Source organism: Apium graveolens, chromosome 2 (genome assembly GCF_009905375.1).
Source record: "Apium graveolens cultivar Ventura chromosome 2, ASM990537v1, whole genome shotgun sequence".
In the NCBI taxonomy this organism is placed as follows: domain Eukaryota; kingdom Viridiplantae; phylum Streptophyta; class Magnoliopsida; order Apiales; family Apiaceae; genus Apium; species Apium graveolens.
In genome coordinates, this window is record NC_133648.1 from 299,299,748 (window position 1) to 299,371,836 (window position 72,089).

Here is a 72,089-nt window from a genome sequence, read left to right on the forward strand (position 1 = left end):
TTCAATATATAGTTGAGTTGTGATGACTGGCAACAGGAGTGGCATGTCACCGCCATTCCTGAAGAGCTCTAGAACTCAGTTCCACAAAAGGTTCACACAGACCTCTTGTTCTTTTCGATGGACTACCACCTCTATCTTGATCGTTTGGAAGAGGAAAGGAGAGAAGTTATCCGTCAGCAAGAACGGATCATCCGTCTTGCAGTGCTCTTCGTCAGCAGCAGAAGGAACTAGTCGTTAGGCTTCTTAGACTAGGACTAAGGCTGTTGATGTTAAGAATCTTAGAATAGGACTATTTTGTAATTTTTGCATATAATTGATAAATTTCATGAAATGTACTCATCTAATATATTAATGAAATTTCCTTTAATTGCAAGATTTGGTCTTTGTTTCTCAAATTATATGACTGTGCATGTTTTAATTGCAATTTGTTAATCTTTACTTCATCGATTTTTAACTTTATCATGTGATGAATGTTTTGATTCAATTTTTGATGATTTGAGGAAACAATTGAAGCACGGGTTCATGCATCTGAACCTGTGATAAATGAAGCTGAGAATGTTACTTCTCAGAAAGAAACAGCAACTCAAAGTTCTGATACTTTGAAAAGAAAGAAATCTGTAAGTTCTGTTGCTGCTAATTAGCAAAAAAAAAAAAAGTTCTGTTGCTGCTGAAGCAACTCCTTCATTGGCAAGGAGATTGAAGAAAATGAAGGCTATGAGGTATTTGGATAAGGCTCCATCAGAAGATACTGAAGAAGCCGAGGAAGGGGATCAGGAATCTCTGATCTCACAAGAACCAATTATCATTAAAGCCCTTCCAGCTCAAGCCAAAGACACTGCTAATGATACAGTTGTTACCCCTCATGTCTCTCCTATTAGAGCTACAGATGATGCTAAAGAACAAACTGAAAATTCTGAAATAGATATTCATAATTTGAATATACCTGAAGTTCTTTATCTGGAAGCTCCATCTACATCAAAGACAACAGCTCTGGAGATAAATTCTGATCTTCGGAATTTTAATGATGATATTCCTGAATCTCCAGTTGCTTCACACACTGTTGAGCTATCAGAACAGCATGAGTCTTCCTCACAGAGGTGTTGAGTGGACCAAGAAGTGGAATGAATCATATTTTATTCCATGTTCTAAAGTTCTGATAGAGCATATTGCAAAAGCTAATGAGTTGCTCACAAATGCTAATTTTAAGACACAACTCAAGATCACAGCTCTGTCTACAAAACATCTTCAAGGTCTACATACTTCTACTCATAAAAAGGTTGATACACTCAGAGAACAAGCTGATAAGCTCGATCTAAAGTTCAAGCTTGACAAGAACAGGTATATCAGACCTATTTCTGAAAAAGTTGAAGCCATTGAGAAAACTCAAGAGAAGCAATAGGCCCAAATTGCTGAGGTCCTGGCTAATCAAGCTTCTCCAAAAGCTCAATTGGATGAAATCCAATCTTCAATTGAACTTCTTCTTTCTCTCTTACTTCCTGATGATTCCAAAAAGGGGGAAAAGGTAGTTAAGTCCAAATGCTCACCTACTTATGAACTAAAGAAAAAGGATAATAAAGGTGATGACCAGGGAAACTCTGAAAAGAGAAGAGGTCAAAGAAAAGATCAAGGAAAATCTTCTATTCAGAACAAGTCAAGTTCTGATGTTGTGAATGCTCAAAGACTGAAGTCAAGTGCTGATAAACATAGTCTAATGTCAAGTTCTGATATTCTGATTCAGTCAGGATCTGAAGACTCTCAGAAGTTTTTGCAAACTCTGAAGTTAAAGGGGAAGCAGACTACTGTTTATTACATAGATCCTAAAATCCAGACACTTGATGAGGAGATAGCAAGAAGATTTTTTCTGAAACACAATCCAGGAATGGATTTAGAAACTCTCAAGGAGGAAGAAGCTAGATTTGCTGCTGAGAAGACAAATCTTAAGTCTAAAGCTCCTGATGCAAAGAAACCTCTAAGGCCTAAGGAAAAAGGCATTGCGGTCAAGGAAAAGTCAAATTTTGAAACTTCAAAGTTCAATACTAGATCACAAACTGAGAGTGATCCCAAAGACAAAGGGAAAGGAAAAGTTGATGAACCAACCAAGCCACTGGACTTGAAAACTTCTCAAGTTCTGATGAAACTAGTATGTGAAAGGAATATGTCCTAAGTCCAATCAGGTATTAGGATTTAGGAATAACTCTTTATGTAATCTGTTTTGATTTCATTGATATTAATAAAGACTTGTTTTGTTTTTATTACGGGCTCTATCTATTTAAGTGTTTAAATTAGATATACCATAGTTTAGAGTAAAGATTTTTATGGATTATGATGAGATCATAATAGTGAGACCTAAAAAGATGATAACTCTAAACTTAAATAGTTCCTGGTTATAGGATTACTAATTGGTAATTAATAATCCGCAAAGATCGGTACATACTATGCTTGCTTCATTGTGAAGGATGTCTGTTCTCATAGACATTTGTGTGGTGACATTATAGCTAGTATGTAGGTGCTTATTATAGAATAAGTTCACTGAACATGACTCGCCCAGCTGAACAACTGATGGAGTTCACTCATGTGTCAGCAGTTGTTCGCTTAGTGATAGTTGTACAAGTATCCTTAGACTTGAGGTCATCATAGTCATCTTGTGTACACTGAACTATGCTTTGGTTTAGTTCTTAGTCTCCAGGGACAATTATTAGGGCTCTTCTGGGTATAGGAATTTGTACACGAAGATAGTGTATGATCAATAAAGGATCTACCCCTTCCAGTGAAGGAAGCGAATGTTCAAGGCTGATCCACTTATGCTAGTTCAGGAATCTCTGGCCCGAGTGAATGAAATTAGAAAGGAGTTTCTAATTTGTATAGAACTACACATAGTAAATGGTAAGCAAGTGATTGAATTAGATAGGCTTGACACGAGATCCATGCATTGTATTTAATCTGGACATTGTAGGGTAGAAGGAGTTTATTGTACGGTAACTATTCACTGACAGGTTCTTGATATTCTAAGCAGTGAATTCATATTATCCGGATAGTCGCGATATGTTGAGAAGCATCACTCACGATGTAGAATAAATGTGATTAATTAATTAATCATATTTAATAAATTAGAGAATTTATATAAATAATGATAAAATAGTTTTATTATTATTTATTTCTACTACCGGCTTAATATTGAACCTACAGGGTCACACCATAAAAAGAGAATGATTTTATGGTGGAGGAATTAATTAATAATGGCTAATAATTATTTATTTGTGAAATAAATAATTAATTGGCAAAATTTAATAATTGATTAAATGAGATTTAATTGATTATAAATTAATTAAGAAAAGTTCTTAATATTATTAATTAAGGATTTAATTTTTGGAAATTAAATCAAGAGAGAGAATTATTTCTAAAGTGTTTAGAAAAAGGATTAATAATTAAAAGGTATTTTAATTATTAATGAGAATAATAAATGGGATAATAATAATATTATTTATGGGAAAATTTCAGCTGAAAATTTTGCCTATAAATACACTATTATAGACCCTATTTTATTCTAACCCCAGAAACCCAAAAGTTTCAGAAAACCAAATTCTCTCCACCTCCTCCTCCTCCTAAAAGTCATTTTCTTGGTGGATACCGGTGGAGTGCTTCACACTTGAGGAGCAACTGCTAAGGATCTCTGATCGTTGTCTCCGAATTATTTTTAAAGGTTAGATTCGATCCCTCGAATTTTTATTCACAATTTATATACTTTTATTTGGATTTTGTGTGTGTAAAAGTGTTTTGCCACGCCCCGCTGCATTTTAAAATCCAACAATGGTATCAGAGCATAGGTTGTATGCATATAGATATGTGGTAAAAATTTCAGAATTTTATGTGCTTGTATGAATTAATTATGATTTTTACAAGTTATATCATGGATTAATTTTGTCTAATGAGAAATCGTTTCTCAGAATAATTTTGAATGTTGATCTGGGTTCTACAAGTGTTGTAGATCGTCTGGGTATTTTTTTCATAATTTTAGGTTGTATAGATTTTTTATTATGAATTTTTGAAGTTCTTGTAATTAAAATTCGTAATTAAATAATTATATATATATATATGAATTGTATGTATATATATATTGCATCTGCATATATTCTGTATCTCTGTTGCTGTTTGTGCTGCTGTGCACGGAAAGAATAAAGAAGACAGGTCAGGCAACACGCAAACCGAGGGAGAGAGAAGGCGGCGGCGAATCGCTGTAAAGGGAAGGACCGCGCGTGGGGCTTACGCGCTGGCGTGCCACGCGCGGCGCGTGGAAGACACGCGCTGGTGACGTCATGCTGACGTCAGCATAGGGGTTAGGTGCGCGTGAGGCGCGTGGGCGCGTGGGAGCGCGTGGGGGAGGTCTGACACGCGCCTGACAGCGCGTGTGCGCGTGGCGGCGCGTAAGACACCTTCTCGGGGCGCGTGAGGGCGCGTGGAAGCTCAGAATTGGGTGATTTTGGTGCCGTTGGATTCGTCTTTTCAAGACGCTTCTAATGGTATATTATATGATATTTTATGAAATTGTTTCGAACTGTTTATAGCTAACAGAAGTGTTTTTAAGCTGTTTTTAATTGTTTAAATTGCTTTTAAATACTTCATGTGATACATAGAGATGTATATTGCTTAGACCAATGTGCTAGAAGATATAACATGCCTACCTTGATGTTTATTCATGTTGATATATGTGATATATGCTTAGTTTATCATGCGATGATAGATTTAGGTGAACTTAAATAAACATAAGGCGTTTGTTAGACAACCTAGTATAGTGAAATTGTTTCATAACCTTAATAATAATATTATGAATACAATCATGAGATTCTTGTGTTTGTGAAACACGTAATTGAATATGAATTTTCGATATGAGAGAAAGGATGATTCTGTCAACAACAGATTTCTATCTGTAAGAAAGGGTTATTAAGTGACGCCTCTTGACAATGCTCCACCCGATCTGGGAATCATCTGATTATTGATTATTGATTATTGATTTGAAATATTTAATTTAAAAGGAAGAATTTCTTTATAATATGATTATGATTGTAACGTAATATAATCCCTCTAAAATTAAATAATATCAAGTAGTAATTGGCCAATGACACAACGGGCTTGTGTCGGTCATAGCCTTCCAACATGGTAGAAAGTAGTTCTTATTTTTGAATCATTGTCGTTTCGTGCCACAGCCGAGGGCTTTGATTTCGAAATAAGAAATACTTGTCTATTACATAGAGATGTGTACATTGAATAAGAATCTAAAGGTCGTTACGTGCCACAACCGTGGGCCTTTGGGGACTGATTCAATTGTACGGAATGTTGGGTTAGACTTGACTTAGAATATTGAGTTTGTCGTGCCACAGCCGTGACTCAATTATTCAAGAGGCTAAAGTTTGATTAGGGAATAACATTAGATGTAATTGACAAGAGTTGTCTGCCTATTGAACATTACATGGCGTTTCGTGCCACAGCCGGGGTTGTGTAATGGAATGTAGGATCCCTATTCCCACTAGCATTATGAATGCTTAATTTTTCACGTAGGGGGTTGAATAAATTAGGAAAACTAGTGGGAGCCACTTATGAATAAAGACCCGATTCATATAGTGTTTTGAAATGAAATCGAATATTTGCTAAGTGTTGTTATGTGTTTATCATTTACAGATTTACTTTGTACGTTATGTCTTCTACACTATCACTCAGGAGCGTACTAGATGCTCACAAATTGACTGGTCCTAATTATGCTGACTGGCTTCGAAACTTAAGAATTGTTCTCAGGATTGAGAGGCTGGAATACGTGATTGACTCACCTAAGCCTACTGAACCTGCTAGTGATGCACATAATGATGAACATGTTGTGTATCGTAAGTGGATAGATGATGCAAATGTTGCTCAATGCATCATGCTAGCTTCAATGAACATTGAGCTACAGAAGCAACATGAGCATATGGATGCTCACACTATCCTCATGCATCTACAAGAGTTGTATGATGTGGCGGGGAGGACAGCTCGATATGAGATATCGAAGGAGTTGTTCGGTTGTAGGATGTCTGAGGGATCATCTGTGAATGACCATGTACTTAAGATGATCAATTTGATTGAACGTCTTGGACAACTTGGTTTTGCCATGGATGGGGAGCTGAGCCAAGACTTGGTCTTGCAATCGCTTCCGAGTTCGTTCTCACAGTTTGTTGTGAACTTTCACATGAATAAGTTGGATGTCAGCCTGCCTGAACTCCACAACATGTTGAAGACTGCGGAATCGAATTTTCCCCCTAAGAAGAGTTCTGTTCTTCTAATTGGTGAAGGTTCCAATCCTAAGAAAAGGAAGAGGAACTCTTCCAAGAAGAAGAAAGTAGGTGAGAAAACGCCGGTTCCACCAAAAGCTGAAGACCCCAAGAGCAAAGTTGTTTGCTTTCACTGTAACAAGGTGGGGCACTGGAAGAGTAACTACAAGGTTTACCTTGCAGAATTGAAGAAGAAGAAGGGTAGTGAGACTACCGCTTCTGATTCAGGTATGTTCATGATAGAAGTGAATATGTCATTAAATCAAATTTCTACTTGGGTATTAGATACCGCCTGTGGTTCTCATATCTGCAATTGTTGCAGGGACCAAGGAGAAGTAGGACTCTTGAGGAAGAGGAGGTGATTCTACTGATGGAAATGGAGCAAGAGTTGTTGCTGTAGATGTAGAATCATTTCATTTGATAGGCCTAAGGGCAAGACTATTGTTTGAAATAATTGTTATTTTGTTCCCTCGATTGTGAGGAATATTATTCCCATATTAGACTTGGGTGGATTTTTCATTTATTATTGAGAATAATGAATGTTCTATTCTTAGAGATAATATTCTTTATGGACGTGGTACTTTAAATAATGGTATGTATATATGTGACATAATTTACTTCAGATTGAACAAACTAATAAAAGAAAAGGGATGATGAAAATCTCACTTTATAGTGGCACTGCAGTCTCTATTTAGTGGACATGGAGAGAGGGCTGCAGATTTGCTAGGAATGGTACACACAGATGTATGTGGACCAATGTCTACGCAAGCCATGGGTGGATTTTCATACTTCATTACTTTCATAGATGATAGATCTGGATTCGGATATGTGTTTGATGAAACACAAGTCTGAGGCCTTTGAAAAGTTCAAAGAATATAAGTATGAAGTGGAGAAACAACCAAACATAGTATTATAACTCTTCGATCAGATCGAGGTGGTGAATACTTTAATGGAGTGTTTCTAGATTATCTCAAAGTAAATGGTATAGTCTCCAAGTGGACTCCTCCAGATTAGTATCTGAAAGGAGAAATCGAACTTTGTTAGACATAGTTCGGTCCATGATGAGCTATGCAAATCTTCCAGTATTCCTATGGGGTTATGCATTGAAAACCTCAGCATATTTACTGAATAAGGTGCTTTCCAAATCTGTTCCTCAAACTTCGTATGAGATATGGAAAGAAAGGAAACCGAGTCTTAAACACGTTAAGATTTGGGGATGTCCAGCTTATGTCAAGTAAGCTGACCCAGACAAGCTGGAATATCGATCCGAAAATGTAGTATTGTGGGATATCCTAAAGAGACTTTAGGGTATTACTTTTGCACCGATCATCGGGTGTTTGTCTCCAGACATGCTACCTTCTTGGAAAAGGAGTTTATCCTTGAAGGAAATAGTGGGAGCAAAATTGAACTTAATGAAGTTCAAGAAGCACAAACTACTACGGATCAAGTGGAAACACCTGTTCTGACTGAACAACCTTTTATGGAACAGCCCATTCGTAGGTCAGGGAGAGTGTCTCGCCAACTTGAGAGGTAATATGGCCTTGTCATTGAGAATGACAATGAGTTGTCAATCATTTGATGATGACGACCCTGTGACCTATAATGAGGCTATGAGTAGTGTTGACTCAGAGAAATGGCATAGTGCCATGAAATCCAGAATGGAATCTATGTATACGGTATACAAAAGATAGATTATAGCAGATGGCCAGGTGGAGACCTATAAGGCCAGGCTTTTGGGAAAAGGATTCAAACAAAGGCAATGGATTGACTTTGATGAAACTTTTTACATGTAGCCCTGTTAAAATCAGTTCGGATTTTGCTTGCGATTAATGTGGTTTAAAGCAAGCTTCTCGAAAGATGGAACATTCGTTTTGATGAGATAATCAAAGAGTTTGATTTTATCAAAAAAACATAGATGAACCATGCGTCTACAAAAGGGTTAGTGGGAGCGCGATAACATTTCTTGTATTGTATTGAAATAGAGTTGACACACATAACAACATAGCAGACCCACTCACAAAGCTACTTTATGAAAGTCACTTTGATCATCAAGATGGGTATTAGATACCAGAGTAATTGGCTTTAGTACAAGTGGGAGATTGAAAGGAATATGTCCTAAGTCCAATCAGGTATTAGGATTTAGGAATAACTCTTTATGTAATCTTTTTTGATTTCATTGATATTAATAAAGACTTGTTTTCTTTTTATTACGGGCTCTATCTATTTAAGTGTTTAAATTAGATATACCATAGTTTAGAGTAAAGCTCTGATCGTTGTCTCCGAATTATTTTTAAAGGTTAGATTCGATCCCTCGAATTTTTATTCACGATTTATATGCTTTTATTTGGATTTTGTGTGTGTAAAAGTGTTTTGCCACGCCCCGCTGCGTTTTAAAATCCAACAGTGTGCAAATTGGTTCAAGTAACTGATGATAATCTTGTTGACGATGAAACTGTTCAAATTCTGAAAAGAAGAAAGATAATTGAAGAATCTAAAATAACCTCTGACACTGCTCAAGTTGTTGTTCAGAATAAAGGACAGCAAGGTACAGAAGAAACAGTAAATTATGATCAAGCTATCAAGAGATCAACTACTGACAATGCTCAAGTTGATTTGAATAAAATGACAATTGCTGATAAGAAGAAGTTGTTATGGAAGAAAGCTACTCCAGTTGAACCAAAATCCAATCTCATGATTAATCAACTCGCTATATTTGGGTTGAGAGCCAAGAAACCTAGAGATAGAGCTGGATTAGGTTCTGACGAAGAGAAGATTCGAACAGGAGTAGAGGTTACTCTAAGAGATCCTTTCATTTTGACAGACAAACTATATGAACAAATCAAACAAAGGCACCTTGACAAGGTTTTATCTGCTCAAATTGTGATAGATGCTCATGATAAAGAGAATCTAAAAGAGAGATTGATCTTATTTCTGAATGATGGAAGGACTTATAGACTAGCTGATACTGATTTACTAAAGAAGTCTATTAGAGAGCTTCAACATATTCACTATCTTCTGGAAGTAAAATCTGATATTACAAAAAGATGGTCAAAATACAGTTTGAAGGCTATAAGAGATCTATTCAGAATCTCTGGTACAAAGACTTCTCATTACAGTCCAATGATTACTGAAGGTGATGGAAGAGAAATTCCTATGCTGAAGAATTATGCTAAGGTGGAAGTTATTCTGAAAGGAAGATACTTATGTTATAATGAAAACTCTTCACATCCTAAGGTTATCAGACTTGGTGATGGACTTGAAAGAACATCCATTCAAGCTCTCAGAACAGCCATTTATCAAATTGGTGATAGTAAAGAAGAAGAACTGATACAGGTCAAAGCACAGTTAGCTGAAGTTCTGAGGAAAGCTGAAGATAATCTGATAAATGATTTTGTTAAGAATCATTATGGATTCAGATTGATTCAGTGATGTTGGTAAAGCTGGATGTTTTGTAAGTTGTAATTAATAATCTTATTAAACTCTTATCACATTTGAACTTAAATGTTTTTGACATCATCAAATCTATTAACTTGTACATTCTTGATAATTTACAAGTTGAGGGAGATTGTTGGATATATTTGAGATGTCATGTCTAATATGTTTCATGTTTAGTTTTCAGATCTTAACAAACAGGAAATATCAGTTCTTACTGGAATCAGGACTTACTGGAAGTCAGGACTTAAGGATATCAGGATTTAGATTATCAGAAGATAATATCAGAAAATGGATATCAGAACTTAAGTACTGGAGGACTAACAGTTAAGGAAGGAAGCTGATTTACAGGAAAGAAGATCGAGACTAGTACAGAAGAAGATATGCATGGAAAGAGTTAGGAGACTAGAAGAATTATATAAGATATCCGATTGATATATTTTAGGAGACATAATTATATTCCATATTAATTAGAAGTTATCTTGTAATTGTGTGTCTATATAAACACAGACATAGGTTTACACTATATGTGTTACGATCATCGAGAAGGTCATACATTGTAACCTAACAGCTCTCGTGATATTTGTTCATCACTGAGAGAGAACAGTTCCATTGTAACAGAGTTTATTATATCGAATACATCTGTTTTCTGTTACTTATGTTCTAAATCGATTTGATTGTATTCTACATTGTATTCAACCCCCTTCTACAGTGTTGTGTGACCTAACATCTTAACTAAGTGTCTCCTTCTTCTTTATAATTGATTTTTTCCTTCTAAATCAGAAAATTTTTGCCCACAAGTTCAACATCTGTGAAAGATGTATCATGACTTGTGTTTATGTGGACGTGTTCTTCATTTTTATGAATCTCTAATAGACTAGAGGGAATTTGAATGTAGTACTCTTCACAGTATTAGCATTCTCAAATTGTGGTTCCCTTTGAGAGGGACCACCACTTGAAGTGGATTTCTTATCTTATAATTGTGCATTAAAGGTAGTTGTACTTGTTGTTTCAACATCTTGAATAGATGCATCATTAACAAAAGTTTTGAAGGATCCCTCTTCACGATGACCATTCTAAAACTATTTAACCATTGAAGGTGTTGAGCACCTAAAATGTGCATATTACTGATCACAGGGCCTATTAGAAAACAAGGATCTCAAAACTAGGTAGGGGTGAATGACTAGTTCAAAAACTTTTGAGTTATTTTTTAAACTTAAAAGTTGCATACCAAAATATCAAATTTAAAGAAAGAGCACAAAGATATTTGGGTCAATTTAATTTATATAAATATAAAGAAATATTCCTACAGCTCCAAGAAAAATAAGCTTCTACTGAAGAAAATATTATTTGAGTTTTGGCTTACAGAGAGAGAAAAGAGAATTACAATGTAAATCTTCTATATGTTACACACATCTGAAGATGAGATTACACTCTATATATAAAATAATGTCTTAACACAATGGGCACTCTCATTTACAGTAAGCTTTCATATCAAGGTGACACGTTGCAGGTTTTTAGGACCAGTTAATTTTGATGTATGCTCTTATTTTTTAGCTGTATATTTCCTTTTCTTCCTCTCCAAGTTTAGATGTAGGCTTGACACATGTCTATGGACCATCTCCATATACAATATGATGTTGTGATTTATTTCTTCATTTATGATAATTTGTACCTTCATTTGTCTTGTTGTGAAACGGGTAAACAAAGATATCGTGAACTATGTTTTGCATAATTTCACGATATAATTTATTTTATAACTTTGGCCTTTACGATTTAGCATCTTTCTTCACTTCGCGATATAGTACTGAATTAGACTTCACGATATAGTTCAGAATTGGACTTCACGATATAGAACAAATTTAAAACTTCATGATATAGACCAAATTTGGACTTCACGATATGTCATTGAACCGAACTTCACTATATGGCTTTGATGGACTTCATGACATAACTCTTCTAGACTTCACGATATTGGACTTAAAGAAACTTTTGAAACTTATTGACTTCAAAATCTTCTTTCTTCCATATCCTGCTTGAACAATCTTCATTGAACCTCTACCAAATTGATTTATTCTATGAATGTTATTTACAAATATGTTGCATAAAATCCTTAAGCTCAGTATAGCATTTTGAGCTCTCTAGGAAAGCAAAAAAGACATGTCCAAAAGAAACCTATCACTAGTCCAAATGATAGAATCTATTTGGGCATGTAAAGTGACTTTGTCAATTGAGTACGCTTGTTATGATGGTATTGACATGTCATGTGCCTAACAATCTCCCTCAAATTGTGAGTAAGACCGTTAGGCACAATTTCAAGTCTACTAACAAGCCTACTATACATAAAAGTATAAACAATGAAAAAGTATGAAATTCAAGTACAATGTGTTTACTTTGATATGTAAAACTTACAGAAAGTGACTACTCCACCCTTATATCTCCTTGTAGAATTTAGACAGTTTTAGCACTAGTACTGATATAGCCTTTTAGCACTCTTATCACTTCAAGTTCTTCCACAGTTCTGAAGCTTGGTTTCTTCTGCAGTACTTTAAGTATGTGAATGATTAGTCTTTTATTAAGCTGATTTAAGTCCCTTGGAATAGTCAACATGTTAGATATAATTGATGATATTAGTATTTAGGCTATCAGAGTTGTTATTGGTATCTGTGAAATCAGAGTTTGACAAAGGATGACGATATTAACATTTGTCATTAGTATTTGATGATCAGTATTTGTCATCATCATATGGTGATCAGGATATGTTATAGAGAGAATATTTACAGAGATATGTCGGTGTAGGACTTTACTTAGTTGTAGTAATCAATAGTTCGATATATATTAGGATTTCTTATTCATGTATATCATATCAACTAGATTGATTGTGTAATAGTGTAGTATATAAGCACATATTAGGTTAACACTATATGTGTCGATTATCGTTATATCATTTGTGTAACCTAGCAGCTCTCAAGGAAATATGTTCATTCATTGAGAGAGTATTATAACAGCTTTTATTCATTAATATATAAACTATTCTTTATCATTAAGTTTCAATTCGATTTGATTATTATATACTGTATTCACCCCCTCGACAGTATTACTTAAGACCTAACAATTGGTATCAGAGCTTGTTGTTGACACACAAATAGTTTAAGTTCAAGTATTACAGTTACGATGGGGTTGGACACTTTGCAGCTGACTTCAGGAAGCCAAAAGCTGAAAAGAAGCAAGCCTTGATCACAAAGAAGAAAAACTGGGATGATACTTCATAATCTAATGAGGGTATCAACTATTCTCTCGTGGCAAATACTGATAATGAATTTGAGGCTCTTGAGAGTAAGGTACCTCAAAGAACTCTAACTTTTGATACTGATGATATCAGTGAGTTAAGATTATTTCTTAAAACCTTGCTTGTTAGCTATAAAGATCAAACTCTTAAAATTGCTAGGATCAAAATTGAAAATTTTGACTTAAAGAAAAGATATGATCATCTAGAAGTTGAGTTAATTTTCATGCTAGAAATTCAAAAAGAAAGAGATGATGCTATTCATATTAAAGATAAATTGTTAGAAAAAAATGATTATCTTGAGAAGGAATTAACTAAAGAAAGGGAAATAATCAATCTTTGGACTAATTCAGGAAAAACAACTCAGGGATTAATTGAAAGTGGTTGTTGGGGGTCAGGATTATGTTATGCAGATAAACCTAGTACTGAAGATGTTAAAGAAAATGAGTCTGAGAATTTTAAACCAATAAATACTGATAAACAGGTTAAAAAAAGTCTAATTTAATACCTCTTAAGTTAGACTTAAATACTGATAAACTCAAATCAGTAAATGAGAAGGGTTCTATATTAGCTTCTTAGCCAAATTTAAAATCCGACATTTGTGAACAGGTCAAAACTAAGTCAGTAAATATTGGTTTAACGACTCAAAAGCAACTTAAGAAAAAGTTTAAAGAGATTAAAATGAAGAAAAGGAAAAATAGATATGGAAAGATAGGTGTTAATAAGGATAACAAATACAAACCAATTCCTAATGCACCTAGAAAGGCTTGGTTAAATTGTCGAAGTACTAAACACATTGTTGTTCCTTGCAGGAAGAATAAAGGAATAAATATTGTTCCTCCTAAATTAGAGTTTCGGAATAGGACAGTTAGATATACACCACATCAACCTTGTTTTCATTGTGGGAGTACATGGCATTCTATTTACACATGTAAAGAGTATCACATTTTATATGCCTATTATGAATTGAAACCTCTTTGAAAAAAACTAAGATCATTTTTACATATGTATCTCCTAATATTAAGAATGTTAACATATACTCTGATATGAAGACTTCTGCTGCAAATGTTAATAAAATTAATAAGGCCAAAGGATCCAAGCAAGTCTGGGTCCTTAAAAATTTTAACTATTGGCTTATCTGATTGCAGGGAAACATGAAAAATACTTGTGTATGACAGTGGATGCTCAGGATATATTACTGGAAATAAATCTCTGCTATCAGAGTTTAAGGAGAAGGATGACCTAAAGTGTTTCTTATGGATATGGAAATGTAGGAAAAATTTTGGAATATGGAAAAATTAAACTTGGGAATGTCATCATTGAAGATGTAACTCTAGTTGTAGGACTTAAGCATAACCTGATGAGTGTGAGTTTGTTGCCCAGTAAAGTAATTGTTTAAGGGGGGTTGAATACAATTACTAAACAAATCGATGTATTATGAAAGTAAAGTAAGAACAGATTAATCAAATAACAGTTTATATTGATCTTTAATAAACTGTTACAAAACTCTCTCAAGAACAATATTCTTAAGTGCTTCTATTTTATGCGAATACTCGAGTTAATCACTTATCATATTATGATAACATATTCTGTGTTTATCAACAATCAACTGCGATCCTATAAATCAGCACCTTTTGATTCTAACACTTTTCATACATATCTAAATCAACTGCGATCCTATAAATCAGCACCTTTTGATTTATCTCGCAATCCTGACTTATAATCCAAGTCATTCTCCACGGATAGCCTGATCAATAGATATATGTTGTAGCCTCAACGGATAATCATATGTATATATCAACGGATGACTGAAGATTGTCACCGGATGATAACGAAGCTTCCAACGGATAATTATATCACAACAGTTGAACATATCCTGTTTGTTAGACAAATTCTGATTCTCGACTTAGCCAATTCTCAACAATCTCCCCGAATTTATGCTTTGCAGAATACGGTCTAAAGAGTGTATCGGTCATTCCTTATGGATGTTAGAGTTTTGCATTATTTTGTTATCATATCCAAATAGTTTTCAAGAGTTTCAGAATTGCAAAATTCTTAAAAATTCTCAAAGAAAAAAGAGGTTAAGTTTGTATCTTATACACCGATGTTGTAATAACATTTAAACTTAATACTTATATTAAGTTTTGAGTTTTTTTATGTTTGTTCACTATACATTCCGCATCTTTAAAATACACAAATATCAAGTTGTTATAGTTATAACATTTATCCTTAAACAGATTCAAGAAAAGCATAAAAAATTCAAGAATACATTCACCTCATGTATTCAAGTCGGATGGATATTCAAATTAGTGTAATCAATCTTTATCACTTGTTTTGATAAACTCTTTTTTTCTTATTTTTGTCCATATTTTTGTTATATTTGTTATTTAATTTTTATGATAATTTGAATTATACAAAGAATGTAAGTTTATGAAATAAATTTAGTTTGTTTTACGATATTGAAAGTGGCCATTATTTGTTTTTAATGTAATTATTGGTTTGATACTATATATCAGCTAACAAAATTTATGAAAATATAACTTTATGACATAAATTTAATTTGTTTTATGAAATAATTGTTGATTTGATTCCATATACAGGATAACAAAATTTACACATAGAAAATATATTATAAAGTTCTAAAAACATACCACATAGCCACTAGCTGAAGATGGTGACCTTTACATTCATGATTCGAATTTGTAAGTATCCGAATCTGGAATCCGAAAATCAGGATTCGAAAATTCGGACATGTATTCAAATTCAAAAATATTTATAATTATATAAAAATGAATATATATTATCTAAGAATATATTTACACACAATAAAATTAATAGAATAAATGTTAAATCTACATATAATTATTTACAAAATTTATCATATATATATATATAGAGAGAGAGAGAGAGAAAGAGAGAAAGAGAAAGAGAAATAGTGCTTTTCTACTAGAAATCTCTCTAAAATGAAAACCAGAAATCAGTGGAATTTTTGTAATTATTTACAATTTTAACACCTGAATATTATACAAATGTATACACCCCAAACATCATCCCCACCACTGACATTTCATTCATCCCCCCACCCGAACGCCATCGGGCACCAGATCTCTTCTGCGGCCGCAACACTGCCGCGCCGTTGACGGTAAGAACTAGATCTATCATTCTCTCTTTCTCCCTCTCTCTCCCTCTCACTCTCCCTCTTCCTCTCCCTTTCCCATTCCCATCCGACCAACCTGCACCTCATCCGCCCACCCTGTTCGGCCGCTGCCGCGGCACAGCCTTCCTACGCCTCCTTTCGCCGCTCTCACCACCCTGATCATGTCGTCATCGTCTTAATCATGTCGTCGTCGTCTTAGTCACTCCTGCATTTATCCTTTCATCTCTTCGTAATCTTATCTCTTCATTTTTCATTCTTTCTTCTCAATAATCCACAACGATGCACTTTAGATCTGTAATTTCAGTAATTTTATTTTATTTTTTGGACATGCACATCAGATCTGGTGATTTTAAATATATGTCTATGGTGATTTGTTGAAATTCTGATTGTGGTGTTCGGTAGTGATGAAGATGGCGTGATGGTGATAGGTGATATCGTTGTGGTGGTGATAATTGTAGGAGATCGTTTTAGTCAGTAATAGTGTGATTGTTATGTTTATTAGTGGTGATTTATGACAACAATTTAGTGATTTATGGATGGCTGAAATATGATCGGAAGTGGTGACCGGAATCAGTGTGCTGATTTTTTTATTTTTTAGATGTGGTAATTATTTACAGTGGTGATTTTTTTCGGATGTGGGACCCACTGATGTGGCAGTGGTCCCGGCTGACGTGGGGGGCTAAATTGTAAAATTGGGATAGTTATTGTGTGAATAGGGGTATAATGTAAGTTTTAAAAATAAAGGAAGCATAATATAAATATTAAAAGTTATTTTCTAGTTTTCATTTTAAGGGTTATTTTTATTTGAACAATTGCATGTATATATATATATATATATAATTTCATATCTGGATATCAGACGCGAATATACTTATATTTATATCCATATTGCGTATTCGCAATTGTAGAATTCCGATATAAGTAATATCAGTTTTATTTCGAATAAGAATAATGTCATATTTATTTCGAATACGAATACAGATATTTCAAAAATATATCAAATTTTTCGAATTTTTTTGGCAATCCTTGCCCTAGCCCTTCGTGACATTTCCCCGGGCCTTAATTGACCATAATTCAAAAGTTGTAATACGTTACATGTAAAGAAATATAAGCAAATGGGTAAGTTGTATTGTCATGATTGAGCCTTAGTTGACTATAATTGAAAATTTATAACAAGTTACACATAAAGAAATATAAGCAAATGATTGTGATACAAGTAACACATAATTTCGTGCATGGTATTACATAAAAATGTTGAAGGTAGATAAACTTTGGAGGTTGACATCCTTCGGGTTAACTGAATTTAGTGTTTGACGAGTATATAAGACTTAATCATGAAAACGGACATGTTTTGATAAGCAGGCCTCCAAAATGTGGTATTCAAAGCATTTTCTCATTTGCCACTCTTTGAATCAAATTGTCTTGAAATTATCCATTCTGACAAAAAATCCGAGAAAAAATGAAAACATAATAACAATACTATAGGTTCAAATGTGTCAAATACGTGCTTGGAAAATTGAATATTTTGTTGCATAATTTTTCAAAAAGGAAATGGTCAAAATAAAATAAATTATAAATGTGCAAAATGAATAAAAAATAACTTATCAAATTATAAAAATAATTTCATAAATAAATTTTTAATATTTATAATATAAATTACCAGAACAGAGAAAACATTTGGAAAGATTTACACTAAAATGTTAATCGGTGTATATAAGAGATTCTGAAATGTTATCAAGTTCATTTGCTTACTATCTCCTTTTTTGAGATGCAGAGTCGAACTTGTTACATTTCGCACACGAGCTCAACCACTGCACCAACATTTCTCAAGATATAACTCAATAATATTAATACAACAGGAGATAAATTATCTTGGAAGAACCTATACTGCCAACATTTCTTAATTGCATTTACACCAAGCATTGTCTGCTTCTTATCTCCCTACATTTAATAGATTAGCTAATGTAAGTATATATCAGAAAGAAATGAGACATAAAATTTGAAATTCATTCAAGAGTAAAAAGTTTGTTACTGCGCCAGCTTTATATGAAAGCCTAGTCAAAACAAGAAAGTCAACACTACTACCAAGACATATCAAGCCTAATAGTCGGTAGAGACTCGGCCCATATTACATCCTAAACCTACACAGAATGTATTAAAACTATTATTTATCTGAATACAGTGCCTTCTGTATATCTGCTTTATATTGTACTAACTTGGAGTGTGTAGTAAGCACCACATTGAACACCTGACAAATCTTTAATTATTCTCAATAAAATTGAAAATTAGATGCTGAACAATGGAAGTAGATTATTTCACCCCAAACAAAAACAAGGCTAAATTGAAATAGGAACAAATCTTGACATACACTCCCTTCGTCCCTCCAGATTCTTTAAATTAGGTAGACCTGTCAACACTGGTATACGACACGTGAACATGGTACGAAACGACATGAATAATTAGTGTTTGGCTTCAAAATTTTTTTACACAGACATGAAAGTACACGAACATAAAATAACTCGGGTTTGGATTTCCAATATAAGTACACGACACGGAACGAAAGTACAAGGAATAAATAAATAATTAAATTTTTTAAATATATAATATACTTATATATACTAAATACTAAATATGAATTTTACCTATTCTAAATAACATATATATATAATTGTAAATACTAAAATATATTTTATTATTCCTTGACTACATAAATAAGCACTTCACCATTTAATTATTTATTGCATTTTTTAATAATTAATTTTTTTTGTATATAATCTATGTACTTTAGTGTATTGAATCGGGTAAACACGAATATATTAATTCTAGGTTAGTATCGCCAAATTGGTACACAAATGCAAATCCGGGTCGGGTTTGGGTTTAAGGTTTGGTACAAGAAAACACGTTTGTACATGACACGGAACGTTGCGAGGTCTAACATTAGGGGACGGGGGATCGGCACACATCCCTATCATATTCGCCACCATTTGCGATTTTCCATTCTCTTGGCAAGTTCTTTCGCCAGTGATGCAAAGTTTTCAGATTCACCTTGTAGCTCTTCTGAGTTTTTGCTGAGTTTCTGGTATTTTAAAAAGAAACATAATTTTAGTCAGATTAAATTAGAGCCCACTTTTTGTCCTGCATAGTTAGCAGAATATAGAAAGATTTGACACTGGGCTTAGGAGGGCATTGAAAACCCCAGTATTTCAATAAACTCAAGATCAACTGTGCATCTGAGGATAGTCAAAAAAGGCAACACAGAAAAGAAAAGATTTTCATACAGAGTTTAGAATGCTTAATATGCACTGCAAAATGTTCCAAGTTTATTTTCTTAACATGTAATGTATTAAAGTATGCAAGAGGAAAGGAAACCAGTCATACCATCAATCAAGAGAGTTTTATCATTTTTCTTCTTGTTTGTCTTTCTGTTACTTTTTATTACCAATACCATGACAATCAATAAATTTAAAAGAGAGTAAAATCAAGCTCGGCGATGTGCTTGGTTTATATAATAATTAAAAGATGGGCAAACACACAACAGGTCCTCAGAATCATCATCTTTCTAATGTAGTTGAATAAAACAAGATTTATCTTTCCACCACCACATAACGAAAGATGAATAAAATTTATCTGGATAAAATGACATGATATAGCAACATCAGAGTACTACAACAAGCGTAGCACAGTGATAGAACTTGGGAACAATCACTAATTTTATCATCAGATCACATCAAAGTTTGGATCCAAAGTTAAATTAATAAAGTTTCCAAAACACAGAATATAACTCATTAATATTTTCAAAATGAACCTGAATCAAATTTTAAAAAGTGCACATCAACTGCGGCACAGTGAGTTTCCATGCTCATATGATCCCATACCCATAAGTCGCAAGTAACTAATATTAATGGAGCAGTGTTTTGGGGCAAAAAACACCCGAAACATGAAATATCACTTTGCAGGCAGCTGTCTTACCTCTAGTTTTTCTTGGCGTTCTATGAGTTTGTCTTTAGCTTGTGCAGCAACAGCAGACACATCCTAGAAGTCATAAATATCCATCAATTAGTTTTGCAAATAGAAAAACTCATTAATTAATTAATTTAAAAAATGATTACCCCATTGTTTCTGTATTTTGCTCTGACTTCATCTGCAGTTCTAAGTTTTGGCTTGAAGGTGGCAGAACCTCCTTCAAATAATCTTTCTCGCTCTAGTTCCTTGTCTACACGACACCAAAACGAGAGTTCAGGAACGAAATATATTTCTCAGAAGAAGATAAATCTTATTCTACCTTTCCTTTCAACTTTTATCTGAACAGACAGAGGGGAAATCTGCATAGGCTCATCAATCTCAACATCATCTACAAGAAAAAATAACAAACAAGAGTCAAGTTTTAGAGAGAGAGAGGGAGGAAAGAAGGGAGAGAAAGAGAGGGGCAGAGAGGAAGAGAGGGGGCAGAGAGAGAGAGAGAGAGAGAGAGAGAGATGGGAGAGGGCAAGAGGGCAAGAGGGAGGGTGGGAGAGGGAGAGGGAAAGGGTGAAAGGGCGAAAGGGGGAAAGGGAGGGAGGGAGCCGGAGGGAGTGAGGGCCCCATAAACTTCATGGACGGCCCTGGAGGGACAGAGTGAGAGAAGGATAGAAGGAGAGAGGGAGAAAGGAGAGGGAGAAAGGAGAGGGCGAGAGGGAGCGGGAGCGGGAGAGAGGGAGCAAGAGAGAAGATGACCTATGTTGTATTCAGCATGGTCTTCATCTGGAATATTCAGAGAATTGGAGAATGGGAACCTAGAGAATATGCTATCCAAATGTTCAACCACACTTTCTCGAGTTTCATAGATATCTATACTCTGATCTTCTTTACCAACGCTGAATCCTTTAATGAAACCACTTAATATTCCAGTTGTAGTTATCTATAGCAACATAAGATGAAAAATGTTCATAAGTCTCTCAGGAAAGTAACATATCGAAGGTAAGATTAAAGTAAAGAACATAATGACCTGCTTCTTCTTCTGGTCCAGGGATGAAGTAACAGCAGAATTTGCTGCAGCTGCAAGAACTCCATTATGAAGACTAGGCAAAGATTCTGGAATCCTACATAAAATGCAAATAACCTTAATAATTCTTTATAATTTCATCATATACTGAATTGTGCAAAGAAGAGGGAGGGAGGGAGGGAGAGACCTGAAATCATTTTCAAAGGCCAAAAGAGATAAAACAGCAAACTCAAACCCGTTCACCTACATCCACACAAGGAAATGTTACAGATAATTGTATAAAAAACTTAAGAAATAAACTTGATTAGTTTTAACGCTAGATATCCAACAAAACTTTACATATACTGTATCTAGTAACCATAAATTTTGTTGACGCATAAACCAGCCAGCTTGAGTTGTTCGGATGACTTTTACAGTAACCATTCACTTAGCTGGTACTTCCCAAACTTTCTGGAAGTCCGTTACTATTCTGTACTTGCACATAATGCAGAAGTAGTCCTAAGCATACTTAAATTGCCTGTTTATTGGTATTGTTTTTTTAACACACCCAAGTTCTCTTTGAAAAGGTTTGAATCCCCGAACTCCCATAAAGGAGCAAGAGAGATACTTCTAGACTAAAAGGTCTTTGGTCTGTTTGCTGGAATATGTCCGAAACAGAGTGATCTATTACATTAAAGTGAATCTATATTGTCATTTAACCACGACTACCATAACTGATGTGCACAAATATTTAGTAATTTCATTACCATTAGTCAAATCTGTTTTATAGACCTGTCAATTGCCAATTCAAAAATGCATCCTAATTCTAGTGAACTTGTGCCATAACCAGCTCTATAAGTAATATATGATTTGTGAACTAAAAACCGAAATCCTCAATAGTACACGTTTAGGGCTTTTAAAGACAAGTTTTATAAATTGAAACGACCTCGTTTAAAGTCTAGCTGCCCCACTTGAGCTGCTAATATGTTCCAATCCGGATCTTCTTACTCTAATTTCTAACATTCTAGCTTCAGCTTTCTTGGTTTTTGATGCAAGACATGTTTGAGGGATAGAACCTATAACCGCATTGTAGAAAGTAGAAACACGTAAATCGCTATCATTATTTTTTCAATTCATAATGTTCAAAATTCATAAAATATGCGTGCAGCACCAAGTACTGACACTGATATACTAGAGGAAGGTGGGGATGACGCCAAGTCCGCATGGCCCACGTGCTACAATGGCATTTGGGATGGGAAGCAACACACCAAGGCAGAGGGAATCTGTAAAGATCACCTCATTTCGGGTTGTTCTCTGCAACTCGCGAACATTAAATTGGACTTGCCAGTAATCATGGATCAGCATGCCACTGTGAATAGGTAGCCGGGTCCTGTACATACACCCCTATATAGCAGTAAACCCCTATCTTGGTGGATAATAGAAAATTAATCCTAAACTGAACCCTTACAGTGGTAACTGGTAACAAATATACACATAAAAGCTTGAACCATTCTTTTATATAAGAATGGAGGAAACTTAATTTATTTTCTGTTTATGGCTTGAATATTTGATAGAAGTATTGGGAAGCCAGATGTAATTCTCTTCGCATCCATAAGGTTCAATTTTGGTAAATTAACTCTAGTAATGAAACATAATAACTGTTAGAAAATGAATAGATGAAATGCTGATTAGCATGAGTAATCAAATAAAAGCAGCTGTTACAAGACTAAATTTGAATTTAGTCAGCAACAGACCTATAATATAAGACTTAGCTAGATTTAAAATTTATATACTGATCAGATTAGTTTAAAATTTCCTCCAGGAATATATAATAGACTGACTTGTCTCCCTTGGTTGATGTATTTCTGTGTTAATAAGGATAAGCCAAAATGCTGGATAGTAATATACATATCAGTTTCCAAAATTTAATTTTTTGTAATTTAGCTAAAAAATAAATAAATTATAGTATATATACTTTCTTTATAAACTATTAATTAGCCCTATAACCAACAAAATGGTATCGGAGTAATTATCTTGTTCTTGAGGGACCTGTACTCAAAACATTTTCCAACATACACTACACCTGCCCAAAAAAAACAAAGAGAACAACCTAAAAACAGTGTACAAATAGCCTACAAATAAACTGTGCATAAATATTTTAGAAACTCTTTCAATACTATGGTACTACCGGTGTTCAATGGAACCTATTATCAAGCATCGGCTGTCAAGATGGAAGCCTCTTTCTTGATGCGAATGATTTATGGGAAGCTGAGGAAGAAGTGTACGAAGTTCCTTCCCTGACAAACTATCCGATTCCAACTGTGACACTAATCAAAAACTCACAAGGAGAAAAACAAAGAAAATTGAAGGCTAAAACAAGCTTATTCATGACAGTGTCCGCAGTTTTCACCAGGATTATAAACTAAAGACGGAAAAGAATATTTGGAACTTTTTGAAAGTGCAGCATGAAGGTAATGACAGAATCAGAAGAATGCAAGTCCTGTATTTGATTACAGAGTTTGAGATGCAAAGTATCAAGGATCCAGAAACTGTTAAAGATTACTCGGACAGACTTCTCTGGATAGTTAATAAGGTAAGAATTTTTAGAACTGACTTTTCCGCAACAAGAATAGTCCATTCAGAGTTCGTTATAAAATGATTTTACTAAAATCAGATTAGTTTTTAATTTGTTCCAGGATATATTCCTGATTTATCTCTTAATGGTTGATATATTGCTGCATAAATAAGGATGATCTGAATCTATAAAATACATACCAGTTTTTCATCATTTTATAGTCTTCATACTTTTTCATAAGCTTTTTATCAGCCCTACAACCAACAATAACCTACTAACTTTAGGAACAAGAGAAAACCAACCATTGATATCTGCCCTGTGCCAGAAGAACTCATCGTCTTGTTAATATTAGTCTTGACTGTCCACTTAAGAATTGAGGTTAAAGAGGTTTCACCCACTAGTTCAAAATCTGGCAAAGATCTGCTCCAAAAATCAAAATAGACCATGATTGTATGTCTTCTAATAAATGAAATAAACAAAATATATAAGCTGATTGACATAGTTTAATAGCCTTTAACAGAATAACTTGCAAATACTTTCTGATAAATAAATACAAACATGACAAAGTAGACAATTAATAAAATTGATGACCTGATTTCGATCAATCCAGTCTGATAAAATAAAATAAGGCCCAAGTCTTTTTCATATGTTTCAAAGATTGTAGTCCAGCAACAAGTAGTACTAAGCTCCAAATTCCGAATGGACCTCTTTTCACCCTGAAGCAAAAAATGACCTCTTTCCTGAAGTTACAAATGAAACAAGGCAATTTATGAAATGAAACTTTACAAGACAAGAGTGTGTACCTGTACCACAGAATTTAAAGAGTATAAATGCAGCCCATCATCACAACAAAGTAAAATTAAAGAGTCGTTAAATCTCTGCCCTAAATTAATAGCATTATAGTGGGCACTAATGTTAACTTCTTTAATATCACTTTGACCCTCATTGGTAGCAGATTTACTTCTGGCTTGTGAATCCTGAGATGAATTCGGTAAATGCCTCTCAGACACTTCCGGAATAGAGTTGTTTCCCTCTGCATAGAAACATGTATTGAGAGGCTATAGACTGTCCAAACAAACAGGAAGCATTTGAACGGTGAAAAAACACTTGCCTACTATATACATGGACAGTGCAGTTGATTCTTTCTTTGGTTGAATTAGCAAGGCACTAATTACATCCCCCCTGGTGCTGTCAATGACGGTAATCTGAGCATTTTTGGTCAAAATGAAAGCTACTTCATCCACAGGTTCTATTGATTTCTCATCTTTGGAAAGGTCTAAACTATTCCTAAGGGTATCAGGAAATGAATTCACAATCAACGACACTACTGGGGAACTTGATATCGATATGCGGTCTGTGAGAAACAATAGTTTTGATGAACTAACATCAAGCATAGCAACCTGAAATGAGGTAACTTAAAAAGTATGTTAGCACCGTTCACATTGCACTCCATATAATAGTATCATTTAACATTAAACACTATATGGGCGATGCTTACCTGACCACATTCAAAACCTATAGCAAGTCTGGCTCCAGATGTCACAAATTGTAGGGAGCGGACCGGAGAATTGACAAGAGAAAACACAGCTATGCATTGATTCTGGCCTCCATTGCGCACATTGTGAACTGTAAAAGGGCCGGTTCTTAAATAATGCAGATTGTTTATTGTAGTCACATGTCAATGACGTGAAATATAGCGATGGTTAAGCAATTTCAACCAAAAAGCAGTAATTGATATTTTACAACAAGCTAACCGAAAAAAACTTATGTATATTGGGTAGAAGATATTCGACATCGTTGCAAAAGTTAATTGATATGGAGTATATGCTAGACTGCTAATTGATTTAGTCGATTTTATGTAATTAGTAGTGTATACGGTATTAAGAACAATTTTGATACAGCCGTATAATTCCTGTATAAAGGCTACTTTTCATTAATTAAACAGTCTGAGGTCTCTAGTGAGACAATCGTGGCTACAGAGCTATGCTTGCACTTGCCGGTTTCTAGTGAGACAACTGTGGCTATATGAAAAACAATTTATTAAGTAAACACAATACAAAGTATGGCAATTACTCCTTATCCCACTTATATTGTTCGTTGACCAATATCCATATTATCAAGCAATCACGTCATAACATTTAATAACTACAACAAATATATTTCAGCTTTCAAGTTTACCCCTAATCAATAGCATGACTATAATAAAAATTGTAGTTATTCTTTCATCTCCTAAAATGAAATTATTAAGAGAAGAAAAGCAATTAAATTGTTCAACTGACCAAAATATAGAGCAAAGGAGGGAGTACAACTAAGAACTAAAGCAAAACTAATACCTTCATGTTTGGTTTCAGTAACAATATGAACGGTTGATTTTTCAGACCTCTGCATTAAGCTATATAGACGAACCTGCATACATCTACGTTCATAAGAGAGTTTTCAATGCACATTGATATTATAGATGTGCATTTTCTGTGTAAGTAGTTTTAGTTGAGTAAAATACCGCACCAGACCACTTTCCTCGCCAATAGCTAAACTTGAAGTAGATGAGGAGAAGTCCACCACTGATACAGGCGAACCCGAACCTGCCAATTCAACACCATCCACCTGCCAATGGCATGACATGTAGTATTTAAGCACCAGTTTTCTGTTTAAATTATATAAATAATAATTGATCTTCAAAGTACTATATATGGAAATTCAAATAAGTTTCAGTTTACAAATACCAAGTAAAATTGCACTAACCAGAGATTCTACAACACATACAAGGGACAGAACTGGGAATGTGGCATCCCATACTCGGACAGATCCATCTTCATAGCCTCCTATGTATATTCTCTTACATCTAAATTCGTCTGAGGATAGTTGACAAGGAATGCCACCAGTCAGGGGCCAGTTTGTACTTGTACCAGTCTTGGTAGGCATGCCTCGCAGTGTTGTTGCACACATTGCCTAATAATGGTTAAATAAAGATAATACACTCAAGTCAATGCTGAAAAGGAAAGAATGACAAAATAGTCAAGTCTATCATGCAACAAATGAATGACACTACTTCATTCCAAAGCAGCAACTAAACATATAGGGTTTCGAAGAGCCCAAAAAACTTACTTCTTCATCTAGTATGCTAAGCTTTCCTACACTCATGTTCGGTTCAGTGGTAGGTATAACTGCAGGATATTGAATGGCGTCAGCAGAATGCTTTTCATTTGGTTTAGACATCAAAACTGATAAGCAAGCATCATTGTAGAAATGCAACTGTCCTGGGTTAGTCAATACAAACAAAGTAGAGGCATGACTATGTTCCCCAGAACCACCACTTGGTGCAAAACTCATATCCGCAAATGAACCGCCGAGTGTAAGGTCAATTCGGGTAATGCGTATTAATGTTTCTATCCCAGTTGTCCAATCAAGAGTTATTATCTACAAAATAGAACAGACAGGTACAGCCTAGCAAAATTAACATCATCATCTGAATAAATAAGAAGTCCGGCAATGACATAACAAGAAGAAAAGTATTTGATAATAAATTTGAGTGAAGGAGATATTGAACAATAAAATTAGACAGTTACTGATCAACAAGACATTACAAATAAGTAACACTCCTAAAAGGTATGAATACATTAGAGATGTTAAGCAAAGAAAATTTAGTTTGCGACAACAATATATCGCGAGAGTAATCAAAGTCATACTCTATAAGTCATTAACTCCAACCAAAAGCAGGACTGCCAATGTGGAAAGAGCATGTGTGGGGATTGGAGACCTCTACGAGGATGCAGTCACAATTTAAATGTTACGACTAAGAGAAGCAATTTTTCAAAACAAAAATATGCTAAAATAAACATCTACGGCTATATTTATATATTAAGTAATGATAATTTAAATGCTAAAGGATTCCCAAGAACTTATGCAATAAAACAATATTCTACATTTACAACATACCGTCAGGACTTCTTTTGAACCAATTTCGTCACCACCATAAACAAAGAGCTGGCCTTTCGGACCTTTATCTGCACTATTTGAATGCCAATGTAGAACAATGACGGGAAGTCTCTTTTGAGCCGAGGATAATTGTAGCTTAAGGACATGGCTTAATGACTCGTTATATTGTAAATCCTTGGTGGAGGCACCATTTGTCAGGTCCCATAGCAATATATCACCATCTACGTAACCAACAGCTAAAACTGACCCATCAGAAGATACCCAACATAGTGAACTTATCTCCTTATCTGCTAGTCCATTATTATCTGATATGCCTTCCGAATGCTCATGTCTCACATCATTTGAAGAGTTGACTACTATTTCATCTATAAACTGAAGATCCTTATGGCCTCTAACAAGGACCGCTTGATCTTCAGTAATATCCCACAAAATAATGAACCCATTTGCATATGCAATCAGAACTCTGTAAGAGAATTGAATAGTGATAGATGGGTAATGAGAATAAAGAATTAATTTATATGTTAATTATTAGTTTATATTTATTTAGTGTAAAGATAAATAATGTTTTTATCTATATGTTTCATATGAGGGGTTAGGAGTATAGTAATTTAGTAGTTTATTTAAAATAAAACCCAATTGTTTATGGGCCTTGGGCCATTAGGTAAAAAATTAGGGTTTCTAGTCCCTATATAAGCATTGTAATCCCCCACGTATTACTTACTTTTAATATTACACATTTCTTGAGAATATTATTGATTTTATTCTTGGGATTCGTATAGTTCATAGCTTATTAGATTTTCTTTGATTGATTATTGCTTTTCAAATCTTGTCCTACATCACATATGTAAAGAAATTTATATCCCTCCTGATGACATTACATATCTATAATGGAAAATGCGATAACATTTAAAGGTCTTATAATATATAACTGTACCGATTTACATTTGATGTGGATGTGCACCTAGCTATTCTTGCAACACCAAATAAACAAGTAGATGGAATCCAAAATGAAAAAATGAAAGGTAAAGAGGAAAAGAAATTTTCATGTCTGGACCTACCATCTATTAAAGGGAAAGAAAAGAGCCAACCAAGCAACATCTAGGAGTTTTCTCAAATTTTCTAAATAATATTAATAAGATGTTAGTTGGATGCAAAAGAGGAGAGGAGCATCCCAAAACTAATCGGGGTATTTTTGTTTAAAGATATTGTCAAAATATGGAACTTAAATCAAAAAAATCAGAATACAATATTGATACTTTTTCAGAAGTTTACCTTACCTATTTCCTGAGGAACAAGGTTGAGGTAGCACACCAACAACAGACAGATGATCAGGTAGTGAAACCCCAGCCCCATCTGCAATGTGATGAAAATGCTGCAATTATAAGATATTGGCAACATTTAAATGCAAGAAGTTTATCCAGACGGCAACAAGACTAGAAACTGTTGTGTACATAAACCAGTACATTCAATTATTTTGTCGTAATAGCAGTACCCTGAGTAGCATAGATATACCCAACACCTCTTGGTGTAGTTGTAACTCTCTCGCTCCCTTTACGAGATGTCAAGTGTTCTAACCTTGTCAAAGACAAGGGGTGTGTGCGTGTGTTTGTTTAGCAAAAAAAGTAGCATAGTGATTGAAGCAAGTTGTGGCTTTTAGTATGTATCCTAGTGTATATATCTATTTTAGTTTCTAGAATATACTTGCAAAAATATTAAATTAAAAGATAATAAGTTTCCTTCTCCCCTCCAGCACCTCCATTTCCTATCTACCGATTTGGTTTCATCCTGTAATTTGAACTATATGGTCATGAGTTCATAACTTCTCGGGACCAAGCTCAATCCTAACATACTAATTACAAAGATGTTCTCCATTTCAAAAGTATATTCAACTTCAAGTCTTACAGAGATCACAAATGCCCTACAACATCGGTCAACTTCAAGCGAGTAACTAAATATCGCCACACCTTGCCAACTCATTGCATCACTGACCTGTCACTTCTCTCACGAAGTCGATAAAACAACTGATTTAGTCAAAAATTAATGAATAGCCCCTCAAATCACTCATATCGGTACAAGAAACTTTTGGGCTTCCACATTTGCTAGGTTGAAGCTGTACAACACCAAACCAGCCCCAATGGAATCTCCAAGTCAATCCCTAAGATGAGAAACCTTAAATATTAGTAAGCAGGTAACAAGTGATTGCAAAATTCTTGTCATGGTTGGAGACTCGGACCTGGAAAGCCTATTTTCAATAATCTGCTCAAATATCTAAATAAAATTTTACAAATTTCAGAATACCAGAAATGTAAAATCGAAAATCTTGATGTGGACAGATTCATGTTGGTAAATGAGTGAGGCAGATGCCTCTAACACATGAACAACAAAAAAGGGCACATGAAAGCTAGTAGCAGTAGCAATAAAATGGAGTTTATGGACCTTTAAGGATTTGGCTTAAATAATCTACGCTTATGTTGGGTTCGAATTCGGAATAGAATTTTGAACTGGGGGAAGAGGGGGAGGGCACGAAGGCTGGTCCCACAATGGTAGAGATCATGAGGTTGGGACTCGTGATCCTGCGGTATTAACACACAATAGCTAGAGGGCTATGATTTGAGCCTATTCATTCAAACTTGACAAGGATGCCATAAATTTAAGCGTGGGAGTTTGTAACTCCCCGGTCTTATTTCAAAAAATGTGGAACAATAAGTTCGAAGTATAGGCTTAAGCATCACTACCAAGTGCATCAACAAATCAAAATCTTAGAGCTGTGGTGGGCTTTGTGAAGTTCCTGCTACGTATGGGTTATGTTGGATTCAAATTGGTGCTAGACCCAAATTTCAAATAAGACTTGCATCATCCTCATTATACAATTTCGTAAATATAAATTGGAACAAATCAAAAGAAGTTTGTGCAAGAAATACTAATGTAGACAAAAAAAATGAGCTTGACATGTGCAAGTCAAGTACCAAGTACAAAAAAAATTTAAGTGTGGGAGTTTGTGCAAGAAATACTAATACAAAGATTAACATGATAACACGCTAATAAGTACCAAAAACATTACCAGCTATAACATTTGCAGAAATATAATAGGGCAATTGTTGGAGATTTCCTTCTTGAGCATCAAACTTTAGCACAGACAAAAAACCATATTCATCTCCGACATACCTAATCATATAAACAAAGATATAATAGCTTTAAGCCAAGTAATACTATGTTATTCCTAATCATCTCATAACTGATTTAAAATGCAAAAATTAATGTACAATTATTTACATGTAATGAAAGCCATAGACTGTGGAAAATGCAGTTATGTTGGACTCCCATTGCGTATGAGCAACTATACGCATGTGTTCAAGATCCCAAACCTTCCAAAAACAAAAAGAATACCAAATTTAATAATAAAATATGTCGTAAGATAGCACACAATGATATAAACTCAGGGAATTGGACCATTTCCGAAACATGGTTACTATGTTTCAAATGATAAAATATTACGCAATACCTGAACTTCATTTTCACTTGTGACGCTCACTAGAAAACCTTGATTATGTAAGAACTGTGCACGAGAAAGATAAATAGATTATTAATCAGAATTGGAATGTAGTTCTTGCTACCAGAAGATGTATATCTACTTCGAATCTGAAGATGGTAATGGCACACACAAAAGTAATTACCACTGTACAAATAAATATTAATTTTTTTATAGGGTAACTAGCTAATGGCATTGGAAGTTAATGTGTTGGCAGCCAATGAAACACATGTGCTATATAATAGATGAATTTTATAATGTTATCATCACTAAGTTTTCGAAGTGAATATCCGTAATACTCAAGAGGCAATGAAAAATATATATAATCTGGCCATAAGAACATTTGTCCCTATATTATTAAAAGATATTCCAGGAAGCTATGTACTTATGGCATAAGCAATACTACTATAGCTGTTGATGGGGTAGAGGGTATAAGAAAATTTTGGGACAAAGTATAAAATCTTAAAAAGAGAATTATTTAACACACAAACACAACATATCAACAACAATAATCTCCTTCATATACAAGAATTAATCTCTATCCAAAATAAAACTCCACAAACTTTCCTACTCTCTTTTTTTTGCTAATTAATTACGCAAGCACACTCCAGGAGTTGAACTCTTGACTTCCCGCAACGGGAACAAGAGGTCAACCACTACATCAACACTTTGTTGGCATAAAGTTTCCTACTCACAATCAAGCTTGAAATAAGTCAGGTTTCACATCTCCAATCTAAATTATACTTATCTACTGTAACATGCCGACTTTTTTAATATTGATTCTAAATCAGAACTCATATATAACACATTTTACTACTCTAAAAATCTATTACAAATATTATTGTTACAAAAGCGCAGGTAAAAGCCGAGTTTCAAAAGTCAATATACTCCAAACCTAAGATCCTCGAACTCCCGCGTTATCCCACTCAATCTCACCGAACCTAGAAATATTAAAAGGATGAGCTACGAATCCCAACAAAACAAGAAACTACCGCCCAACAACTTGAAATGACATTTTTCTCTTTTTTAAAAACACAACTTAGATATATAACACATAACATATATAACATAAAATCACATGCATATTTGGTAACAAGCAAGACAAAGATTCACACGATATACTCTATGACAATTACCGAAGAGATGCACACGATATATTCTATAATCCACGTAATCAAAATTCTTAATCAATATATAGAACTTAAAATCAAATTTTTATCTTAAATCCCACAATCCTAAATCACACATTATGCCACACTTATCCAGTGATTGACTGATGAGGAACGAGAATGGATAATGTTTATATATGTTTATGAGTTCATATGTATTTAGATTAGAGAGGATTCAAACTATTTGTTTGTGCTTTACATGGGGGCTAATAGTTTATTTATTAAGTAGGTTATCCATAATAAAGCCCAACTATTACGGGCCTTAACGGGGTTTCTATTTTCTATAAAATTATTGTAATCCCCACATTATTCGGGAGCTTGGATTATACACTTTTTATTAGAAATAATAAAATATTCGGATTCGCATAATTCATTGGTCATCAATTATTTTGTCTCTATTTAATAAATTTGTCCTACATCACCGGTATCTTGTATGTCATACTTTCCCAAGTGACCAAGTTCTTATTCTTAATTGACGGGACTAGTTTACATCCCTCGTCAAGTGAAACCGAAGCTTGACAAAGTATCGATGAGTTCTATAACATGCGCAAACTACTTATATGTTCTATGTATCACACTTTTCAGTGATTATAAGAATTTACAAAAATTCTTATCTTATTAATCACATATCAATATCTTAGTTACGAAAATAAACAAATTTCATGTTTAACAATAATACATAGCAACAAATATATGCTAACTAAATAATTAAGAACATGTAATCAAACAAATATTACACAATTATACGAAACAACGGAAAGTTACTTACCTCAACTACGCAAATATTTCACATTAAAACACATATTCCATTTTTAGTAACACATCAAAACAACACATTTCAAATCTCGATCTTCTCCGTAATTCTAATTTTAACAAGATCGTTTGTTAGCTTTTTTGACCCTCTAAACGAAGTTTTCTTGAAAAATGTAAAACATGAGAGTTGTATAAAACGAAAAGATCTTTCCAAGAATTTTGGAATCAACAAATTCCGACGTGCAATAAATTTTCTACGAATTTTACAAGATAGCTTGTTATAGCCAAAATTTGGTAATTGATCATTTCGGGTCAAGAACGGGTCAATTGGAATCAACCTGGGGCAAAAGAATGAAGGATTAGGTTTAAAGCCGCAATACATTAGGGGAGGCGCCCTAAGTTTAGGACGCGCCCTCAGTTAATTAAAATGCAAGATATGGACTATGTTACAACACAAGAGAAGTAGACGTGTCCTAGGAGTAGGGTGTGCCCTAGTCAAGTGGAATGCACTACATGGCTTGTACGGATAAACAAGCTTGTCCTCACTAGGGCTTGTCCTCACTCCGGGCTTGTCCTCGCTCAGGACAAGGCAAAAGGGCTTGTCCTCGCCCAGGTGAAGGCAAAGGGTTTATCCTCACTCCGGGCTTGTCCTCGCTTAGGAAGAGGCAGAGGGGTTGTCCTCGCTTGGGGCTTGTCCTTGTCCTTGGTTAGGACAAGGCAAAGGGCTTGTCCTCGCTCCGGATTTGTCCCCACTCAGGACAAGACAAAGGGCATGTCCTCGCTCCGGGTTTGTCCTCGCTCCGGGTTTGTCCTCGCTCCGGACAAAGCAAAGGGTTTGTCCTCGCTCATGACGACGCAACGGGCTTGTCCTCGCTCAGGACAAGGCAAAGGGCTTCTACTCGCTCAGCACGACGCACCGGGCTTGTCCTCGCCCATGACGACGCACCTAGCTTGTCCTCGCCCATGACGACGCACCTGGCTTGTCCTCGCTCAGGACAAGGCAAAAGATTTGTCCTCGCTTCGCTTAAGACGGTGCAAAATGGGAAAGCTTAGGACAACACAAAAATGGAGATGTTCAGGCAAGCTTGAAGGTGTTCCACAAAGGCATAGAAAGGACGGAAGTTATTTTTACTAATGTATTTGTTGTAGGTACTCTTTAAAGAATTCCCTTCTTGAGTCGGTCAAGGAAGGGGATGTCCGTGAAAAGCTTGAAGGTCTCAAGGGGTATGCATGATGATTGAAGGCTTCCTCCTGTATTCAACGGGTGTCCTCGTTGGGGATGCGGGGTTAACATTGGTGTGTGTTTCGGGAACTCTGTTTTTGTATTCAATGGGTGTCCTCGTTGGAGAACTTTGGTGTCATCCTGCACTTTGCAGCCAAGAGCTTAGGATCACTTGTCCTGTTATCTGGTGGGTTATCCTCATTCGAGGGACAGGGACGCATCCGGCATTTGCGGTGAACCGTGGCTATATCTGCGTTCGTAAATCAAGGGAGATAGTTGTACCGGAGTGGTATCCTTGCGCAGGGAAATGCACTATCCATGATGTCCTACGATTACGAACAAGCCTTGGGCCTTCGCGGTTGGGCCTCAGATTTCTAAAGCTAGCGGAAGATGGATTCTGGACGGACTTCTACTGGACCTTGGAAAAAGAAGTCTAAGCCCATTAAATTTCTTGTTCGACAAGAACTACGTCAGACTTGATCCCTATATAAAGGGTACGTAGGCACATTAAAAGGTGTTGGAAGTTGAAAGCTAAAAAAAGGTCACCACTAACCCTAATCAATCTCATCCACCAATTAACATACAAAAACCACACACCGCTTGATTTTCCGGCGAAGAACCACCATCATAGATCTTGTTTCCGGCGTAAAACCTCAAACTTTGTTGTTACCAGATTCCTCTATCAATAAATTGGCTCTAAAAGAAGGGGTGTTGATCAAGATCATAATCTTAAGGAGGAAAAGATGTCTCATAATCGTGATGGAAGTTCTTAAGGAGGGCGCCGCTACGCTCAGCATGAACCCTACGTTCCCGACAAACGTGGTGAATCCTCCACGAACTCTGGATGTTGGAGGGACATCGCCTGGCTCTTCGGCAACAATGATATCTTGGAGCAGCTCTATCGCATGGGAGATACCTTGAATAACTTCAATTCAATGTTGAACACCGTGGAGCGTCGAAAGACGAGGAGAGGCCATCCTTATTCACGCTACGGTCATGTTGCGGGAAAAGCTCCTATGGATGAAGGAAACATCCAAGATGTTCACGGTCAAGCTAATGGAGGAAATCCTCGGATTACCACGAGGCGATTGGAGTATTCTGACGATGTTGAGCCTATTGTGGAGCTTGTTGATGAGGACGTTGATGGAAGAGAGAGGCCTCGAATCGACAATCAGGTAATCCCAGATCCTCATAGATCTGGATGCACACGATGGACGAGCGTCGTCGAGCAGATAACAATTAGAATGAAAGAGAAGAAAAGAGAGATTTCTCAACCTTCAAAAGAAGGCTTGACATAAAATTAGGAGACGATGACTTGAGGATGTTGCTATTGGAATGGCAAAAGGAAGGAAACAGTGGAGAAGTGAGGCCTCGTGGTACAACGCGTGCCCCTTACATTCTAAAGGGATGATAGGGTGCGGCACCGCTAATATAAATGTGTCCTTCCATGTGTTTGGACTGGGAGTTATGGGTAAGGTTATCAAAGAAGTGGTTGAGGAAGATGGGGATATCATCATGGAAGAACATCCCTGCATGGGAGACCTAAGGGTGCGCCCTTAGAGGATGTTGAAATCCCTGTCATTGTTCATGTTGCTTCTCACAGTATTACGGGTAATGCACCTAGGACGCGTCTTCATGGTGAGGGTGGTGCTCGAACTCGGGAAAGGCCTCACAATAATGAAGAAGCTCAAGGACGCTGTCAGGGAGAACCCCGGTTTTAAGGGGAAGCTCAAAATCGGGATGGGGATGTCCCACAACTGCAGCCTCAGGGCGAGGGGCAGCAAGATCCTCTAGTACACCCGGGGGTAATCAGACGGGGCTGCAGCAGCCCCCACAACCCAATGTTCGGACTATCCTGGGAGTTGGAACGTTCAATGTGGATGATTTAAAGAAATTGCTCAATCACCTTGAGGGAGGAAGATCCACGACAACCGCGCAAGCTCCATCGCTCTTCTCCGTTGTCGTAAGAGAAGCGCAGTTGCTTGCAGGATATCGAAATATGACCAATGATTTACGGATTAATGGAAACTCTAACCCCGTGGAATTTTTGGGAAGGTTTAATGTGTATCAGGTTCCCGATTTATCCATGTGTCGTCTCTTGGCTGCCACGTACCGGGAAGGTGCCCAGGAATGGTTTCTGAAACTTGGTCCTAGAGTTATTACATCATGGGATCAAATGAAAACTTTGTTTTTTACTCAATACCAAGCCGCTGTGAAGTATGTTCCTCATGTAACCACTCTCGCAAATTTCAAGCAAAAGGAAAATGAAAGCTTAACTTATTACTTCAAGAGATTCAAAGCGAAGTCTACTTTGGTGAGAGGTGCAAAAGATGAAACGTTGAAGAGTTTTCTTATAGCAGGACTGCGCGTGGGCACAGATTTCTGGAAACGCATACAAGTTAAGGATCCATCATCTTTTGTTGATGTGTTGGCTCAGGCTGAATCTTTCAAGGCAAACGAACAGTCGTTGGCTGAAACTAAGAAGAATGATGGTGTGAGCAATCCCAAGGGACGAGCTAAGAGAAGGGATATGTCGGTAAGTCCAGAATATCGGCATAACGCTCGCAGTACTAATAGAGTGAATGCTACCAGCTCCCGAATAGAGTGGAGTCCACGGTCGAACTTTTAATGTTAGAAAATGGTTCAAAGATCAACATTGTTAAGGAGGCTATAGTGGAGCGTGAAGGAGATGTGATGCAACGAGAAGTGAATGGAAAAAGGTTGGAAGGAAGGAGTGACTCCTTTCAAATTTTGAATAACCCTCCTAAGGTTGATGCTCCCCTGAAGGAGGATGCGCTCTCAAGGAATTAAATGCTAAAAAGATCGTGGGAGGTTGATGTTCCTACAAGAGAGGACGCATCATCATGATGTGCAACGTTAGAAGCCTTGCCTTGTCCGGAGGTTGATGCTCCCGCAAGGGAGGACGCGCCCTCAGGCTCTGCAATGGCTGAAACTTTGCTTTGTCCTAAGGTAGATGCTCCCAGTAATGAGGACACGCCCTGATAGGATCAGACCCTATAATTATATATTATTACATTTTGGACTTATGTTAGCCCTTGTGTTGTGCCAGCCTTGTTCACGCCAAAGGCTGATGGCAGTTTGACGATGTGATGTGATAGTCGAGTTATCAACAAGATCACAGTCAAGTGTAGGTTTCCCATTCCTAGACTTGATGACATGCTAGACATGATTGTTGGAACTCAGTGAATGAAGATTGACTTACGGAGTGGATACCATCAGATTAGTATCCGAGAGGGAGATGAGCGGAAGACTGCCTTTAAGACTGCAGATGGGCTTTATGAGTGGCTAGTCCTACCGTTTGGGCTATCCAATGCCCCAAGCACGTTCATGAGAGTCATGAACCAGGTGCTTTGTCCTTTTATTGGCAGATTTGTTGTCGTGTATTTTTGATGACATACTCATCTATAGACCCACGCGTGAGGAGCACTTATCTCATTTGCGTCAGGTTCTGGAAGCTCTCTTACATGAGAAGTTGTATGTGAATCTGAAGAAGTGCTCTTTTGTGCGTAACTCTATAATATTCCTTGGATTTGTCGTTTCCAAGGATGGGGTTTCTACTGATCCGGAGAAGGTAAAGGCCATTCGAGAGTGGCCTTAACCTTTCAATATCCATGAGGTGAGTAGTTTCCATGGATTGCCTACCTTTTATCGAAGGTTTATCAGAGGGTTTAGTACCATTATGGCTCCCATTACTGACAGCATGAAGAAAGGGGAGTTTGTTTGGTCTAAGTCAGCTGCGAGAGCCTTCACTGAGGTAAAGGATAAGCTAACACACGCTCCTGTCCTTTACCGGATTTCGGTAAGGTCTTTGAGGTAGCGTGTGATGCTTCTGGCGTGGGTATAGGTGGAGTATTGAGTCAGGAGGGCCATCCTTTAATATATTGATTGTTCTTGAAAAACCGTATAATTTTAGCACCTTTTTATATCATTTTAATATTGTCCTACATCACGCCCTACAAGGATGGAGACCTTGTCGAGGTAGACGATCCTCGTTGTGAGGACGTTCCCTCCAAGGATGAAAACCCTTGTTGAGCTAAGTCGTTCCTCTTAAAGAAGACGTGCTCTCCAAGGATGAAATCTTTGTTGAAATAAGTCGCTCTTATATAAGACGCACTCTACAAGGATGAAAACCCTTGTCGAGGTAACTCGCTCTTCTTAAAGAGAATGCGCCCTTCAATGATGATTTCCCTTGTCGAGGTAAGTCGCTCCCCTTATAGAGTACACGCCTTTCAAGGACAAATACCTTGTCTAAATAGATCCTTCTCTTACAAAAGACGCACGCTTGGGGGGTAAGACGCCTATGATCGTTTCTGTGGCATCACACAGTGTCACGGGCGTAAGATAGATGGATTTTCCTCAAAATCAGGGAAATAACCAAATTTGAGGATACAATCATCTTCGAGAAAATCCCTCTAAGAAGATGCCTCCTTATTAAATACCTCTAATTGAGATGCTTCTATGTGAGATATCTTTTTGTTAAATGAATACACCTAGTCTAGGAGGTACTGCATGTCCGTATCCTCTTATCTCAGACTTCACTTGTTTTATCAAAAACTTCATGAATTTTAGAAAAGACGTTTGTCGAGGTAAGACGCTCCTCTTACAGATGATGCGCCCTCCAAGGATCCTCCACTTGCAGAGGACGTTCCCACCAAGGAAGAAGGTCTTGTCCAGAAAAACGCTCTTATTATAAAGCAAGCTCCCTCCAAGAATGAAGACGTTGTTGAGGTAAGACGCGCCTCATATAAAGGACGTGCCCTTCAAGGATCAATACCCTTGTCGAGGTAAGACACTTTTCTTACAAGAGGACGCGCCCTCTAAGTATGAATACCCTTGTCGAGGTAGACGCGCCTCATACAGAGGACGCTCCCTCCAAGGCTAAATGCCCTTGTCAGGGTAGACGCGCCTCTTGCAGAGAAAGCTCCCGCTAAGACTGAAGACCCTTGTTGAGATAGAAACTGCTCTTAGAGACGAAGCTCACTCCAAACTCCAAAGACGAATACCTTTGTCGAATTCGAGGCTCCTATTATATTGGGCGTCCCTCCAAGGATGAAGACCTTATCAAGAAATACGCTTCTCTTACAAAGGACACGCCTTCTAAAGATGCAGGCTTTGTTGAGGAAGACGCCGCTCTTACATAGGGAGCCCCCTTCCAAAGATGAGGTGATGGTATAAGACCCTCAAAGCTTCGACTTTGGTTTGAATTGATTAATCACATTGTTTGTAGAAAAGACAAGATCAGTGGTTTGGATTATTATTTGGCAAGAAGTAAGATGTTAACTATAAAACGGTAGTTAAAAGTATTAGATTTGTATCTTGGGTGGAAGGATCACCCTCACCGACAGGGCGTGTCCTCCCAACATTAAAGGTTTTCTCAACCTACACACATGTGTTTTTCTAGGTTATCCATGTTCTTAACTTTAAAAGCTCTATTTTGGATAACTTTGGATTCAACTCTTTACACCTTAGAAAGTTCATGTGGTTAACTTGCTCAAACTCTTTCGGAGATTATTTATTACTTAAAGATCAGAGAGTTAGCCTTATGTTCAGGTCATGCCTTCCCCTCAAAGCACACTCTTCTATAATGTTGTTCTCAGGATAATGCCTAGTATGCTTATTATTGTGCTTAGTTCATTAATAGAATTTTTGGTTGAGGACCCGTCAATGATTTTGGGTGTGCTCGAAGGAAGCCTATTAAGGGATGAAATACTTGAGGATAATCCCCACAAACATTGAGATGTTCAGGACAAGACAAGCTTGAAGGTGTTCCCCAAAGTCATAGAAAGGACGAAAGTTATTTTTACTAATGTATTTGTTGTAGGTACTCTTTGAAAAATTCTCTCCTTGAGTCGGTCAAGGAGGGGATGTCCGTTAAAAGTTTGAAGGCCTCCAGGGGTATGCCTGATGACTGAAGGCCTCTGCCTGTATTTAACGAGTGTCCTCGTTGGGGATGCGGTGTTAACATTGGTGTATGCTTTGGGAGCTCTGTTCTTGTATTCAATGGGTGTCCTCGTTGGAGAATTTTGGAATCATCCTGCACTTTGCACCCAGGAGCTTAGGATCACCTGTCCTGCTATCTGGTGGGTTATCCTCATTCGGGGAACAGGGACACGTCCGGCATTTGGGGTGAACCGTGGCTATATCTGCATTCGTAAATCAAGGGAGATAGTTGTAGCGGAGTGCACTCGCTACAGGGCTTGTCCTCGCTTCGGGATAAGGGAGATAGTGCACTATCTGTTACGTCCTACGATTACGAACGAGCCTTGGGCCTTCGCGGTTGAGCCTCATAGTTGGAGATTCCTAAAGCTAGCGAAAGATGGATTCTGAAAGGACCTCTACCGGGCCTTGAAATAAGAAGTCTAAGCCCATTAGATTTCTTGTTCCCTAAGAACGTCAGGCTTGATCCCTAGATAAAAAAGTTGCGTAGGCACGTTGAAAGGTGTCGGAAGTTAAGAGCTAAAAAAGGGTCACCACTAACCCTAATCAATTTCAGCCACCAATTAACATATAAACACCACACACCGCTTGATTTCCAGCTAAGAACCACCATCGTAGATCTTGTTTCCCGACGTAAAACCTCAAACATTGTTGTTACCAGATTCCTCCGTCAATATAGCTGATTTATGTATAAAAATACTGAATTTAATAATCAAGATGAGAAAAGAGAATATAATGTAAACAGAGCGTCTTAAAACCCTAATTCCAGACCTACTAGTTATCCGTATTAAAATTTGACCCGTATTTTAGCCCTCTTATTTTAACCCAATTATAGTTCCTAATCAGTTTTTTTTTCAATTTCTCTTATTATATTATTATTCTAAAAATTACGAGATATTACATCTTCTTTACTTACACCCAAAAGATTATTCTAATTCTCATCCTAAAGTCTATAATATTGTTCACCCCAAATTCTTGAAGCCATTGATAGATCTTGCATCAATCGTCCTGGAATTGTAGTTGATTTAATCAACTAAACATAAACTCTCTAATTAAGGATAGTTCAGGTAAATATCCTGATTGGTGTGATTGGTGTGTGTAGAGCAGTTACTCAGTCCGGGCGAGCAACTAGACACGTGAAATTAAACGAGCGGAGTTCTGGTAGAGGTTTAGGCTAGATTAAGTGTAAAATTAAATGAGTCGGCTCGTCCAACTCGTTAAAATCGGCTCATTTAGCTAAACCAGCCGGCTCGACTCGACTTGATTAATCTCCGCTCGAATCACGCCGGCCTCGAAACTCGGCTCGCTCAGCCCAAATTACCTCCCTAGGTGTTCGTGGAAAAAGGTTGCAAATATGGGTCTAAAATTTAGATGTTGGCACGCATAGACAAATCCTCCGGTAGTGGAATTCAAAACCAATGGTACAGTTGATATATCAATTTATTTACTTTCTTTGCCAAGTGCAATTCTAATATTTTTAGTACTGACAACAATGCATATTACTTTAACCAACTACATTACATGTAAATCTTTGGACAAATCAAGATGTATAATATTTGATATCGAATGAGGCCCCAAATATTTCACCTTTTCTTACAAAATCGTGCTAGCATGCTAGTTAAAAATACATCATATAAATGTATCTAAACTTCGGACCGATAATTACATAAGGTAACTATCTTCTCGTGTCGCTTTGACAAAATATTAGGGTTAACAAAAATAAATCAGTTGAATAATTATACAATGGAGATTTGAATTCAAGGTATTGATTATTTAAATTTGGGTGGAGGTTATAGAGTGAGGTGGTGGTGCATCTGCAGAAGCAATCTGTAGATATTCAAATCAGAGATGCAGAAGAACAGGTTCAGACTTCTCTCTATATATGCAAAACTCACTACCGATATGCAATTGTAAATAGGGTATCAAGTACTCCTCAAATGCGTATCTCAGCTTATCAAAAGAATAATTTGACTAAATACCCATTTTCAAAATGTGCATCTAATTATACCCATTTCTAAAATGCATATCATGTCCGTAAAATTGGTCGCCGTTCTCAAAAATGACGTTCTTGTCAGTTTCTACAAAGAAATAGGTATATTTGTCCTTCAGCCATAAATATTGATCTGCGTAATCAAGGTGAAAATTTTATAAATACGTACTCTCTCCGTCCCTCCCAGTTGTTATCATTTGTAAGAGAGTGTCCGACACGCATTTTAAGATGAATAGAAATTATAGTTCTATAACCTTTTTTTAAAAAAATTCTTTTTGAAAAAAAAATTTAAAGATTCTATTTTTATTCAGAAAAAGAAAATTTTGAAAAAACGTTATAAAAACTATTCTTTATATTCATCTTAAAATGCGTAACGGACACTCTTTCAAAAACGATAACAATTGGGTGGGACCGAGGGAATAATATTTTCTTAATTTAATTTGTTTTTAAATATTTGTTTAGACTCTCTTGGTTTTTTCAAATTCAGGAATAACAGAAATATACAAGCAGAATCTCTATGCATCGGGTTATCTGTTTGAAGCTATTCTAATATATTAATATATTAGTGCTAACTTTGTTTTTAAAATTAAAATCAATAATATAATGGGTTCTACTCATAAATATGTATATATATAATAAATACAAAAATAGTAAGAACAAGGACTTGATCTATTTGTTATGAAATATAATCTACTTTAAAAGAAAAACTATAAAGTTCGTAATATATTGCGTGAAAGTAAATGTAAGCTAGAATCCTTGTCATGAACAAAGGGCAACAGCTCAAAAAGAAAATTGAATTATAAAATGTCGCCTAGCTTCTTTTCTTTTAAATTTATAGTTGTTGAATGATAAGTCAATGGTAGCAGTCTTTTACTAAAGGCAGTGAAGAAGTGAAGATATGAGAGTATTATTATCAAAGGAACAATCAAAACCTTGCTCAATAATTATTAATTAAATAATTAAATTCCTCGTGCCACTTAAAAGAGTGTTTTAAAAATCGGGAGTATTGGGATGGGGAGTACTCAGAAATAGTGTGCAAACAAGTCCAATTGGCAAATCCTCGATATTGAAATTTTTTTACTTAATTAATTGAATCATGACCTGAAGCAGACAAAATTGGGAATACACGCAATAAGAACAAATTTTAGATTACTTGAGATAAAACATCTATATGGCCGAACAAAACACGAATTAAGTGTATTCTCGTTATCAATTCATTGTTCATTGTAATAGCAAATATATATTGTTAATATGTCTTGCATTAATGAGAATTAACTTATCAATATATACAAACAGAAGAAGGTTAGGCTTCAAAGTAGATATAATTGAACATAGTATAAAGATCAAAGCATTATTATTTTTATATTTTTTTTCATTAAAATTTAACAATCTATTTAAATATATATCCCGATAAGTTCTCCGTTTTTCGATTACTCCATGATTACCCTCGTTATATAGTGACCCAGCCGGGTTTGAACCGATGTATTCGATTTTGAAAATAGTGCACTCAAGTAAATAAAAGATAGCCTAAATTTTTTATTTTTCCTTAATAGAATATTTTGACATATCAAAATCTTAAAACACTTTCTTACATTTATATTTCATTTTGCTAATTATCTTCTCTCAAAATTCTACAAGATATTAATCAATATATTAAAAAAAATTAAGGGTGCTACATAACCTTTCTTGTATTATCCTTTATATATGTTGGCACACTGGATAGTATATATGTGATACCAGTATGTAATATTCAATATAATTTTATTAACATTTAATACGATTCAAATTTATTTTTTAGTTTGTATTTATCTATTTAGGTCATTGATTAATACAAATTACATGTCCATGACCAACTGATTTTTTTGTACTATCAATTTAAAAAGATAATCTACATTAAAATTTATTCACTTTTATCTAATAAATCTGCCATGTTTATAACTAATTAACTATGTTTGATGTGCTTAAATTTATTAATATGTTTGTAGTTTACTATGATTCACTTCAAATTTTTTTATATATGCTTGTGTAATGATGTCATATGCTAAATTCAGATCACTAAATTAATAATGATGTTTTTAGTGTTATTGTAGTTTTATAATTGACAACTAGTACTTCAAATAATATAAATATACTAATAACATATATTGCTTCTAAATGCCACAGGCTCTACACAAACACACGGTAGGCACCACAACAATTTATATCTGTAAAGAGGGCTATAGCGAGCATGTCACATTATCTTAGTAATTTCATAATAGAAAAATCTGAAACTTGGACACTATCAGCAACCAGCATCCCTACTCAAATTCACATGAAATAGGATTTTAAACACAGCATCAAAGTCTTTTATCTAAATTGTATTAAGTTATCTATAAAAGACAGCAAACCTCCAAGTTCTTGAATGACGAAGTTTTTGAACTTATAAGAAGGGCTTCCATATTATCACCTCCAATCACCTTTATCCTTCCATCCCTGTTAGAAGAAATCAGAAAAAAAAATGTGGTTAACTGAAGGAGAGAGGTATTGAGAGGGGGGGGGTCATTTGTGATGCACTTGTATAATATGCAACACACAAATCCTAACTACCATCCATAACAGTTTAATTCTTTAAGTAAGCTGTAGCTAATATAATTCATCAAAAAGTTTATTCAAACAAACAAGAAGTCAGGAGGTAAGTAGTGCAGAAAGTGAACTAGAACATAAAATACTAATTTCCTAATTATTTGTTCCGTAAGTTAAAGTTATATTTTTTGTGAAGTTAATATATTATAATAAAAGACAGATAGCAAATAAGTAAACAATATATCTATAATATAATACTTTTCACATGAAAAATACTTGTTTTTATGCTCAATCAAAGGTCATAGAATCTAGTCTTAGACTATAAGCGACAAAAGCTTCTTGATAAGCATTTACATATTGTCTCTTGGATTAAGAACTAATGTGCTATCAAATTATAGGTGCTCAATGAACAAAATGTTCGGGATATGCTTGGAAAAAAATCAAGTTGTCTACAAAAGTTAGTATTTTGTGCATGCGTGTGTGTGTATAAGCCCTATATATATATATAAGGTCAGCAGAGACCAATTTTAGATTGGAGACTTGGAGACTACATAACAGCCATTAATTTTTACAGTGTAGACGGTAGAGATCATCCTATTCATTTTAATTAAAAAACTAGTCAATTATCTTATATTTCCTCATCTTAGTTGACTCTTAAAAAAAATTATTCCATCATATACTCTTCGTGGCTTTGAAGGTTACAATTAAGAATCATCTTCCCTTAACCATTTTTTGTTTGGTCTTTCTTACATGGTTCGCGCCATGTTCTGCTTGTTAAGGATTTTTTCATTTTCGGAGAACATACTTTATACTGCATAGCATCAATTTAATTTGCAGAACATTGGTTCAGTTTTGCAGAACATTCAGTTTTACAGAACATAGTCTCAAATTATACATTCAGTCTTGCTGATCACATTATGCACTTCTAATGGTTCTAATGTTGCAAGACCTTTTTTTGAAGGACAATCTTTTTATACTTTGATCATTGTATTCGATTTATTTAAACACTGAAATTAACTTAACCACGTCTCAAACTAAAAGAAAAAACAAAGATATATTTGTAAATCTTGTATTTACGAAACAAATCAGATAAATTTGGTGATAACAGAATAGAATTTTGTAAATTTTGGTGACATCTCCGGAGTAATATGATATCCGATAAAATTGTCCTGAAATTGAAAACGAAAGATACAGGAGAATCGAGTACCGTGGTTGATGATTGTGATGTTGGTATTGCTGGAGAGTGTTTTCCGGAAGAAAGAGATAAATAGAAGTTTGGGCAACACTGTATAACTGCAGGAACGATGTGCGAAAATAATGCAGTGTAATTTTGAACCATTAGATTTATATTTAATCTAAAGGTGGTTAAGATGGTCTTAGGGTCTCCAAATAAGAAAGGTTTCCGCAGAACCCAACTCTTTATATATATTTATAATCGCTGAAGCTTTAGTCAGAGCTATAATTGACATGATTACGGACGGATAATGATCATGAAGTTTATAAAATTTCTATCTCGACAAGCTTCAGCAGATACATGCTATAAACCCAAGCCAGCCGCCCATACTGTTCACGTACGAAAGGAGACCCAAAAGGACGAAATCCCAAGTTGCTAAAGCCCAAACTGATTGAATTCCTATTATTATTAAGAGAAGGATGTGATAGTCTTTTGTAATAAATGATTGGGGATAGTAAAAGGGAAGTTGGGTTGCAAATTAAATTATCTGATTATTATGTGAGTTCAGACTTTTGGGAGAGGCTACGTCTCGAACAGTAGCAGTTCTATCTTGTAATCGTACTCAATTTCAATATTAAGTTGCTTCATTGTTTATCATCTCGTTTTTTATATAAATAGTGAGTCCGATCCATAGCAATACATCACATTGAAGTTTTATTTAGAGTCTAATAAGTCACCCTCAGGCAGCAGGCAATCTACGGGCTACGTTACTCCGACTCGTCACTTCCGGCCACCGTACCCATGTCGACCCGACCCGACACGGGACACGACCCGGAATACGTACCAGATCCTTCAGGTGAATTTCCGACATGTTGTACTCATCGCCGGAAAAATATCAGATGATATTTCAGTTTGTACGTTTTTACTGATAAGGGTTTTATAGGCGGGGGATGGAAGAAAGGATAAGAAGAAACGAGGAAGACGAGGAGATGATGTATTGTATGCGTGTATCGTTGTATGTCTGGCTGTATTGCATTATTGAGCCAGGTGGACCGTGGAAGGGGTTCAGTTCCCCAAAATAAGCTGCTGTATTATTATGCTATTGTAATCAAAGTGTTTGAATGTATTCAACTATTATAAAGTCTCTCTTTAATTTTAAATTTATTCAAATTTATTTAAATTCCATTTTGCCATTAATAATCTAAAATAAAAGTGAAATTAAAATGCTTGCCATAAATTAATTTGAATAATAGTGATTCAAATTTTTTTCAATTGTAAAAACTTGCATTTTAAACTATTTTATAATTACAGTTAAAACTCGAAAAAACAATAATCTATTTTAAACTATCTTATAATTTTTAGTGAATTTTGTATTAAAAACTTGGGTTGAACTTTGAATGTCAAATGTGGAATTTGCCCAGATGCATTATGAGTAAAAAAATATTATAAATTTTTTTAGTATATTATGTCGTGTCCCCATACCCGTGTCTAAAATCCCGACGGTGTCCCCGTGTCCTAGATTTTTGAAGGTGCCGAGTCCGACACTCGGATACGTGTCGTGTCCAACACTCCGTACCCGAGTCTGAGCAACTTAGTCTACGGGTCTTTTCCGAATTTTCCTTTCTTTCTTAACATTTTTCTTACCCCAAAAACATTACAAATCCACTTGCTCAGGAGTTTTAAGAATACGAACCGACAGTATTTCCATTCGTGTGCTCCCGAGTTGGAATGAGAACAAAAAATATATATACTGCAAGTCTGCAATAACAAATTTCATCCATCTAAATAAGATAATGATAAATTACAAACTTTTTTGAGCTGACTGCATTAGTAGAATTATATTGGTAATATTAATAAGGGTACTAGTGTCTTTTCACTCCAGAAGTTAGTTAAAGGGGTCGGAGTCTATAAATAGTGTTGTGCGTCTTATATATTTCAAATGACGCATTATGAATATATGAAAATGGAACTTGTTCCACAATTCTTTCTCTTTTCTTTAGGGTTTCTCTCTAGATATCCCTCTTCTTCAAGTTTCTATCGGATTCTGTCTCTCTCTCTCTACAATTTCTGAATCTATCTCTCCATTCTGCCTCTAATCTGCTGTTTCTCTCTGTTTCATTGCTATATCTAGCTGTCTCTCTCTCTAAAACTACAAAAATGCATACAAACTACCTCAGGAACCACTGATTCTTGACACTTTCCTACAGAGTTTTTAATCTAGTTTGGATCATAAGTTGAATTACATTAAAGATTCAAATTAAAGATTAGATTTGAGTACACTACTTATCTTGCCAGAATTGGAGAGAGTTTAATAAAAACTAATGTAGTGCATGCTTTATCTAGAGGAAAAACACTAGTATATTTTATGCTTTGGTTTTGGTGGTGTCATGTTAATGTGATAAATGATGCAAAAGAACGGTAAATCTGAAAAGCAGTGCTGAACCAAGGTAACTGCTGTATATACATAGGAATTAGGATAATTCCTCCCTATTTTAAAATTGGGATCAGGATGTAAAAGTTCAAACTTGACTGAGCTCGTTTCAAAAGAAATTGAGCTCGAGGCCTATATTAAAAGAAGAATTTTTATGTCTAATTGTTATGCTAGCTCATTTAAAGAAGCTCTGAGCTGAGTTTGCTTATGGCCATAGTGTACAGTACAGTATCCCAGACCGATATAGAAAATTTGTAAATAAATTGTCTCCAAAGTTCACATTACTATGAGCAAGTTTAAAACCCAGCAATGTCAAAATTTTATTTCCTATATGTATCAAATATTCACAAATATTAGATGGCCGAAGGTAACGAATTGTAAGGATTAGAATCCATGGCTTTTTTTTTCACGTGCATATTTTGTAGTACCCTAGGAGTATTTCCTCCCTCCGTCACTATCGGGCCAATGCTTATTTCCATTTGTATTTAGATCTTTAAACCTCCACTCATTAGGTCAACAAATTTGGCACACCAATGACCTATAATATTTTTCTGATATATTACCCTATTTAAAACATATTCAATCTCTAGAATACTTATTAGTTTCCATCCCTTTGATCATCATCGGGTCTATATATTAGACTTCTAAAGTACTATCTTAAGGGACTCAAAATGACTCTAAATATCTTTTATGTTACAGAAATGTAGGAATACTGCAGATAGGGAAGCAGTTATCTCCAACCAACTTATTACATTTCAGTGCACCGACTTCGACTTGAAATTGAACCAATTGACAATTTAATGCAATATTGAAAATAAAGCTGTACTTTCAGCCGCTCAAAAGAGTTGCAACAAAAAAGTATTTAATGCAACGATGGAATTACAAACCAAACATAAAAATATGTATTGTGACCCATGGCAGAATCACTCTCGGTTCCTTGCTACTCCTATCATCAGTAGTTAATCATGCATAGCAGAATCACTACTTTGACCCATCTTTATAAATTTGGTGTCACTGATTATATTATACACATTTCTACTTTTGCATTAGGGGAAATGAGACAAATCAGCATCTCTTTTTGGAATATCCATACTTTCAATGTCTTTTTGAGCTAATTATTAAAGGCAGGTGCACCAAGCTCCCCACATTATGGCCTGACTTACTTGCGGGATTGGACAATTTCAACTCCAGTGATATTAGTCAAAGTTCAAACAATCGGAGTTTTTGTCCTTCAAATAGGTTGCTATAGTATTTAGCAGGAACGTAATCATATATACCACCAAATGCTCCTCCCATAGCCATTGCTGATCAGTGCTCAAGCGTGTCAATTATTCAAATGCATATTTTTTGTCTTCTACTTGGTTTCAGAAAGAATGTACTAAAAATTGTAATTTAATTACTTGGACAGGGAATGTAGATGTGTCATCTTTATTTCTAATATAGCATAGCTGTAGTTCCAAGACATGTCTTTAAACAGCTGGTTTTATCTCATCTAGCACATTTTATCTTGTCAATGCATTAAAATAAAAGACAGAATTCAACTTCTAAATATAATAAAAATGTAGGGATAAAGAAACTTACGAAGTGGCAATAGCCAAGAGGCGCTGAAAGGGATCGAAAGCGAGAATTGAAGCTGTAGACGGGATTCCATAATGAAGTGCAACGCGTGGTTCCAATGTCAAGCTCCTATGTTGCTTCTTCTCCTCCTCCCGCTGCACCAACCACAACAATTAATTATAAAATGATATAAATATATGTCTGGGTGTGGGGGATGAGGATTCGGATGAAAAACACATATTTCAGAGGAACTGATTTTCATTAATTTTATATATACAGAGGGATATACCTTAGGCGATTGAACCAAATTTTGAAATAATTTGTTTATCATCTCTATTCTCTCTCCCTCTCTTTCTCGTAATCAAAATATATCTCTCAGGATGAATCTGTTTTTGTTTGGTTTCCAAGCATCTCTCCCTGTTTCTGCAATCCAAAACTATCTTGTCTTCCCTTCCCAAACTCTAAATACTAGAAAATTGAAGATAATTGCTCGCACTTCCTTAAGCTGTATTCCAGAAACTTTTTTTAAGCGAAAAGAAAACAAATGTAAATAATACATTTTTCGAGCTTGTTCCCGAAAAATTTTTATGAAAGAAAGGAAAAGAATGCTGCAAATTTGGGAAGAAGTTTTCTTTATTTTTGTCACCAAAATCTTCTTCCCACTTTTGGAAAGATTAGGAAAGAAAGAAAAATGGGTTATTTTCTATTTTTTTCTTTTCCACCCTAGATTCGGGAACACAATGTTAGCGATTAATAGATGAATTGTGGATTTTTTAAAAAAAATAACATGAATGGGATTATTAAAATATAAATTACAAACATTTTAATATTATTTTATTATATACAAAAAAACTATATCATTTTTATTTATATTTTTATGGATAATAAATTAGAATGGATAATTAACTTGTATTTAATGTTATGATTTGAGGGTTTCGAATTTTAACAAAAACGCTTATTTTTCGTAGTTTCATTCTACTTTTACAAGATATATACGTATGTAAGATATTTTGTAATTGGTGTTTATATTAAAATTAGGTGAAAAAATACCCCGAACGCGATTCGGAATAATAATAATAATTATTATTATTATACAAGAAATCTAAAGAGAATGTTATGTGAAAGGTGTTTATTTAAAAACTAAAAGGAATGTTGGTTAATTATTTTTTTCTAAAATTAGTGATCCGTTATTTTCATACCTTTGTACAAGTTTTTTATATAAATATGGTTAAGACTCGTCCCTTCGTCCTTTTTTAAATGAATTCAAATTTTCATTACTAATTATGTTTATCCTAATTTATTGAGTAACGTTTTTAATAAAATTATGATTAAAACTCGTCGTTTCATGTTTGGGTTGAATATTTCCATTATCAATTACCTCAATTCATTGTTTAATGTTTGGATATAATATTCATGTTAGCAGTTAGCTCATTTTATTGCATTTAAGCAGTAAAGTATCAGATCATTTTTATGTTATTTAGTATAATTATATTCTATAAATTATATTGTGGAATCAAACTTTTTTATTTAATAAAATAAATTCTATTAAACTAAAGAAAAATAACAAATTTAAAAGCACCAACGCGAAAAAGAGATGATATGAATTGTTTTTTTGTTTGAATTTATCAAATATCTCATTGTCCAATACTTGTGTAATTTTCAAGATACGCAATGATGTAAGTAATGCACAAACTAACTTAGTGCGATCTTATGTTAAAAATGAAAGGGCAACTTAATTGACCTTTATTAAAGAGAATGTGTCATGAGTTGCTACTACTTAAATAAGATGTAAACTGTAGGGGATAATATAAAAAGAATGGCTGAATCGAATCAATTATTTAAAGATAAAAATAAAAATAATGAAAAAGAATATAAATATGAAATCGAGAGTATCAAAAGTATGAACTCGATAATAATATTGAGACATTACTAAAATGCAATTTTTTTATAAAACCAATACGATTTAGAAAGCACATTTCACAAATGTTTTAGAGTAACAAAATATTTAGCGTACAAAAAAATGGGAATATAATTTTTAAAACACAGTATATTTGTTTTGACAATACCCAAGTCATTTTCGGAAAGCTGATTGTTATGCCAACAAAATTAAATCACGGCCTTCATGATTAATGCATAAAATGTGAAGGAATATCCTAAAGTTAGAACACCTGTAAGGCCCTTTAGGAAATTATATTAGAATTTCTTGTATTAAGCTATAGCAGACTCCAAATCAAGAGACAAAGTAAGCATAATGATTGGACACCGCTTTTGGCAAGGCGTCCCATAAATCTTACATACAAATAACATATATTTACATGTAGAAGGTATTCTTACTAATAACATAAAAAAGGCACATACAAGTCATGTATCATAAAAATTAGAGAGACGCAATGCAAAGCTTACTCATACCAAGCACCTAATAATCCTTGGTGTAAATCGCACATAATAATAAGTATGATTTAAAAACATCCCAAATCAACTGTATGAAACATGTACGAAGATTACATTAGGAAGTAGTCAATGACGTCTATTTGTCAAAGTTCTTGTAACCATCACATCAAAAAATTCTTCTTGTAATGTAATTAGTCATTTCATTTTGTATTCACTTTTATCTCTCACATATTGTATACAAGTGTTACTGAGCTCAGGACCATAAGCTGCCTCTCATGAGTCATCATACCTCAGACACTCATATGCTACCAAAATAGGGGTGATCATCACAATAATGCCATGATGTGTCTATACTGAAGATTTGATAACAAAATATATTGCCTAATATTCTCAAGTTAGCTTGACCGATTCCCTAAACTTTACATTTGAATGCCTCTTACACGCAGTAAGTAAATCTCGTCAAAGAGTAGACCCTGCCTGCATTGACATCTTTTTGATAACCTTCTTTGAATCTCTCTGAAAACTTGCACGTTCAAGAAGATCTACCATATAATAATGGTGTTCGATCGTTGGCTCAATTTTATAGACTATGCATAATATCGACGTACAACTAACCCTCTAAAATCATTCTACATGATTACATACACTTTTAAGGTACACGAACGTAGCATAATTTAGCATCCGGTAACTCGCTCATTTCCATCTCCACGAACATTTGAAGAACTTTCTCCATATCGCTGTGCATTCCCTAGCCCATGATCATTAAATATTATTACAAGACCCCGTCGCCATCACGAAATTGCAACATCGACTTTTCAAAAAAAATTCGCTTTCCTCTTGTCAAAGAGTTGTAAACATAGATCTGCCCATGATGATGTTTCTTCACCCGCATTTCGTAAGTTTGTAGGCTATGCTTTTCATTTAATTAGACCTGGAATAATAACATTCATCCACTTCACAAACTTAAATGTTTAAGAAAGCCAAAAGCATGACACATACCATGTAACCAAAAAAAATGGAAGAAGATTCAAGAAAAAAAATCAAACACTTGATCAAATATCAACTTTAAGAAACCAAAATCCTAGATATAAGGGGATCAATTCAACCAACAAGCACAAATTTAGAATAATAGTATTGTTTCATTGTAAATCACTTCCAAGAAAAATATAAGAAACGATGGACGTTGGAAACTTACCCTCAAGATATGTCCATGTTACCGATTATGGTTTGTGTCATAAAGTGAAAGGATTTATATAAACGGAGTGCGTCCGTTGATGAGTTTTCAGTTACTAATGTATGCAGACGTTCAAACTTTTCAAATTTCCATTAACTTTATCAAGGAATGGAGTATAAAGGGTTAGACTTTTCAAATTTTCATTAACTTGATCAAGGAATGCAGAGAGTTGGCAATACCCTTTTCAAGTCCCTCTGACAATAAAAGGAGTGAAATTTTAGAAAAACAGAGAAATTAGAATAAGTGTCGCGAGAGGATCCACGCCATACACCTGAGATCTTCTTTTATATAAATATATAGATTGGAAGACTTGGTGTGGGAAAGTTTTCGACTTAGATTGGACTAAGGACCCAGTTAGCAGAAATTCCCTATAGACCTAGGGCCTTGAATACCAATCTTTAATGAAGTTGTTAGGTATGATGTGTAACACAGAGGGGACGGATGTATTTTTTCTTCATTTTCTTTATTTTACTATCTTGAAAATCAAATTGTGTTTTTGGCTTTGGAACTCAACAGTTAGGTATTAATTTGTAGTGATAAATAACCTAATATAAAAGACACAAGCAATTATCAAAACTCACTTGATTTATATTTAAATCGAATTTGTTGTGCTATAAATTTATGTTCTTGAATAATAAGAAATCAGCTACTTCTCTTAAAAGAATACAAGATTTCTAGATCTATTTTGTTACTTCTAAACAAGAACATGTTTTATAGAACAACGTACACAGCTTACAAAGATTACACTAAAATGGACTAATACATATTCTAAAGTCTATTTGTATGTTTCCATTTTGAGTGCAGCATATCTGCATGTAATCTTCCAGGTCTGTGATCCCCCTGTGTCCAATTCATCTTGTCCCTTAATCTTGCACTCTTCAAACTGCATTTGTAGACTTTCCAATTCAATGATGAAATAGTTTGTTGACTGATAATCTTGGATCTTCAAGTTGTATGTATTCTGAATTTTGAAGCTGTTGTCGAGGTCTATTTTACTGTATAGAGAAGTCACATATCGATATGTGGAATTACCTATCGATATCTCCACTTCTCTATAAGTATTATGACTTGTCGAGATCTCCAGTTCTCTACAAGTAGATTGACTTTTCGATATCTTCAGTTCTTTGTGTAGTTTGGCTTGTCGATATCTTTTGTTCTCTATATAGACTTTTGACTTGTCAATATTTTCAATTCTCTACAAGCAGATTGACTTGTCGATATCTCTTTGAACTTCTCTACGGGAAGAGTGACATCTTTACAAGTAAAATGACTTCTCTACAAGTCATTTTTGACTTCTCGACGGACATATATATACATCTTGATATGTGACTTGTCGATATGTGTCTTAGAACTTTTTTTCAGAAACAATATTATTCAATTCCAAGCTTTTAAACTTCTTGTAACGCCCCAAAATCCGGGGTCAGGAATCTGGATCGTCACGTCATCCTTCAATCATGTATAATCTATATTGATCCAATAATCCTACAGAACTCAATCTCACACACACACAAGTTATAACCTTAGAAACGATGTACAACAAGTATCATCTGTTATTATAACTCAAATATACTTTACAGGATCTCAAACTATTATTCATAACCTCTAAATGAAGTTACAATGATCTTACAATTATTTGAAGCTTATCTAAATGTTCTGGCTTTCTTGAAGCAATGCTGCAAGGACTTCTCCTTGCGGTTGCAGGTGACTAAGTCTATCACCGGTATCCTGGTTATCTGTTGTTGTGACATTTAAAAGAAAGCAAGAATGAGCGATAATGCTCAGCCATAATGTATAAAAATAGTTTGGAAATAATTGTTAAAATAATACTTCATCGTATAATAGGATTATTTGAAAACTTGGTCGTATACACCTTTTTCTTTTTAAATCAAATCAGATATTTTATATATATCAAAATATCTTGACAATACTCTCGATAGTATTATATACTTAAGAGAATCACTTTCTTGGTGTTATACACCTCTTTTTGAAACAACGTTTTTTTTACTTATTTAGTCTGCAAATACCTTAATGGTAAATCCAACACATAGGCTTGGGTTACAGTATTGCATCTTAATTCCAATTGAAAGAATATGACATTTACCGGAGCCACCGTATACGATGATCAGTTGTAATACGAAAATCTGTAACCTTTTCTACTAGTAGAAAGACGACACTTTCGTATCCCGATTATCACCCTGGCCGCATTCGGGATATGTGTCATATTTTGGGTATACACATATTTCACAGGTTCCTGAGTACACAGAGTACCTTCGTCTGCGATAGCTTTGGTAGTCTCCCTAGTACTCGTAGTACTAGAGTCTACCCCTCCTAATCCTTTGAAGAATCCTATCATACCCCAAGAACTCGAACTGCATCGAAGTTCCCCAAGCGTTTTGCTTGTTGATAGACACAACTCATCTCATATGTATATATATGTACTTCCGAGAATTTTCGGAGAAAGTACTAAGATAATGTGAGTTGACTGTTGTCAACAGATAAATATTTCAAAGGGGGTTCTTTTGACACTATAGTCAAAATATTTAAAATACGTCGAGATAATATTTTTCGATGATCCGAAAGTATTAATATGATTTTCTGAAACTCAGAAATATTACAAACTAGGTTTTATGATTTTTAAATCATATAAATTATTTAATAAATATTTAATAATTACATAATAATTATTAAATAATTAAACCTCGAACAATTCTATTTTAAAAGAATATTTGAAATAATATTCCTCAACTAATTTATTTTTAAGTAATTAAATTATTCTTTAATAAATATAAAATAATTGAGTTTAAAATAAAATAATCGTCGGAGAATACTTCTCCTTTTTTAAATGAATAGTTGAAATAATATTCATTGCTCGAGTAATTAAGTATAGTTGAGGGAATACGATCTTTGAAAATCGTTTTAAATAAATTCGAGGTATTTAATATTCCGCAAGAGGACATCGAGTCCCTTGGAATAAAATAAGTACGGACTTTACTTGTCCAAAATATCTCCTGAATACTTCTTGGTTTTTAAATAATACATATCGACCGACTCTCGGTCTACAATATATACACCACGCTACTCGCTAGTGTTAACATTTCTCAAATATAAACACCTCCGGAATACTTCCGGGTGTTTATTAACTTGCACTGACCGACTCTCGGTCTAAATATGTCATTTCAAATCCGGTATTTTTACTATACCAAAATCATCATATCTTATAATTAAATATATAACAATTCGTAAAACATCGTAAAATATTCTTCATGCATATATTACATTATTTAAAAGGAATCACAACATAATAGTTCTTAAAAGGTATGGTTTGAAAACTTTCGTGGAGTCCAAGATACGTGTCCCAACTGCCACTCGTTCCAAGCTTTCTAATCAATAAATATCATAATCTTAATTAGTATTCCAAATCCTATCAACGACTTATTTTACTAATAAATGTAATACTTTACGATTTTTGATATTCGTCCTACTCGAAATAACTATCAACCCTTGGTCGTAATGGACGGTCAAAGTGCTCTTCTAGAGTTGACTTTATCGAATGTTACTATTACGCGAATCGCACTCTAACATATTTAATAAATCGAAAAATTAATATTTTAATATGAAACCACCTCGAGGAGCTTCTTGAGTTTTTTAAATATTTATCATAAAAGTTTTATTTCGAAAAATGAATTTAAATAGGTGAAACATATTTTAAAAGTTCGGTCAACTACGGAGTTTAACTATTCATAATGTTTTCACTAAAACATCGATTTCTCTCAAACCATTAACTCAATAGACGCAACATCAGATTCCCCCTCAGTTCCTGTAGATTGCTGTGGTGACCCTGAAATGGATGAAACCTTATGGATGGACTGTTGTGCTACTACATCTTTAGAAACAACAGGGATTACGTCAGGTGGTGGAATAGTAGAGTGAATTGACTGTTTTTCAACAAAAACAGGGATTGTTTCATGTGGTGGAATAGTATAATGTATGGACTGCAAGAAAGTATCGATACTTAGACTTGCAGGGAGATTAATAGCTCTTGGTACATCAGAGTTTATTCGAGTTTCAACAGATTGTTGTTCAATATCAGTTTCTTTAGTACTCTGTGCACCTGCAAACATATAACAAGTAATACTTAATCTCTCTATTCTTTTAAAGTAGTCCCACTACTCCTCACACCACACATCTCATGACTTTTAATAGTCAGAGCTTCCTCACAAGGATTACTAAATCTTATCTCTCATCTACCTCTCCTTTTGCCAGGAAGGATCCTGCATCTCTTTAATTCTGTTTTTCTCTAAATTTTTTCACTCAACTCACAGAAAAGCTCAGAAAGATTGTACTGCAGAAATAAGAGGTGGCTAAAGAAGGGTGATATGTGGTCATACAACTAGAGGTAGTCCTTAAATAAGGTCTGGAAATAATCATACCAACGGGATTTATAACATAAAAAATAAATGCTAAAAATACCAAATCAGTATTTAGAATAAATGCTAATAAAGTAATAATAGTATTTATACCTTGTGAATATTAAGACATAATTTAACTCACAATTATCACTATGGTTATGATAGTTGTTGTTCACCAATTATGGGAACCTCCATTTGAATTAGAGAGGATTTGATCAGGTACTGTCATGTACCATGATCTCAAACATTGTTCCTTTTGCAAGAACTAACACTTGAATGTGTTTATTGAAAGCTTTCACAGGTTCTTCAGTAAAAACTGATGAAACCCATGTGTCTCTGTTAGTATCATTAAGATCTACCTCAACATGTAGTCTCTAACCAACTTAATGTTATTTCTGGGTGGTGAGCATAATTTCAAGAACTATGTCACTTGATTTTGGCAACATTTGATAAATTGATTCAAGTGTTTCATTAGTAAGAAGAAATTTGAGATATAAGATTTATGATTTTGAGATTGAGTGTGGACAACTTTCTTGGTGAGAAAAAGAAAGTTACAAAGAATTTTGGTAGCACATAACACTCAAAGATTATAATTCTCAAGAGATCAGAATTAAATCTTTCATAAATTTCTTCAGTTACATCAGTTCTTCCTGTAATGTGCTCAATATGTACTATAGTGAACATATGAACTCAAACAGAGATAATTTCTCACATGCATTTAAATTTTCTGAAATTAAGCAAGCACTACTAATTGGAATATTAGCGGTCATAAGCATGCAAGCACAAACAAGACAGTAAACATTCATTCACTTTAAAGAATAAAAAAAATCAAAAGATATTTTCATTAATATTTAAGAAGACGAGTACAAGATTAATGGAATTTTAAACATAAAACCCTAAAACAATCTAACTCAGACTTCTTCTGCCTCTTTGCAGCCTGCTCTGCCTTCATCACCATGCGATGATAAATCCTACTCATTGACCCTGCAAGAGAAATAATATTTTCTTGCAACTCAAGAGCCTCTTTGGCCCGACGTTCCTCTTCGAGAACGGTTTCCAGTTGAAAAAACTGGAGATCAATTTGTTGATCAAAAGACAATTCCTCAAAGATTGACCATGGAACGTTATGAGATTATAGATTTGATGATTGATCTTGACTCTAAGTCCTCCAAGGGTCATAGTAGACATGACCCTCTTTCAGATTGAAAGCAAGATAGTAAACTCCACCCTCAGTGCGAGTGAAGAATTGGGATTGAGCCATGTTTTAATGAATGTTTAAAGTTTTGGACAGAAGTTTTGAAAAGATTAGGAGTTGTGTATGAAAAGGCAGTGAGAAATTTTGGAAGTGGAGGGTATGTATTTATAGCAGATGTGATAGAAACTGAAAAGACTCTTTGATTAACCATGTAATAATTAAACATAACACGTATACACGATTACGCAAAGTAATCTCTCTCTTCAGATTCCTATTTTTAGTGTAAGTATTCAAGTGTTAATAGTTACTTACAGCAATAGCTAAACCATGCAAGCAATTAAAAGATATTTCACTTACTCACTGTTAATTAAAAATACTGAGTAACCATTTATTTCGAATAAATTCAAAATAATCAATGAAATATAATAGTAAATCAAAGTTTGACCATTATCAGTATTTTAATCACGACTATCGGGATTTATTAGTCAACACTGGTTTGACCAATATCAGAATTTAATAACTACTGTCAGGATCTATTAGTCAAAGCAAGTTTAACTAATATCTGAGCATATACGCATAATCAGTAGTTTAACATGCAGCTTTCAACTAGGATTCATAGAAGTTAATTGCATATTATCATGGCATCAGAATTTAACACAATGATCAGTATCTAACAAGTACTGACACATAATAAGATACTATGCTTCAAATATCAGCAGTTATTTCTTAATTATCAGAGTTTGAGAAATGTCCTAATATCATTCCCAATTCATTCACCAATCTTGTGAAAGTAGCTTCACAGAGAGGCTTGGTGAATATATCTGAGCACTTTGATGAAGAATCATTTACTTTGATGTGGGACCCACTGATGTGGCAGTGGTCCCGGCTGACGTGGGGGGCTAAATTGTAAAACTGGGATAGTTATTGTGTGAATAGGGGTATAATGTAAGTTTTATAAATAAAGGAAGCATAATATAAATATTAAAAGTTATTTTCTAGTTTTCATTTTAAGGGTTATTTTTATTTGAACAATTGCATGTATATATATATATAATTTCATATCTGGATATTATCAGACACGAATATACTTATATTTATATCCATATTGCATATTCGCAATTATCGAATTCGGATATAAGTAATATCAGTTTTATTTCGAATAAGAATAATGTCATATTTATTTCGAATACGAATACAGATATTTCAAAAATATATCAATTTTTACGAATTTTTTTGGCAATCCTTGCCCTAGCCCTTCGTGACATTTCCCTGGGCCTTAATTGACCATAATTCATAAGTTGTAATACGTTACATGTAAAGAAATATAAGCAAATGGGTAAGTTGTATTGTCATGATTGAGCCTTAGTTGACTATAATTGAAAATTTATAACAAGTTACACGTAAAGAAATATAAGCAAATGATTGTGATACAAGTAACACATAATTTCGTGCATGGTATTACATAAAAATGTTGAAGGTAGATAAACTTTGGAGGTTGGCATCCTTCGGGATGATACGTTAACTGAATTTAGTGTTTGACGAGTATATAAGACTTAATCATGAAAACAGACATGTTTTGATAAGCAGGCCTCCAAAATGTGGTATTCAAAGCATTTTCTCATTTACCACTCTTTGAATCAAATTGTCTTGAATTATTCATTCTGACAAAAAATCCGAAAAAAATGAAAACATAATAACAATACTGTAGGTTCAAATGTGTCAAATACGTGCTTGGAAAATTGAATATTTTGTTGCATCATTTTTCAAAAAGGAAATGGTCAAAATAAAATAAATTATAAATGTGCAAAATGAATAAAAAAATAACTTATCAAATTATAAAAATAATTTCATAAATAAATTTTTAATATTTATAATATAAATTACCAGAACAGAGAAACATTTGAAAAGATTTACACTAAAATGTTAATCGGTGTATATAAGAGATTCTGAAATGTTATCAAGTTCATTTGCTTACTATCTCCTTTTTTGAGATGCAGAGTCGAACTTGTTACATTTCGCACACGAGCTCAACCACTGCACCAACATTTCTCAAGATATAACTCAATAATATTAATACAACAGGAGATAAATTATCTTGGAAGAACCTATACTGCCAACATTTCTTAATTGCATTTACACCAAGTATTGTCCGCTTGTTATCTCCCTACATTTAATAGATTAGCTAATGTAAGTATATATCAGAAAGAAATGAGACATAAAGTTTGAAATTCATTCAAGCGAGTAAAAAGTTTGTTACTGCGCCAGCTTAATATGAAAGCCTAGTCAAAACAAGAAAGTCAACACTACTACCAAGACATATTAAGCCTAATAGTCGGTAGATACTCGGCCCATATTGCATCCTAAGCCTACACGGAATGTATTAAAACTATTATTTATCTGAGAATACAGTGCCTTCTGTATATCTGCTTTATATTGTACTAACTTGGAGTGTGTAGTAAGCACCACATTGAACACCTGACAAATCTTTAATTATTCTCAATAAAATTGAAAATTAGATGCTGAACAATGGAAGTAGATTATTTCACCCCAAACCAAAACAAGGCGAAATTGAAATAGGAACAAATCTTGACATACACTCCCTTCGTCCCTCCAGATTCTTTAAATTAGGTAGACCAGTCAACACTGGTATACGACACGTGAACATGGTACGAAACGACATGAATAATTAGTGTTTGGGTTCGAAATTTTTTACACAAACATGAAAGTACACGAACATAAAATAACTCGGGTTTGGATTTCCAATATAGGTACACGACACGGAACGAAAGTACAAGGAATAAATAAATAATTAAATTTTTTAAATATATAATATACTTATATATACTAAATACTAAATATGAATTTTACCTATTCTAAATAACATATATATAATTATAAATACTAAAATATATTTTATTATTCCTTGACTACATAAGTAAGCACTTCACCATTTAATTATTTATTGCATTTTTTAATAATTAATTTTTTTTGTATATAATCCATGTACTTTAGTGTACTGAATCGGGTAAACACGAATATATTAATTCTAGGTTAGTATCGCCAAATTGGTACACAAATGCAAATCCGGATCGGGTTTGGGTTTAAGGTTTGGTACACGAAAACACGTTTGTACATGACACGGAACGTTGCGAGGTCTAACATTAGGGGATGGTGGATCGACACACATTTTAAAACTCCTATAAAGTATAGTTCCCTAAATTATTAAAAAAAATTCTTCTATATAAGAATATAATATTTAAATTTTCATACAAGAAAGAAAATTTTAAAAATAAATTATGGAACTATATTTAATAATAGGAGCCCTAAAATCCGTGCCAAGCATGAGAAAAACAACTATATTATAAAATCGCTTTATAGCGCACAGTAGGGAGGATGAGGAAACGGGATCATTCTCTCGAACAGGTCGTGTCATGATTTCTAATCTCAAAGTGTTATTCTGTGTATGGATTTCATTATCAATGTAAACTTATAACATGGTGAACCAACTCATCCCCACAGCAGCATTTCATTGCTGAATCCCTATCATATTTGCCACCAATAATTCTCTTTTAAATCTCTGTACATCTTGGTACTTCCTGGATGGATGGAATACCTTGAGTTGTGAGCTTCTTGTAGAATTTCATTCTTTAATTCTTTCACTGGTGGATCCAAATTCTGGAAGAAAATCTAAGAATACCTTGATCATCTTTCTGAGTGCATAACTCTTCTTCAACCAAATGATTGATGTCCTGATCCATTATTTCCTCTTGGCATTTTCTTATCTTTTCTAACAAATCTGGCTGAAATGTTATGCTATACATCTTTACTTTATTAGGCTTGCAAATTCTGACTTCCAAATCCAATTTCTGAAATTCTTTGTATAACTCTTCAGGTACTATTAACACGTTCAGTCTTTCCTTTCTGCTTAACGCATTTGCCACCACATTTGCTTTTCCAGAATGATAGTTAATCGTGCAATCATAGTTTTTGATTAACTCCAACCATCTCCTATGTCTCATGTTAAGCTCCATTTACGTGAATATGTACTTTAAGCGCTTATGATCCGTATAAATGTCGCATATTTCTCCATATAAGTAATGTCTCCAAATCTTTAAGGAGAATACTATGGCTGCTAGCTCCAAGTCATGAGTAGGATACTTCTGCTCATGAAGTTTCAGTTGTCTAGACGCATATGCAATAACTTTATCATGCTGCATCAAGACATAACCTAATCCCTTACGAGAAGCATCACTATAGATTACAAAATTTCCTTTATCATCTGGAAGTGACAAAATAGGTGCCGTGATTAACCTCTTCTTCAATTCTTGAAAACTTTCCTCGCACTTCTTACTCCATATAAACTTCTCATTTTTCCTGGTAAGCTTCGTTAAAGGTGTCGCAATTTTCGAGAAATCTTGAACAAATCTTCGATAATATCCCGCTAATCCTAAGAAACTTCTCATTTTTGTTGGCGTTTTTGGCCTTTCCAAATTCATAACAGCTTCAATCTTCGCTGGGTCCACTTTGATCCCTTCATTACTTACTACGTGTTCTAAGAATTGAACTTCTTGTAACCAAACCTCACACTTTGAAAACTTGGCATACAGCTTCTTCTTTCTTAAAATTTCCAAAGATATCCTTAAATGCTCCGTATGATCTTCCATTGACTTTGAGTAGATTAAAATATCATCGATAAACACAATGACAAACTTGTCTAAATATTCCTTGAAAATTTTATTCATCAAGTCCATAAATGCAGCTGGGGCATTGGTTAATCCAAAAGACATCACTAAGAATTCATAGTGCCGTACCTTGTTCTGAAAGCTGTCTTTGGTATATCTTCAGGTTTAACCTTCAATTGGTGATATCCGGATCTCAAATCAATCTTAGAAAAATACTTAGCTCCTCTCAGCTGATCAAACAAATTGTTAATTCGTGGTAATGAGTACTTGTTCTTGATCGTAAGCTTATTGAGTTCTCGATAGTCGATGCATAATCTCATGCTTCCGTCCTTCTTCTTAACAAATAGTACCGGTGCACCCCATGGGGATACACTAGGTCAAATCACACCTTTTTCTAATAATTCTTGCAATTACTTTGCCAATTTCTTCATAACTGGCGCCATCCTGTGCGGAGCTTTAGATACTGGTTCTGTTCCAGGTGCTAAGTCGATCGCAAATTCAATTTTTCTATCTAGAGGAAGTCCTGGTAATTCATCTAGAAACACGTCTGGAAATTCATTTACCACAGGAATATCATCCAGTTTTGCTGGCTTCTGACTTCTGTCTATCACATACACAATGAAGTGCTCGCATCCTTGTTGCAGTAACTTCTTGGCTTGAATCATCGTTAGGAACTTATTTGCTTGCTTCTGACCTTTAAATGTCACCATTTTCTCGTATGGCGTCTTCATGATTACTTTCTTATTACGACAGTCTATCTGAGCATCGTGCTTAGATAGCCAGTCCATTCTTAAAATATTGTCAAACTCTCCTAACTTAAATGGTATCAAGTCAGCATCAAACTTAATGCCAGAAATCTCAATCTCACAGTTCGCACACACTTGGTTAACAGATACACGTTCCTAATTTTCTAATTCTACCGTCATAATTTCATTTGGAAATTCAATTGGGCAATTCAGCTTATCAACAAAATCTTGAGAAATAAATGATCGAATTGCTCCCGAATCTACTAGCACTTTTACACATAAAGAATTCACAGTAAGCGTACCTTCCACAACATCAGTGTCCATGATAGCTGTTGCGCCCTCCAAACCTGGGTCAGAATTTTGGGGTCCACACACACACACACCTTATTTATAACATGCTTATAATAATAATAAAGATAATAATAATATGCAGTGACCCTACTTACCAACTACCATGGATCACAACAGGTTAAAGTATGTACACATGCCACACACACACACTTATATTACAAACATCCAAATCCCAACTATTCAAACTTAGAACTGAACATTAAACATTATTATAAACTTTTACAAACTTAAACTATCTCAAAAGCTGTCAGCTAGCTTAACTCAATCAACCTGGACCCCTAGCTCTCACACTGGATTGGGGATCCTCGCTACCAACTGGTTCCTTCTTAACTGGAAAAGAACATAAACAACATCGCACAAATGAGCTAACTAGCTCAGCAAGTCACAATGACAAGACTGAGAATAATGATCATCAAGTGAAAAAGGTTAAGGTATCAAGTGAATAATGATTAATGATTTAGAATTGGATATTATATTTTTATTTTAAAAACCAAGGTTAGGCTGCTGATCAGTCACGCACTAACCCCGAGCAAGGCACACAGCTCTGCTCTAATTACTGGATCCAAGGCACACATTGGCCTAACTTGACCACCAATCTGGTCTGACCACGAATCTGGTCCACAATTTTATAAAACAATCCAATTCTAACATAATAACAGAATTAATAATGTAAAGCAGTAAACAAAATCATAAGCAACATTGGATGCCCAATAATGAGATGGTTCCAATTTTTATAAATGAAATATGGCTATCAAATGGTGAAATAAATGGATAACAAAATAATCAAAGTTTCAAGGTTATAAGGATTTGGTCTTTCAGAGCGTAAGGTACAAGGATTTGAATATGTAAGCAATCTGATTCAGTGTTTGGTATTTAGTTTGCATGTATTTGTGGAGTAGTATCGTATATATATGTGGTTCGTATTCGGGATTTAACAATCAATGGTTCAGAAATAATAAGGTTTACGACTCAAAGATCAATAGATGGAATCAAGGTTTAGGGTTCAGTGCTTCAAAGCACTTGCAATATAGGACTATCAATAAACTACAATATATCTCGAGAAAGTTCAGAACACTTGCCTGGTACTAGCTTGCTATACTTCACCAATTCCCAATCACAATCTCCTTCTCCTTGACTATCTGTTTCCCTTTCCAACGCCTTACCTCTTCTGCTCACATAATATAAGTATCTATCAATACTCAACTCATACGATTCTGTTTGGTATACACTTCTATCTACCCTTCGTTTTACCCAAAAATATGACTAACGGATTGAAAGTTACGCTAAAAACAAGTAAACACTGAACATATAGACCGACAGTCAAACAACAAGTCACGTATAACACATAACACGTCAAACAATCAATGACATTCCATTTATAAAGAAGTCTCGGGTCATAAACAGTCTTTCGGGTATTTAAAATGATTTTTAAAACATTTTTCGAAATTAAAACGGGTTGTTGGATCAATTTTAAAGCAATAAACAGGGTTCGGTTTGCCAAATCTGGCTTTAAAATAATTTTCCAATAATTATAGAGCCTTGAAAACAATTTAAAATAATATTTTAAAGCTCAAAACTATTTTTCGAAATTTTTAAATCATTAATAAATAATTAAATCTAATTAAATAACTAATTAAAATTAAATAATAATTAATTAAATCAATTAATCAATTAATTTTCGAATTAATTGACCAATTAAGTAATTAATTATTAACTAAAATTAATTAACTAATTAATTCAGATTTATTTTTGAATTAAAAATAATTTTTGGAATGAAAATAATAATTTTTGGAATTTTCAGAAATTAAAAACGAATTTTTATAATTAAAATAAATAGAAAATATGATTTTTAAATATTTTATAAACATGAATCCTAAATTTGCAAGTTCTGGAAACCTGGGGGACCAAACTGTATCGTTTTTAAAACTACAGGGGCCTGTTTGCAATTTTGCCAGCCCCACCGTTGACTTCGCCGGAGTGTGGCCGGAGAACACGATCCCGACCACCTCAGGCCACCAAATTCTCCAGAATTAAAGAACAGACCACTAGGAACTTATACCAATAATCAAAACACATAACCTATTTCAGAATTGGCCGGAAAATGCTCAAGAAACTCGCCGGTTTCCGGCGAGCTCGACGAAAACTTTAAAATACAACTCTCTTCGAACCAGGGATCGTCTGTTAACGAGCTATACACCAATCGATTGCAAATTTCAAGGGGAACAAAACCCACCCATCTAGAACATCTAATAACCCCTGGAACAAAAAGCCCTAAATTTCAATTAAGAACATTCATACGGGTTATAAACCTTAATTTCAAAATTCGAAAATCAAACTCAATTTTGAACATGTTATTGAACTCCAAATCAGTCATATGACATATCAAAATCATCAGGAAAACAAGCTCTACAACATGCAAGTATCAAATCATTCAAACAATCATCCGTACAAAATTTATATTTTTAATCAAAATAATTCAAAAAAAATAAAAATATATAAAATCAACCTTTGATTCTGCAGTTCTGAAACTTGTATAATCTGATAGTACTCTTCAAACCCTTCGTTTTGATTACCAGAGCTTTCCAAACGGATTTCAATAACACCTCCGATTTGCAGTTTGATTCTTGAAAGGTTATATGAATATAAGTATTTTCTCTGTAAAATTATTTAATTACTGTTTGCAAATAATTTTTGGTATGAAATAAAATACGGTAAAGGCTATTTATAATTACGGAAAATTAGTATCCCGTTGGATCATTTCGGATATAAAATAGTACGTTTATTTATAAAAACGGATCCAAACGGTACCGGTTTTCGGGATAATTATCCAAATCAGTACAATTTGTACTGCGATCTTGGTCTCAGCGCCTGGTTACACGTATTACGAGATGATAATTATAATAGTTTAATAAAAAGATCCTGTTTATCGAAAATACGAGTTTTATTGATTTACCGAAACGAATAATATATCAAAAATATTACGCCGGGACCCGCACAAGACAAACCGTACGCCGGATCGAAAAAGTCGAAACATGGAAAATGCTCGGAATATTGCAATTAGGTTAGGAAGGAATTCTCGGAAGAGTTCCGGGTTATAAAAACGTAAAAACGAGTGAAGTCGGCTTGTTCCCGATATATATAAAATAGTTTATAATTACTCGGAAAAAGAATTTATAAAATCCATAAATTTCCTATAAAATCATAAATCAACATAAAAATAAATAGGAAGATATGACAACTATCTATATTTTATTTTGGACATATAAAAAATAAAATACTCAATTTATATTATTTTAAAACATCCAAACACATATACCACTTAACAAATACTTCATAGAATAAACACGAAACATGCATAATATTTATTTATTTGCAAAATAATTACACGATATATCCCATATATTACAATAGCATCCCTCACAGACATGTCATGAACTCTAGCTCTGGGAGGTTCATTCACTGTTGGAGGGGCTCCTATGATTCGCAGTGTATTATTGACTGGAACCGGTGTCTTGCAATCCCTTGCTATATGCCGTGGCTTTCCGCACTTGAAACAGGTATACCCAATTGCTGGAACTTTGTGCATGATTCCTGGTAAGCTGATCCTTGTTGACTGGCTCTCTGGCTGGCTGATTACGGCATTCCCTTGAATGGTGCCCCCTCTAGTTGTATCTGTAGCAGACCACATTCAACTTGTTGCAAACTCCACCATGTTTCTTTCCATAGACTTAGCAATCTGGTATAACTGGCCTCTGCTGGGTTGTGTAACACCCCCAGATCCGGGGTCGGGGATCCGGGTTGTCACGGTCTTTCTTTCCACAATATCACTTCACTTAATTAATAATAAATAACCTCATGCTGTGACCCCACACTAACACACACCACAACTCGTTATAGTCTCAGAGATGAACATCCAAAAATAATCACAAGTCATTTTATTCCACAATTATCTGCCAATACACCTTAAAAGGTTTCTGAATAAATTTACATTTCATTGCCATTATTACAATTCATAAATATACATAAATCTGGTACATCAAAAGTTGAAGCCTAGTCTATTGGTAGTTCCCTACCTCAGCTACAGTGACTTCAATGCCTATAGGAAGCTGCAGAACGCTTCCTATCCGCTCACGAATTGGGAGCTTGGTCCTGTTCATCTTATCTATCTGATGTTGTGTGATGAAAGAAGAAAGCAAGGGTGAGCAGCAAGCCCACCAAAATAATATATATAATGATTAACAATATATGAGCCTTCTCATAGTACTCATGAAAGTCTTGGTCAAAAGAAATGAACCAAGTTGATATCTTAATGCGATGAAGTCGCAAAATATTCAGTATATATATACATATATACTTTTCAAAATATTGGAAGTCGTCTTCCATGCATAATACACACAGAGTTTCAGTGTATAACTGTATAAAAATATCGTTGCAAGGTGATCTCATATATCTAACCTTGTCTCAACGTTTTTCTGAAAATCTTTGTCATGCATAAGATAATCATTTACTAGATATAAGTTTAAAAGATGAAGTTACAAGATACTCCAATATACTTATATCTTTCCAAATACTACTCGAACTACCACCGTTCAAGTTATAATTAGTTTCAAAAGTTCATCACATAGATGAGACTACAAGACCAGATTTGAATAGATTAAATCTTTAAAATATCATCAAAATAAAATGAAGTTACGAGATACTTCATTTGATGCAAACATCATTTTGAAAACTTGACCCTGCCAACACTCAACAATCGCCCAACCGTAGCCTTTCTATCGAAGTGCTCTGGGTAGTGTTGCAGAAATATCCAATTGGATGATGAACTCATTACGGGAGTTTACCGCGCCAGGAAGACCACTTACGATGATCAGTCGTAGTAGTACAACCCCACCATTTTCTACATGTAGAGGAGAACCTGTCGGATTTACTTGTCAACCGAACACTGAACTCCTAAGGAATGGACCGCCTTAGCGGAACTTCCAGGCCATTTGGGCCAATATAATAAGGCTGGGCCGGTGCTACTCGGCCACTTACGCCACTCCTAGTTCAGATGAAATCCATGACTCTGAAACGTAAAGCTCGTCCCCACTTTCCCCAAGTAGAAACTTGTTGATACGGCTCCACCAAGAAGTCGTATCTATTTGGAAAGGAGAACTCACCGATATTTCCCAGGCGATGCCTGTTAATGGATTAACTTGTTCCAAGAATTTTACTTCCCGAGTGTTGGATAAGTAATCAATTCATTTATCAAAACAGCAACCTCGTTGCGAATATAAAACACACCACAGAGCCGGATCCCTCAGGTTTTGAGCGAGTATTTAAATCCCCTTCGAAAGGAGGATCTTAAAAAAATGAGTTTTGGGATCCGCTCTAACTTTTAAAAATCATTTTGAAGACTCGCAAAACATTTTTAAGAATGTTTGGAGTGAAGCTGATTTAATGAAGTAAATCAGTCCCCAGAATATTTAGAAAATGTCTGAATATTATTATTTAAATAATATTCCCATAAAGAATAATCTTTATACAAATAATTGAAGTAGAAGTTGTAAGACTTATACTTGAAATGAGTATTAAATAACCAAAGATATACTTATATGAAAGTACTATCTTTATTTGAATAATCGAAAATAAGTTTGATTATCGAAACATTATTCTTTAATAAAATAAAGAATATATCTCAGCAAATAATCGGAGTCATAGATCCTCAAATGAATATTCAAATAATATTCATTAAATAATATAAACTGAGTCATAAGCCCTCGAATGAATATTCAAATATTATTCAATAAATAATATAAACTGAGTCATAAGCCCTCGAATGAATATTCAAATATTATTCAATAAACAATATAAAAGAGTCATAAGCCCTCGAATGAATATTCAAATATTATTCAATAAATAATATAAAAGAGTCATAAGCCCTCGAATGAATATTCAAATATTATTCAATAAATAATATAAAGTTATCGAATAAACCTTATTCGATTAATAGTTTTAAAAACTATATCAATATATATATAAATATATATTATACTCGGGAGCCTCGCCTCCCGGTTTAGAAACATGTTCACCTTTTATCCCCTATACTAAGGGTAAACTCAAATACCGCTTATCTCTAGCATAGGTGTTATGCAACTATAAGCATTTGAACCAACAGATATATAAACCAAGAATATAAATCAGGCATGCATATATACCATATCACATGCTACAATATATCGCAAGAATTTGCTAATAACAAATATGCATTTATCGCAAGATCATGCATATACACATATACATCACCACAACAGTATAACGGGTAGAAAACTTGCCTGAGCGACTGGGGGTTACGAATGGCTCGGGACGAGTCTGGTAACCTATAAACAACAAGTAAGTTGGAATTAAACCAAAGTCACTTGTAAATCTATACTTTAACTAACTTAGACTCTAACGCTTGTTTTGCGCTTACTGATTCTCTCAAGTCACTCGAGTACCCTCGGCTCCACCATTTTTAATAATTTAACCTTTACGAGTTTTAAGGCGATTCCTTCGCGAGTGTCTTACCAACTGCCTAACACACTTACCATAAATGTTTCATACATTAATTAACCATTTTTGGTCTTTAACCTACGTTTCAAAGTAAGGCGAGGGGAAAAGTTTCGTTCGTGAAACGCCGTTACTTGAAACGGTCGTTTCTCCTAAACCGTGCATCGGAATCGAACGAACTACATATCAAAACGAAGCTCGTAACATGATCTATCTAAACATGGCAGTGGTCATAATCTAGCAGGGGTTTCTCGGGTCCTAATGTTATGCACAAAAACAGTCCAAAGAAAATCGGACGTTACGACGGCTATATTTACGCGATTACCAATGTTTAAACTACTCCAATTAACCACCAACCAACTCATAACCATCAATACAACAAAACTTCACCTAAACCATACCACATCAGTCCATAATCTCCAAGGTTTTAAACTCAAACAACCACAATCAAGACCTATGAACTATAATCAAGCTTCAATTACCAAAACACTTCCAAATCAAACCAAACTACTAATAATCACAATCCATGATATTTGCTTGGTTGCTTCTCCTTTTTGGCCTTGGAA

The 72,089-nt window shown here is 34.7% G+C and overlaps 1 protein-coding gene across 5 annotated transcripts; it reads right to left on the reverse strand.

Moving 5' to 3' along the window:
* Window positions 1–18,968: 18,968 nt before the first annotated feature.
* Window positions 18,969–50,475, reverse strand: LOC141708640 (uncharacterized). Of its 5 annotated transcripts, XM_074512371.1 has the most exons (25): window positions 50,277–50,468; window positions 50,012–50,142; window positions 44,651–44,735; window positions 31,145–31,198; window positions 30,916–31,007; window positions 30,704–30,807; window positions 28,920–28,995; window positions 27,643–28,105; window positions 26,964–27,123; window positions 26,812–26,870; window positions 26,449–26,655; window positions 26,207–26,310; window positions 26,040–26,122; window positions 25,205–25,332; window positions 24,818–25,106; window positions 24,510–24,739; window positions 24,298–24,422; window positions 24,009–24,126; window positions 21,340–21,395; window positions 21,156–21,249; window positions 20,885–21,068; window positions 20,454–20,522; window positions 20,281–20,384; window positions 20,141–20,203; window positions 18,969–19,247 (listed from the first exon to the last, which is right to left on the reverse strand). In XM_074512371.1, exons 1-25 carry the CDS (start codon window positions 50,316–50,318, stop codon window positions 19,140–19,142), a joined length of 3,228 nt encoding a protein of 1,075 aa, XP_074368472.1. In that variant the 5' UTR covers window positions 50,319–50,468; the 3' UTR covers window positions 18,969–19,139. The 5 variants fall into 5 exon arrangements, 3 of the variants coding, with proteins under 3 accessions (XP_074368472.1, XP_074368470.1, XP_074368471.1); XM_074512369.1 differs by having other exon boundaries at window positions 26,812–27,123; window positions 50,277–50,467; XM_074512370.1 differs by having other exon boundaries at window positions 26,040–26,112; window positions 26,212–26,310; window positions 26,812–27,123; window positions 50,277–50,466.
* Between the last annotated feature and the right edge of the window lie 21,614 nt (window positions 50,476–72,089).

Excerpts from the sequence above, each read along its gene's own strand:
- LOC141708640 (XM_074512369.1), bottom strand. The coding sequence starts at position 50,318 with ATGATAAACAAATTATTTCAAAATTTGGTTCAATCGCCTAAG. Across the intron at positions 24,127-24,297 it reads ACTGGATTGATCGAAATCAG|ATCTTTGCCAGATTTTGAAC; the intron begins GTCATCAATTTT and ends TTTTTGGAGCAG. Across the intron at positions 21,396-24,008 it reads GCACAGGGCAGATATCAATG|GTGAACGGGTTTGAGTTTGC; the intron begins GTTGGTTTTCTC and ends GTGTGGATGTAG.